General features: G+C 44.7%; 1 protein-coding gene across 1 annotated transcript; it reads left to right on the top strand.

Annotated features, from left to right (window-relative positions):
* The first annotated feature begins 25258 nt into the window (after positions 1 to 25258).
* On the top strand, positions 25259 to 64008 carry LOC142313032 (uncharacterized). The gene is made up of 5 exons (XM_075352018.1): positions 25259 to 25265; positions 27154 to 27251; positions 27448 to 27538; positions 55161 to 55643; positions 60626 to 64008. The coding sequence occupies exons 1-5, from the start codon at positions 25259 to 25261 to the stop codon at positions 61087 to 61089; spliced, it is 1143 nt and encodes a 380-aa protein (XP_075208133.1). The 3' UTR covers positions 61090 to 64008.
* The last annotated feature ends 6407 nt before the right edge of the window (positions 64009 to 70415 follow it).

Raw genomic sequence — 70415 nt, 5'->3', positions numbered from 1 at the left:
TGCATAGTGGAGAACATAAACAGCAGAGAGAGGTATTCTAGCTGGTCTTGCACTGAATTGTAGAAACTAACAGCAATATGGCTGGTTTTCAAAATGAGAATATCACCAGCAAGAAGGTATTTAAAGCCCCACCCGAAAGGTGATTGAGCAGACAATCAAGTAAATGAATACACTTGTTACCGTAATAGAACTAAAGCAAGGATAACAGAAACTAAACATCCAAAGAAAAGGTGTATCTGCTGTGATTCGGTGCACAGAGAAGTCGACCACAGAGCACAGGCTCAAGGCTTCGAATCCAGACATATGACAAGCATTTGTGAGGTCAGACCAAACGCCTCTTTTTGTCCTGAAGCTAAGTCATGCTAGAACAGATAACGGCCTTACTCAAACCGCAAACGCAAAGTTGTAAGCATTCAGTGCCCAAAATGTATTGGCATGATGAAGATTTAGGATTTCACTTTTTTGGAACTATAGGGCTTATTCAAACCCCAGTAAATAAGCCTCGTAGCATTATATTTTTTGCGCCAATCTTTACAGTTGGCACATTGCTGTCAGACAGGTAAAATTTTCCTGCATGACAACCCATACCATGAAACTATGGGCACACTGTTTTTGCACAAATGTTAGTCAAAAAGGTGGTTTGGACTCTGCGACTATAGAATCAGCAGAGCTGGTGTTCATTCCTGAAGCAATTTATGCCACTCAAGTAATTTAAATATTGATAATTTGTTGGGTTTGCTACTCCACGCTCTCTACCACCCCAGAAAATCCAGTTTAGGCTGTGCTGGCTGAGACTGGCGTAAAAACGCCAAAAGACTCAATTTTTGTGGGACTTTGAGTTGAGCAAAAAACTGCAACATTTCTAAGGTGTTTTGTTACAGAATGTTGGTAAAAACATCTTGATGAATCAGTACCTTTGTTTCTTTGGCCCAGATGTATGACTTTACATTTACTCTATTAAACTTCATTTGCTCTTTCTCATCCCAGGCCTCTCTCCTCCCTAAGTCCCTCTGTAAAGATTACATTAATGTTACTTTATCCTCTGGTATTGATTACCATGCAAAGCTTAGTATCATCTGCAAATGCTGAAATCTATTCTGTATGACCCCACAAAGGACTTTAATAACTTTTAATAAACATTTTAAAAAAGAAAAGGGTCCAATACTGACTCCTGTAATATACACTACAGTTCAAAAGTTTAGGGTCACTTGGATATTTCCTTATTTTTGAAAGAAAAAAAAACATATATTTTTTTCAATGAAGCTAACATTAAATTAAACAGAAATACACTGTATACATTATTAATGTGGTAAATGACTATTCTAGCTGCAAACGTCTGGTTTTGAATGCAATATCTACAGCGGTGTATAGAGGCCCATTTCCAACAACCACCACTCCAGTGTTCAAATGGTACATTGTGTTTGCTAACTGTATTAGAAGGCTAATGGATGTTTAGAAATCCCCTGAAAACCCTTGTGCCAGTATGTTAGCAAAGCTGAAAACAGTTTTGCTGGATAGAGAAGCTATAAAACTGACCTTCCTTTGAGCTAGTTGAAATTCTGGAGCATTATATTTGTTGGTTCCATTAAACTCTCAAAATGGCCAGAAAAAGACAACTTTCATGTGAAACTCTACAGTCTATACTTGTTCTTAGACATGAAGGCTATTCCATGTGAAAACTAGCCAAGAAACTGAAGATTTCCTACAATGGTGTGTTCTACTCCCTTCAGAGGAGGGTAGAAACAGGCTCTAACCAGAGTAGAAAGAGAAGTGAGAGGCCCAGCTGCACAACTGAGCAACAAGACAAGTACGTTAGAGTCTCTAGTTTGAGAAATCGATGCCTCACAGGTTCTCAACTGTTAGCTTCATTAAATAGTACCCACAAAATGTCAGTGTCAACGTCTACAAAGAAGAGGCGACTCCGGGATGCTGGCCTTCAGGGCAGAGTGGCAAAGAAAAAGCCATATCTGAGACTGGCTAATAAAAGGAAAAGATTAATATAGGCAAAAGAACAGACATTGGACAGAGGAAGATTGGGAAAAAAGTGTTATGGACAGACGAATCGAAGTTTGAGGTGTTTGAATCACAGAGAAGAACATTTGTGAGATGCAGAACTACTGAAAAGATGCTGGAAGAGTGCCTGACGCTATCAGTTAAGCATGGTGGAGGAAATGTGATGGTCTGGGGTTGCTTTGGTGCAGGTAAAGTGTGAGATTTGTACAATGTAAAAGGGATTTTGAATAAGGAAGGCTATCACTCCATATTGCAATGCCATGCCATACACTGTGGACAGCGCTTGATTGGAGCCAATTTCATCCTATAACAGGACAATGACCCAAAGCACACCTCCAAATTATGCATGAACTATTTAGGGAAGAAGCAGGCAGCTCGTATTCTATCTGTAATGGAGTGGCCAGCCCAGTCACCATATCTCAACCCTATTGATGTGTGGTGGGAGCAGCTTGATCGTATGGTAGGCAAAAAGGGCCCATCAAGCCAATCCAACTTGTGGGAGGGGGGGAAGCATGGGGTGAAATAAATATCTCCAGATTACCTCCGCAAATTAACAGCTAGAATGCCAAAGGTCCGCAAAGCTGGAATTGCTGCAAAGGAGCATTCTGTGCCGAAAGCAAAGTCTGAAGGAGAAAATTATTTCAAGTAAAAATCATTTTTTCTAAACTCGTCAATGTCTGAACTATATTTTCTATTCATTATGCAACTCATTTGATAAATATGATTTTTTTTTTCATGGAAAAGACCAAACTGTCTGGGTGACCCCAAACTTTTGAACTGTAGTGTACCAGTGTTAAAAAGGGTGTCCAGTATGAGATCTTGCTGTTATGTGCTTCTCAAAATATCCATTTTATTTTAGCAATATTACCCTTTTATCATACTGCAGCAGTGCATCCTCATTGCTGGATACAGCTCTGATGGGGTTAATTGAAAACTTCCTCTCTCCTGACTTCCTGTGTTCTATTGCTACAAATTCCATCATGCATTGCAGTGGCCTGTAAACCAGCACCTATCTAAGCCACGCAAAACTCCGCCCAAACCCCTCACTTTCTTAATGTATCTTGAAACTGCTGCATCTCATTTCATCTAAGAACGATGCTTGCCCTTTGATACAATGACTGTTCGCACATCAGTGTCTTCGCTCTGCTCCATCTGAGCATCACAGCTCTGCTACAACTGTCTAACCTCTGCTACATGTGCCTCGGCTCTGCTACATCTGAACCATCTCACTGAGATGTAGCAACCTTGAGACAGATGTAGCAGAGCTGTGACACTCATATGTAGCAGAGCTGAGACATGTAGAAGATCTGAAATGCTCAGATGTATCAGAAAGAGAGGTCCCCGGAGTTCTTCAGCTCAGAAAAAGATCGGCTGACAGAGGAGTCCCTGTGCTCATAGTAGGGGAATACCTGGCTTCAGTGCAGCATGCGAGTAAGAAGATACAAAGTAGCTTATGTCTCTGCTACATCTGAGCATCACAGATTTGCTACATACTGTATGTCTCAGCTCTGTTACTTCTGAATGTCACTGCTCTGCTTTACCTATCTCAGCTCTGCTAGATCTGAGCATCTTTGCTACATCTGACAGTCTCAGCTCTGCTATATCTGGTGAGACGGTCAGATGTAGCAGAGCTGAGACTCATATGTAGCAACGCTAAGACGCTTAAATGTAGCAGAGCTGAGACAGATGTAGCAGAGCTGATATGCTCAGATGTACCAGAGAGGTAAGCTCCTTTGAATTTTCTTACCTGTGCACCTCACTGAAACCAGGTATTCCCCTTCTGGGCGTGAAGGGACTCCAATGTTAGCCGGAATCTTTCTGAGTCTATTCAGCATGCGTTTGATACTAGGCTGTGTCGTGTGATGAACCTCTCCCCACAGCCCAATCAATCAGAGTGAGTTCCTGCATGAGATAGTTATGTAACGTCAATTTCCATAGCCCGGATGTTGACATGACATCACTGGATATCAGCAGCAACAGCCATGGGTTACATGATCGGCACTGAGTGAGCAGATATAACGTGGCTCAGTGCCAAAATTGAAAACTAAGGTATTTGAAATGACACTTAATTATTGATCTACATTGATGTGCAACCCCCTGACGAAGGTGACCCCCGAAACGTGCGCATCAGGGTTGGGCGTCACGTGCTCACAGGTCCTCCTTGTCCAGGTTCTTTCTGAACAGGTATTTACCTTTCAGATATGATTTTGCCATACATCTTCCACTCCACTACATCTACGATATTTGTCACTTGGTGCATTGCTCATCATGTTATGCTAAGGCCAAGAGTGATTGATTGCTTTAGCATACCATTGTTTGTGCATGCTCCATGTGCTCTCTCTGATAGCATTCATCTATTCTAAAGGGTACTTTACATGCTGCGACATCGCTAGCGATCTCACTAGCAATGTGAAATTCTAGATCGCAAGCGCGATCTTTCGAGATCGCACATAGGTCATTTTACGTATGTGCGATCTCGAAAGATCGCACTTGCGATCTAGAATTTCACATCGCTAACGAGATCGCTAGCGATGTCGCAGCATGTAAAGTACCCTTAACACTAGGCTGATTATTTACCCCATCTTATCTGGTTTCCCCAGTTTTGCAATTTTCATTCTAATGCTATGGGATATACATATTGTTACACCTTTTATTGTGGAGCTGTGTATCCTATGAGTTTTACTTATATGCTTAATGCCTGGTTATATATTTTTTGTGGTCACTAATTAATTTGTTACATGTTCTATCATTATATACCTTCCCTGGACTGACTTCCTGTTGACTTCCTATTGCTGAGTATCTGCAAATATGTTTTTTATACCACATGTGATGTCCTTTCCCTTTTTCTGGTCTAAACTGCTGGTTGTGGCGTTCATTATTCTTAACCAATAAATAACATTGTTTTTGACCTCATCTGTTCTCCATAGAAGTTTATTCTACAATTCTGTGTCTTTATTGAGATGCAATAGATAGAACACTTTAAATGTGCCAAGAGTGTGTTCCATTGATAACCATCCTACGTTTCCTATCACTGAGCCAGTTGTTATCTGGTCTCAAAATGTATTACTAATCATTACGAAACATTTCCTTTTAATGCCACATGATGAAACCCGCTTAATCCACCTCTACCCTCGCTATTCCCAAAACCTCGCCACTCTGCCAATCCCTTCACTGGCTTCCCATCGCCCAACGACTCCAGTTCAAAACATTAACCATGACATACAAAGCCATCCACAACCTGTCTCCTCCTTACATCTGTGACCTAGTCTCTCGGTACCTACCTGCACGCAACCTCAGATCCTCACAAGATCTCCTTCTCTACTCCTCTCTTATCTCCTCTTCCCACAATCGCGTACAAGATTTCTCCCGTGCCTCCCCCATACTCTGGAACGCTCTACCTCAGCATATCAGACTCTCTCCTACCGTGGAAAGCTTCAAGAGGAACCTCAAGACCCATCTCTTCCAACAAGCCTACAACCTACAATAACCCTCAGTCCAGTACACCACTGCGCAACTAGCTCTGTCCTCACCTATTGTACCATCACCCATTCCCTGTAGACTGTGAGCCCTCGCGGGCTGGGTCCTCTCTCCTCCTGTACCAGTCTGTTTTGTACTGTTAATGATTGTTGTACGTATACCCTCTTTCACTTGTAAAGCGCCATGGAATAAATGGCGCTATAATAATAATGGAACATTTTCATAATTTGCTATATCTACAATGGGGGAACACGGCAGACACATGACTAGTAAAGGCCGAACACGAACTGTAAAGTTCATGGTTCTGTAACGGACACCTAGTGTCGTGCACAGACCATGAACATGAACTTTTCAGAGACGTCTATGTTACTGCTCGGGTTCGGCCAACCAAATAAAAAACAAGGAGGCAAAATGGAGATTAATGCAGGACAATTATACTTACCGAGTCTCTGCACGGCAGTCACACTGCTTCTAAGTTTTCTCATTACCTCTTTTGACGCCCTGGCCTATCAGGTCGTCACAGGGTATTGTGCAACCTGCCCTTCTGTGCAATATCCACCTCCTCCTTAGTTACGAGTCCCCAACTTATGGTGTTGCCAATACCAGCCAGTCAAAATCCTAGGAAAACTCTGCACCACACCCACCAGACACACCAGTGGACAGCCTGAGTGGAATAGGGTCGCCTACTTAGGGGGTTGGTAAGGGGAGGTCAGGAGTGTCAGGAGTAGTTCAGTGAAGCGTAGAAAGGGAAGGAGAGAGGAGGTCAGGAGCCGGGCTCCTTGGAAGTAACTAGGTGGCAAACGGTGGTCTGGGCCTAGTAGGAGCTGGACCCGCATTTGCAGGCGATCGTGACAAGGGGCACGGAACTGTCGAGGACAGCCGGCGGCCTTGTACCATCACCGGGCTGGGACCAGGGCACGACGGGTACGTGGACCCTAGATCAGGGAGTAGCTTCAGGCAACCTGACAATTCACCCGACGAGAACGGAGCCTTCAAGATCCGCTCTCCACCCGCTCCAAAATCTGGGTATTAGCGCAACGAGGGGGATAGGACTTTCCACAAAAACGGTCCAGAAAATCTCAAGCGTGAACCCTGAGAGTAAGCTCCCACAGTTAGCCACACTGGGGAGCGGGACTCGACTAGTTTTATTATACAGGGGCCAACTAGCAAGAGAACTGAGTGCCAAGGGAAAGGTCGCAGATCATCAGGCAACACCAGTGAGAACGGGACCCAAACTAGCTCCACTCGGCGGCAGCGGTGTCCAGAACTTTGGTTTACCAAGTTGTCGGTGTCAGCTTTATGGACTGAGTGAGTACGCAATTGACCCTTTCACCCCCAACAGCACATCCCAACACCTTCACCGGGTCCCGGGGCATCCCCCCTACCCGTGGAGGGTCGCAACACCTGGCTTCCCGCGTCATCACCCTGGGTACTCCCCAATGGCAGCGGTGGTACTCCACCTTACCACACACCACGGGTGGCGTCACGAACTTTAAATACACAATCCCCTGTAAATACCCCCTTTATTTGAGTGGCCGCACGACCCCTGGGTCCAGACGCTCCTCGAGCCGCCGCGGATCCGGATCCGATCAGCCCGGCTGCTGACGTGGGGGCGGCACACTCATGAATATTCACAGCTTCTCACCGTCCACCATCTGTGACAGCGTCTGTGATTGGTGCCATCATACTGCCAGCGTGCAAGCATCTGTTATTGATTGCTCTCACATTTGCTGTCTGGGTCCCAGATGTGAAGTGTAAAAATAAATAAATAATTGGAAAAAGTGGGGAAGAGTCCCCCATAATTTGATACCCAGCACAGATAAAACATACAGCTGGAGGCTGCAGCATTTTAATTTCCATCCAAGATAAAACACAGCTGACGACTGGTAATCTCAGGCTGGGGAGGCCCACAGTAATTGGTCCCTCCCCTGCCTAAAAATAGCAGCCCACAGCCACCCCAGATTTAGTGCATTCATTCGATGCTAATTACTCAGCTCATCCCGATCACCATGATGTGGTGGCAATCAGGGTAATATAAGGAGTTAATGACAGCTGTGATTTCTCAAAAAACCACAGCTGTCATCAAGACCGGGGTAAGTAAAAAGAAATAAACACAAAACACAGAAAAAAATCTTTTAATAACAAAAAACAAAGAATAAAAAACCCCTCTTTCTCTGATTTATTAACCCCCAAAACACACCTGCAGATATCACGTTTTTCACATCACAATATCCAATGATGATTCCTGCTCTGCTACATCCAGAGGTCGCAGTGTGCTGTCACATTAGAAAACGTGACCATTCACTGCAGCATCAGGGACACACTGACGGAGCCACAGCTGTGAGCGGTGACATCAGAGAGTTCACCTCTGATGGTTCCCACGGTACCCCAGTTGTGACCTCAGGTGAATTGACCTGAGGTGAACTCAGTGACTTCACCTCAGGTGAAGCCACTGTGGTATACTGCGCATGACGAGAAGTTCGGGCCATTCTGATCATGCGCACTGACCCTAAACCCGGCATCTGAGACGGTGAGAACGGACACAGGTACGCACGTCACCGCCGATAATGCTGGGCAATGGGCAATGAATAGCATGTTTCTCTTGGGTTTCTATAGTTTTACCTCCAGCCTTGTCCTGGGTCTCTGCAGTATCACCTTGAGCCTCATCTTGGGGCTCTGGGTCTTCAAAAGATTTCTCGCACTACAACTCTTCAGCTTCAGGTTCTTTGGAATCGTCACCAATTTCCTTTTCTGCCATGGTGCCAAACACCTCTTCGTGGTCCTCTTCTCCTTTTATCAGAGTTTTGGTGCCATTTTCACTGTTAGCCACCACAGAACTGGGTGGATCATTAGTCTGCTTGCCTTGATCTTCATGGATTTTTTCTCTACCAGCAGTCTCCAGGATTCCTTCTCCTATAGCACTCATTGGCAGACAGATCATCTGCTCTGTGCTCAGAAATGGTAGAGGACGCCAACACTGCTTCCTCGGTTGACTCCTTGCCCATGATTACATTCTGACGATTTCTGTCATTAAAATGTCTTTTTTTTAAGCTCAAATTTCTCTTGCAAGCACATTGTTGTCTGCCTTGAAATCAGATGTTGTGACTGGCAATGTGACTTCCTCAGCAAGGTAATCGACCTTCTTTGCACATTCAGAGGGTGCAGCTTGTTTCATCCCTCTGTGCCTGTTATGTCTTTGGCGTCAGGCAGAGGGTTTGCCTTTTTTGCTCAGCTCTTTACTGCAGCTTCTTTTCACTTCCTTAGAATCACATTCTAAAGTGGAGTCATTGTCTTTTCTACCAGTATCCTGGAACAATAAGTCTCCACTCAACCAGGGGACCCCCTTTTCTGGATCTATCCCATTTTTAACAGTCACACAATTTATTACCCCTTTATCACTCAGATCGCTAAGTTGGGCAAACCCACAATTCTCTCCGGTCACCCCTAACTCATGACTGTCAACCTTAGGAGGCACTAGCCCCCCCCTCATTACCCACTAACACACCAGTTGTCATGAAGGTAATAAAGTAACTGGGAACAGGGGCTTCTAAACTGGCCATCAGGCTAGGAAGCCTTAACTGTACCTTATCCAATAGGTACTTCTGAAGGTGAAAAGGTCTGGACTGCCAGCGTAGCCCTTACTCGTGTTCAGTCCTAGGTCTAAGACCTCCTCACCCCCAAACCAGGAGAGGGCCAGGACTGGAGTGGTAAATCACGCACAGATAGACTAGGGAAACCCAAAAACAAATGTGCAGCAATCACAGAGGAATAGTCAACACATACTCAGGATAAAATAAAGGAAAGAAATAAACAAGAGTCTTTCCACAGCACACCAGAATAACATACAACCCTTCACCACAAGCTGGATAACCATGCACATAGACCGCAATTGCAAAAGGTATTATTGGCATGGATGAGAAGATTCCACCATCTTTTAGGGCTCATTCAGACGACCATTCTGTTTATCCTACTTAGTTCCTGTTTTTTTGACAGGCTACTGACCGGACCATCTTTTCCATGTCTTTTCTGTAGGATCGGATGGCACACTGAAGCACTTCCATGTGCCATCAGTTCCTACAAAAAAAATACATTGGATGCTGTATGTTCGTTCTGTTATTATGGAACATGTCCTATTCTTCCATAATTACGGACTGTGACTAAATAAATGTGTGACGCCCTGGCCTATCAGGTTGTCACAGGGTATTGTGCAATCTGCCCTTCTGTGCAATATCCACCTCCTCCTTTGTTACGGGTCTCTAACTTATGGTGTTGCCAAAACCAGCTAATCAAAATCCTAGGAACACTCTGCACCACACCCACCAGACACACCAGTGGACGGCCTGAGTGGAATAGGGTCGCCCACTTGGGGGGTTGGTAAGGGGAGGTCAGGAGTGTCAGGAGTAGGCCAGTGTAGTGTTGGAAGTGAAGGAGAGAGGAGGTCAGGAGCTGGTCTCCTTGGAAGTAACTAGGAAGCATACGGTGGTCTGAGCCTAGTAGGAGCTGGACCCCCGGTTCCAGGGGATTGTGACAAGGGGCACGGCATTGTCGAGGTGCACAGCTGGCGGCCTTGTACCATCACCGGGCTGGGACCAGGGCACGACGGGGTACGTGGACCCTAGATCAGGGAGTAGCTTCAGGCAACCCGACAATTCACCCGACGAGAACGGAGACTTCAAGATCCGCTCTCCACCCACTCCAAAATCGGGGTACTAGCGCAACGAAGGGGATAGGACTTTCCAATAAAACGGTCCAGGAAATCCCAAGCGTGAACCCTGAGAGCAAGCTCCCACAGTTAGCCACACTGGGGAGCGGTACCTGACTAGTTTCAAGCTATAGGGGCCAACTAAGAAGAGAACAAGGTGCCAAGGGAAAAGTCACAGATCATCAGGCAACACCACAGGGGACGGAACCCAAACTAGCTCCCCTCGGCGGCAGCGGTGTCCAGAATTTTGGTTTACCAAGTTGTCGATGTCAGCTTCATGGACTGAGTGAGTACACAACTGACTCTTCCACCCCTCAACAGCACCTCTCAACCCCATCACGGAGTCCCGGGGCAACCCCCCTACCCGTGGAGGGTCGCAACACCTGGCTGCCCCTGTCATCACCCCCGGTTACTTCCCAATGGCAGTGGTGGAACTCCAACCTTATCACACACCATGGGTGGCGTCACGAACTGTAGATACTCCATCCCCTGTAAATATCCCCTTCATTTGAGTGACCGCACGACCCCTGGGTCCGGACGCTCCTCGAGCCACCGCAGATCCAGATCCGAGCAGCTCGGCTGCTGACGTGGGGGCGGCACACAAGTCAATGGGTCTACAAAATCCCCGGACGCCGCACGGAAGCACGTTAGTGTGACTTCCGTTGGGTTTCCCTGCAGTCTGTGTCCCGCTCCCACACCAGCCCCGCAGCTGCTCGCACTGCAGAGTGTCAGCATTTGTGCGCACAGCAGTGTCAGCAGCTGTGGGGATGACGAGCGCCGACATCAGGAGGTTAGCAAAGTTCATTATCTGCCATGATGACGTTTGCTGCACTCCTGACGTCAGCACTGACTTCCATGCCTGCCGCGTTCTCACATCAAGTATTGCGAGTGGCGCGAGACTCTGACTAGTGGTCAGCTGCTCAATATACTTCGATTGTGAATGCAGCGGACAATGGAAATCAGTGACGAGCGCTGACGTCAGGATTGCAGCGGCGTTCATCACCTAGGTAATGTACCTAGCTAACCTCCTGAAGTCACTGCTCGTCATGCCCTGCAGTGACCTGGGCTGACCTAATGATGTTCGCTCAGGCTACTGCACTGCTCTCCCAGCCAATGGGAAACATTCTGTTTTTCAATCACTGGGACAGTGAGTATGGTATGGATCGTCGTGGGACCCCCTTATTGGATTACGCCAGACCCGGATTTGTTTTGTTAGGCTTTATCTTGGCTGGTATCAAAATTGGGGGGACCGCACACCATTTTTAATTACTTATTGTACTGTACTATATAGACCCACCCACCGGCGGCTGTGATTGGTTGCAGTCGAACAGCTGTCACTCAGCGTGGGGGCGCATATGACTGCAACCAATCACAGACGCCGGTGAGCAGGGAAGCAGTGAATATGAAATGAGCCTAATAAGCGGCCGGCTTGGGAAGAACAAACAGCTGCAAGTAAGTATGTAGTGCTTGCTCCTACCCCTTTACGCCGGATTCTGTTCCCCATAGACTTTATATGGGGACCAGCATCTGGCCAGATATCCTGGACTGTATGTAACTCTCCTTCCGTTTTTTTTGTGGTCCGCAAAAAAAACGGAAGTCACACGGATCGCATACTGAACGGAACGGATGTGGTTGTCACATGGATGCCACACAGATGCATCTGTAAAAAAACAACACAATTTTTTGCGGACCCCAAAAAATGTAATGGTCGTGTGAATGTAGCCTAAAAGAGAGGCGGCGGCGACCATGATAGGTCTCCAGAAACCCATGACCCTAGCAGAAATTCTCAAGCCAGTAAAAATTAACTCCTGCACATTTCCCCCTTCTTCCACAAGCCCCAAAATAACACAAAGTCTCGGCCTTTTATAATTGACGTAGTAAGTCCGGAACTACCCAAACGTCATGGTACTCAATACCCTTGGCCGTCTCAATGACCACTTTGAACATCAGATATTCTTTAACATCCCCATGACTGCAGCTGACTTCAATCTTCCTTCCGGGTATCAGGTGGACATCGAGTATGGCCCTTACTAGGGTCACCAGGCTTCCTCAGTCTAATAGTCCAATCAACCTTTCTCGATTCAATTTCATGGAACAGACTTGATGCCCCTCATCTGATAGAGAGTCTGTACTGCACACCAGATGTGCGTAGAATGAACACCGTCGTTCACAGCTACAATCCATCTGCTCACTGAACAGGGGACATCTTGTTGCTATATGGCCTAGACCAGTGATGGCGAACCTATGGCACGCGTGCCACCAGGGGCATGCAGAGCCCATTCTGCTGGCACGCGTGCTGTCGCCTGATCCTGCCACTTTGATCTGCTGGTGCAGTCGCGCCGGCAGATCAAAGCTGTGTTGGAGCGGAGGAGACATTTCTCCTCGCTCTGACACTCCTCCTCTCCCAGGCTGCAGGTGTGTTGCCTAGGAGACGGAGGAGCGTCAGTGAGCGGCGCCGGCGTAATGAGGTCTTCTGGCCGCGTGGGAACTGAGGACGCAGCGGGGCAGCGTGTGCAGGAAGGTAAGTTGGTGGTTGCTTTTTTTTTTGTATAACTCGTGTGCGGCTGTGCCAAGGTGGCGATGGGGGGGCCAGTGCCAGCATGGGGTGGGGGAGAACACACATGCCAGCATGGGGGGGACGCACATGCCACCATGGGGTGGGAGAGGGGGAACGCACATGCCAGCATGGGGTGGGGGAGGGGGAACGCACATGCCAGCATGGGGTGGAGGAGAAACACACATGCCAGCATGGGGGAGGGATGCACATGCCAGCATGGGGTGGGGGAGGGGGAACACACATGCCAGCATGGTGTGGGGGAGAAACACACATGCCAGTATGGGGGGGGGAAACATGCATGCCAGCATGGGGGGGGGACACACATGCCAGCATGGGGGGGGATGACATGCATGCCAGGATGGGGAACAATGCATGCCAGGATGGGGAACACATACATGCCAAGATGGAGGAAACATGCATGCCAGGATGGGGAAAACATACATGCCAAGATGGAGGAAACATGCATGCCAGGATGGAGGAAACATGCATGCTAGGATGGGGAAAACATGCATGCCAGGATGGGGAAAACATACATGCCAAGATGGAGGAAACATATGCCAGGATGGAGGAAACATGCATGCCAGGATGGAGGAAACATGCATGCCAGGATGGAGGAAACATGCATGCCAGGATGGGGAAAACATGCATGCCAGGATGGGGAAATCATGCATGCCAGGATAGAGGAAACATACATGCCAGGATGGAGGAAACATGCCACGATAGGGTACATTTACCAGGAAAGGGAACATTTACCAGGAAGGGGAACATGCCAGGAAGGGGTACATACTAGGAAGGGGGACATTTACCTGGATGGGGGTACATTTACCTGGATGGGGGTAAATTAACCAGGATTGGGAACATTTACCAGGATGGAGGACATTTACCAGGAATGGGGTACATGCCGGGATGGGGGAACATTTACAAGGATGGGCAATATGTCAGGATGGAGTACATTTACCAGGATGAGGTATATTTACCAGGATGAGGTATATTTACCAGGATGGGGCCATGATGGGGACAAATATACCAGAATGTAGGAAATATATATCAGGATGGGGGACATGTTTACCAAGGAGTGGCCCAGGAAGGGGACATAACTACACAATGAAAGGGGAGCAACTCATACGTCTTTATGGGATTTCAAGATGTTCAGACTTTGAAATGTAGATGTGGATTACAGGGTGAAATATGATTGCATTCCATGCTAAAATCTCTGTCTAACATGCTGCAATTTTTTCCAGAAAGATCAACTGCTGTGTCTGGAAAGGGCAGGGGCTCAGCTTCAATGTGTTTAGGTAAGCACGCATGAGCGTGATGCCCCCTGCTGAAGAGAAGAGAAGATGGCAAAGGTAAGGTTACAATCAATTATTTACATAATAGGATTGGTTAGCACTTCGGAAAAAAAAATGGGTTTAGGGCTACAGTTTGGGCACTCGGCCTGTAAAAGGTTCGCCATGACTGGCCTAGACCGTGAAACTTCCCCCAGATTATGTCCTGATCTGAGTTCTTTGGCACTACCCCACAGCTGCACCTTTGGACTTGGGATGCTTTGCCCCTTTGGGAAATCACCTCATTTTGGATATTAATGGCTGGTTGTTCAGTTACAGGGCACACCAAATGTACATTGTTATATAAGCTGTTCATGAACTACTACTACAAACATCTTTGTGAAGGATGTATGAATCAAGCTGTATGCAATGTTATCATGGAAAAACAATTGCTTCCTTCAGCTCAGGCAATGTTCCCCAACTCGGAGGACTGTTTTTTCCAGCAGGACAATGCGCCATGCCACACAGCTAGGTCAATCTATGTGGGGATGAAGGACCACCACATCAAAACCCTGTCATGGCCAGCCCAATCTCCAGACCTGAACCCCATTGAAAACCTCTGGAATGTAATCAAGAGGAAGATGGATAGTCACAAGCTATCAAAGAACTGCTTACATTTTTGTGCCAGGAGTGGCATAAGGTCACCCAAAAGCAGTGTGAAAGATTCTTCCTGAGTTAAAACATTAGTATTGTTGTTTCTAAAGTATTATAAACTTGTTTTCTTTGCATTATTTGAGGTGTCTGAAAGCAATGCATTTTTTGTTATTATGACTATTTCTCATTTTCAAAAAATAAATACAAAATTTATTGCTTGGAAATTCGAAGATGTCAGAAGTTTATAGAATAAAATAATTTACATTTTACTCAAAAATATACCTATAAAGAGAAAATTCAGAAAAACTGAAAATTTGGAAGTGGTCTCTTAATTTATGCAAGAGTTGTATGTTCAGAGTATTATCAGATAGACAAAATTTTGTGATTTGATAAAGTGCAGTCATACAAGTATGGCCTATAATAATCCTGGCCTCTCTACGATATTTCTCCAATCCCAAAAAGAGAAGGGCTGTCTCTCAGGATAAGATTACCTCGGCCCCGATCGGGTTAGAGAGCAATTTACTTACATTCAACCAATACGTTTTAATTCTTGGACAAGACCAATAAATATGATAAATATTTGCTCTTTTGGGGCAGTTCCTCCAACAGAGGTCACTCTTAGGTGAGCTTTACACCTTGCGACATCGCTTCTGAAATATTGTCGGGGTCACGTCGTTAGTGACGCACATCCGACGCCGATAACGACATCGTAACGTGTAAAGCCTAGATGCGCCGATAAACGATCGCAAAAGCGTCGAAAATCGGTGATCTGTGTAGCGTCGGTCATTTTCATAATGTTGGGTCGACTGCAGGTATGATGTTGTTTGTCGCTCCTGCAAAAGCACACATCGCTGTGTGTAAACCCGCAGGAGCGATAAACATCTCCTTACCTGTGTCCCAACGGCAATGTGGAAGGGAAAAGGTGGGCGGGATGTTATGTCCCGCTCATCTCCGCCCTTCCACTTCTATTGGCCGGCCGATTAGTGACGTCGCGGTGAGGTCGCTGTGATGCCGAACGCACCTCCCCCTTGAAGGAGGGATAGTTCGGCAGTCACAGCGACGTCGTCGAGCAGGTATGTGCGTTTGAAGCTGCTGTAGCGATAATGTTCGCTACAGCAGCAATCATCACATATCGCATGTCCGGTGGGGGCGGGTGCTATCGCACTCGGCATCGCTAGCCGATGCTAGCGATATCGCAACGTGTAAAGTGCCCCTTAGTTTGGTTAATTTGGTTTAATCTGGCCGGGGTCATATAGTATCTTGACATTACTTTATATGCTACCTAACTATTGTTAGAGCAAAGTGAGAAGCTCTTGAGATTTTTCAAAGCTGTATACCAATTCTCTTTTGTGTAAACCCTTCCCAGAGTCTCCTCTCATTTAAGGCAGAATTTCAGCTTCTCATGTGCCTCTTCACTTTAGAGTAGGTCATATATAAATCTCAATATGGCACATTAATCCTATTAGAGATGTGTGGGCTGAGTTTAATATTAGACTTATCCTCCAACTTACCAACCTGAATTTTATCCTTCAAAGCCTGATATAACATGTAATCTTCTCGAGGAAGACCAAACCTGCTAGCTACCGCAGAATAGGGCAGTATCCTACCTTTATCTACCGAGTCACTGAGTTTCATTGGACCTGTTCCTTTCCATCTGGAGAGGTCTATTTGAGGTTCTAAATTTGCTATGTGCTCCAGGGGGAATAGGACGGGAGTTGTGTTAGTGGATGTGGAGCACCCGGCGGGGCCTGGGGGGATATTCGTCGCCTGGCCGGTGAAGGGTCAGGGAGGGATGTCACAGGTGGCCTGCCTGGTTTCGTGACCGCGAGGTGTCCACGAAAGGGATGGATGGCATGGATGAAGAGGGAGGATGAGGGTAGTAGTAGTGGATGAGCTCAAGGAGGATTATTGTCGTGACGCCACCTGCGGAACGCGGCCAGGGATTAGCCGCAGCTGCTTTCGCTGTCCTCTGGGGTGTATGGTAGTACCAGCAAAGATGGTTTCTGCTCCCTACAGGTGGAGCGGGCCCCGGGGAGGTTGACGAGGGGAGTAGTGCTGGCCATTGGCGCCAAAGCGCGGGAGGCCGGCGCCGGAAATCAAAAGGCTGAGCCAGTGGCTGCAGTTCCAGGTGTCTTTACTCACTGTTCCAGTGCAGTCCCAGAGTACCAATCACCGCTGTGGTGGGCTCCAGCCAATCCCAGTTAAGTTAGAGGTAGCCACCGGTATTTTGAAAGTGTCCTTTCTAAGAGTTGCCCCTCCAGTGGTGAGGAACCCAGGCTGAGTGTCCCATCCAAGCCTCAGACTCCATGAGAGAAGAAAAAGAAAAGTGGTGTCATGTCGCCAGAACTGAAGTCCCGGCTTGACTGACTGGTTTAGTGTCCAGGTGGCTCCTAGTTCTACCCTAAGTACAACCCGCCCCCCAGGTGGTTGTCCTAGTGATCGGGAAAGTCCCATGCCTCGTGATGGCCACCCCCCTGCTTACTTTAGTCCAGCCCCCCAGTGAGAAGGCTCCTAAGGCTACTTTCACACTTGCGTTGAACGGCATCTGTCACAATGCGTTGTGTAACGGATGTGATGGATGCCTTGCAAAAAGTGTGATAATAAAGGCCACGGATTCTAGTGAAATAACGTGTTGTGTTAAGTTTTCTTTAGCCGAGAGAGAGCCCTCATCTTCACCGCACACATCCCGACACTACAGCCCTTATCATCACCGCACACATCCCGACACTACAGCCCTCATCTTCACCGCACAGATCCCGACACTACAGCCCTCATCTTCAAGCACACATCCCGACACCGTACACATCGCCTACATCACCGCACACATCCCGACACTACAGCCCTCATCTTCACCGCACAGATCCCGACACTACAGCCCTCATCTCCAAGCACACATCCCGACACTACCACCTACATCACCGCACACATCCCGACACTACAGCCCTCATCATCACCGCACACATCTCGACACTACAGCCCTCATCATCACCACATACACCCCGACACTACAGCCCTCATCATCCCCGCACACGTCGCAACACTACAGCCCTCATCTTCAGCGCACACATACCGACACTACAGCCCTCCTCTTCAGCCCACACATCCCGACACTACAGCCCTCATCATCCCCGCACACATCCCGACACTACTGCCCTCATCATCCCCGCACTCATCCCGACACTACCGCCCTCATCTTCACCGCACACATCCCGACACTACAGCCCTCATCTTCACCGCACACATCCCGACACTACAGCCCTCACCATCCCCGCACACATCCCGACACTACAGCCCTCATCATCCCCGCACACATCCCGACACTACAGCCCTCATATTCACCGCACACACCCCAACACTACCGCCTACATCACCGCACACATCCCGACACAACAGCCCTCATCATCACAGCACACATCCCGACACTACCGCCCACATCATCACCGCACACATCCCGACACTACAGCCCTCATCATTCCCGCACACATCCCGGCACTACAGCCCTCATCTTCGCCGCACACATCCCGACATTACCGCCCACATCATCACCGCACACACCCCGGCATTACCGCCTACATCACCGCACACGCAGGCACTACAGTGCCTGTTCTACTGCTGCTCCTGTCAGCTTCATGTAGCAGAGCTGGATGCGTCGCGGGACCTCGTGTGGATTATGCCGGACCTGGAGGTGTATTTGGAGATTTTAATAAAGTGGTAAAAGAGGGTGTTCTTTTTGTCTTTTATTCCAAATAAAGTATTTTTTCGGGTGTACGTGTTTATTTACTTTCACTTACAGGTTAATCATGGAATGTGTGCTGCCATTAACTCCTTATTACCCCGATTGCCACCGCACCAGGGCAATTCGGGATGAGCCGGGTAGAGTCCCGGGACTGTCGCATCTAATGGATGCAGCAATTCCGGGTGGCTGCTGGCTGATATTTTTAGGCTGGGGGGCTCCCTATAACGTCGGGCTCCCCATCCTGAGAATACCAGCCTTCAGCCGTGTGGCTTTACCCTGACTGGTATCAAAATTGGGGGGGCTGCACACCGTTTTTTTTTAAATTATTTATTTATTGTACTGCACGATATAGACCCGCCCACCGGTGGCTGTGATTGGTTGCAGTGAGACAGCTGTCACTCAGCGTGGGGGCTAGTCTGACTGCAACCAATTGTAGGCGCCGGTGGGTGGGGGAAGCAGTGAATATGAGATTGAATAATGGGCGGCCGGCATTTTCAAAAGAGAAAAAGCCGCCGGAGGTTTGTGACAACTGTGCAGCGTAATCGGTGAGTATGAGAGAGGGGTGGAGAGGTGGGAGAGAGACCAGGAGTGATTTTAAACTATTTTGATCGTTCTGCTGGACATGCTGAGCATGCGCAGTAGAACGTGACGAAATCCGTCAGTGGATTCCGCCGCTTAGCGCATAGCGGCGGAAACCGCCGCCATAGACAATCATTAGACACCGTGGCGGATTCCAATGGAATCCGTCAAGGTGCGCCATTTTAACGACACAAAAATCATTACATGCAGCGTTCCTTCCACCCGACGCAGCATCAAAATAACGACTCTGCGTCGTGCAGCGGATGCAACACAAGACCATCCGTTGCTATCCGTAGCTAATAGAAGTCTATGAGGAATATAACGGTTTCCTGCAACGGTTACCGTAATTCCTCAAGGCTGCGGATAGCACCGGAAGCCGTCCAACGCAAGTGTGAAAGTAGTCTTAGCTGTATGAAAAGTGTAAATGTGAAAACACCGGTGATTAACCCCCTCCTTACCAGAGATGAATACTGCAGCTTAAATGAGTTGCAGTACCCTGTGGCGACTGAAGCCTCAGGGGCGCCACAGATGCACCACATTTAGATTTTAATAGATATTTCCAAGCTATAATGGTATTATATATAATTGGTAACTTGGGTATAGTACTTCTAGGATGGATGCTAGTGTTCAAACCATGAGCTAATAAAGGAGTTGTTTTCATTTGAGATCTCTCCAGTTCTGCCTAATGATTGTCATTGTTATATTTCAGACATTCTCATGAGCTCCAAATAAGGAATGCCATTCTATAATTATCTAAATCTGGGAGGCCCATACCCACTTTCAGTCTGGCCTTTGTCATTATTCAGTGGTTTACCCTTGGTCTGCTTTTCCAAATGAAATTTGAAAGTTGTTTTTTTAATCTAAGTAACAATGTCTCAGGGAAATGGAGTGGCATTGTCTTGAACAAATAGCAGATCTTTGGAAGGATCCTTAATTTATACAGTCCCTGACAGAAGTTCTGTCGCTTATCCATGTTATGTAAATAAAAGCTTATAACCTGACTTTAAATTCATCCATTGGTTTTATAAATTACTCTTTTGAAAGCTGAAACCCTCCCTAATTTGGTTTAGGTTATGAAAATAAAGTTGCTGAAATAATGATCATTTAATGAACACAGAAAGGTCAGATTTTGGCAAGACAAAAGTTTTGTCGCCCACAGAAATTAATGTCAAATTCAAATAAATAATTAACTTCTAATACAAAGATACAGTGCCTACAAGTAGTATTCAACCCCCTGGAGATTTAGCAGGTTTACACATTCGGAATTAACTTGGCATTGTGACATTTGGACTGTAGATCAGCCTGGAAGTGTGAAATGCACTGCAGCAAAAAAGAATGTTATTTATTTCTTTTTTTATTTTTTTTTTAAATTGTGAAAAGTTTATTCAGAGGGTCATTTATTATTCAACCCCTCAAACCACAAGAATTCTGTTTGGCTCCCCTAAAGTATTAAGAAGTATTTCAGGCACAAAGAACAATGAGCTTCACATGTTTGGATTAATTATCTCTTTTTCCAGCCTTTTCTGACTAATTAAGACCCTCCCAAAACTTGTGAACAGCACTCATACTTGGTCAACATGGGAAAGACAAAGGAGCATTCCAAGGCCATCAGAGACAAGATCGTGGAGGGTCACAAGGCTGGCAAGGGGTACAAAACGCTTTCCAAGGAGTTGGGCCTACCTGTCTCCACTGTTGGGAGCATCATCCAGAAGTGGAAGGCTTATGGAACTACTGTTAGCCTTCCACGGCCTGGACAGCCTTTGAAAGTTTCCACCCGTGCCGAGGCCAGGCTTGTCCGAAAAGTCAAGGCTAACCCAAGGACAACAAGGAAGGAGCTCCGGGAAGATCTCATGGCATTGGGGACATTGGTTTCAGTCAATACCATAAGTAATGTACTCCACCGCAATGGTCTCCGTTCCAGACGAGCCCGTAAGGTACCTTTACTTTCAAAGCGTCATGTCCAGGCTCGCCTACAGTTTGCTCATGATCACTTTGAGGACTCTGAGACAGACTGGTTCAAGGTTCTCTGGTCTGATGAGACCAAGATCGAGATCTTTGGTGCCAACCACACACGTGACGTTTGGAGACTGGATGGCACTGCATACGACCCCAAGAATACCATCCCTACAGTCAAGCATGGTGGTGGCTGCATCATGCTGTGGGGCTGTTTCTCAGCCAAGGGGCCTGGCCATCTGGTCCGCATCCATGGGAAGATGGATAGCACGGCCTACCTGGAGATTTTGGCCAAGAACCTCCGCTCCTCCATCAAGGATCTTAAGATGGGTCGTTATTTCATCTTCCAACAAGACGACGACCCAAAGCACACAGCCAAGAAAACCAAGGCCTGGTTCAAGAGGTAAAAAAATCAAGGTGTTGCAGTGGCCTAGTCAGTCTCCTGACCTTAACCCAATTGAAAACTTGTGGAAGGAGCTCAAGATTAAAGTCCACATGAGACACCCAAAGAACCTAGATAACTTCGAGAAGATCTGCATGGAGGAGTGGGCCAAGATAACTCCAGAGACCTGTGCCGGCCTGATCAGGTCTTATAAAAGACGATTATTAGCTGTAATTGCAAACAAGGGTTATTCCACAAAATATTAAACCTAGGGGTTGAATAATAATTGACCCACACTTTTATGTTGAAAATGTATTAAAATTTAACTGAGCAACATAACTTGTTGGTTTGTAAGATTTATGCATCTGTTAATAAATCCTGCTCTTGTTTGAAGTTTGCAGGCTCTAACTTACAGTTAGGTCCAGAAATATTTGGACAGTGACACAAGTTTTGTTATTTTAGCTGTTTACAAAAACATGTTCAGAAATACAATTATATAAATAATATGGGCTGAAAGTGCACACTCCCAGCTGTAATATGAGAGTTTTCACATCCAAATCGGAGAAAGGGTTTAGGAATCATAGCTCTGTAATGCATAGCCTCCTCTTTTTCAAGGGATCAAAAGTAATTGGACAAGGGACTCTAAGGGCTGCAATTAACTCTGAAGGCGTCTCCCTCGTTAACCTGTAATCAATGAAGTAGTTAAAAGGTCTGGGGTTGATTACAGGTGTGTGGTTTTGCATTTGGAAGCTGTTGCTGTGACCAGACAACATGCGGTCTAAGGAACTCTCAATTGAGGTGAAGCAGAACATTCTGAGGCTGAAAAAAAAGAAAAAATCCATCAAAGAGATAGCAGACATGCTTGGAGTAGCAAAATCAACAGTCGGGTACATTCTGAGAAAAAAGGAATTGACTGGTGAGCTTGGGAACTCAAAAAGGCCTGGGCGTCCACGGATGACAACAGTGGTGGATGATCGCCGCATACTTTCTTTGGTGAAGAAGAACCCGTTCACAACATCAACTGAAGTCCAGAACACTCTCAGTGAAGTAGGTGTATCTGTCTCTAAGTCAACTGTAAAGAGAAGACTCCATGAAAGTAAATACAAAGGGTTCACATCTAGATGCAAACCATTCATCAATTCCAAAAATAGACAGGCCAGAGTTAAATTTGCTGAAAAACACCTCATGAAGCCAGCTCAGTTCTGGAAAAGTATTCTATGGACAGATGAGACAAAGATCAACCTGTACCAGAATGCTGGGAAGAAAAAAGTATGGAGAAGAAAGGGAACGGCACATGATCCAAGGCACACCACATCCTCTGTAAAACATGGTGGAGGCAACGTGATGGCATGGGCATGCATGGCTTTCAATGGCACTGGATCACTTGTGTTTATTGTTGACATAACAGCAGACAAGAGTAGCCGGATGAATTCTGAAGTGTACCGGGATATACTTTCAGCCCAGATTCAGCCAAATGCTGCAAAGTTGATCGGACGGCGCTTCATAGTACAGATGGACAATGACCCCAAGCATACAGCCAAAGCTACCCAGGAGTTCATGAGTGCAAAAAAGTGGAACATTCTACAATGGCCAAGTCAATCACCAGATCTTAACCCAATTGAGCATGCATTTCACTTGCTCAAATCCAGACTTAAGACGGAAAGACCCACAAACAAGCAAGACCTGAAGGCTGCGGCTGTAAAGGCCTGGCAAAGCATTAAGAAGGAGGAAACCCAGCGTTTGGTGATGTCCATGGGTTCCAGACTTAAGGCAGTGATTGCCTCCAAAGGATTCGCAACAAAATATTGAAAATAAAAATATTTTGTTTGGGTTTGGTTTATTTGTCCAATTACTTTTGACCTCCTAAAATGTGGAGTGTTTGTAAAGAAATGTGTACAATTCCTACAATTTCTATCAGATATTTTTGTTCAAACCTTCAAATTAAACGTTACAATCTGCACTTGAATTCTGTTGTAGAGGTTTCATTTCAAATCCAATGTGGTGGCATGCAGAGCCCAACTCGCGAAAATTGTGTCACTGTCCAAATATTTCTGGACCTAACTGTATTTGCATCTTATCAAACCTGCTAAATCTGCAGGGGGTTGAATACTACTTGCAGGCACTGTATGTTGCATAACATTGGTGAATGAAGTTATGGTGATATTAGAGCCATATTTAATATTTTGTGTGACTTCCATGAGCTTGAAGGACTGCATCCATGTGGTTCAACGATTCATACAATTTATTGATGAAGTCATCAGGAATAGCAAAGAATGCTGTCTTACATGCCTTCTAGAGTTCATCTAGATTCTTTGGTTTTGTCTTCCAAGCTTCCTCTTTCATCCTAGCCCAAACGTGCTCAATGATGCTCATGTCTGGTGACTGGGCTGGCTAGTCCTTGAGCACTTTGATCTTCTTTGCCAGGAGGAACTTTGTTGTAGAGATGGATGTATGAGATGGAGCACCATCCTGCTGCAGAATTTGACCCCTTTTATGATTGGGAATGTAAGAGGTAGCTAATACTTATTGATATTTTAGGCTATTGATATTGCCTTCCACCTTTCAAATGTTTTGCACACCCCCATACTGAATGTAACCCTAGACCATAATCTTTCCACCACCAAACTTAACTGTTTTCTGGGTGTATTTTGGATCCATACGGGCTCCAGTAGGTCTCCTGCAGTATTTGCAGCAGCTGTGGTGTAATTCAACTGAAGATTCATCAGAGAAATCCACCTTCTGCCACTTTTCCAGCGTCAATCTGTTTAGCAGGCTGTGGGACTTTTAATTGCCTTTTGTTTAGTGCTGGCTTCTGGGCACTGATTCGACCGTGGAGGCCATTTCGAGACAGAATCCTACAAACTGTTCTAGTTGACACAGGGACTTGAGGTCACCAGGCCTGTTGGAGCTCTGCTGCAGTGGATGAGGGGCTGGCTTTGGATTTTCTAACAAACAAATGTTCCTCCTGAGCAGTTGTCTTGCGCGGTCTGCTGGACCTGGGCTTGTCAAAAACATCTCCAGTCTCTTCAAATCTTTTTTTAATTCTTTGTACTTGACGCTGAGACACATTAAAGTTGCCAGCCACCTCTGCAGTGGATCTGTTCTTCAGCCTCTTGATAATCAAGGCTTTGGTCGCAGGGTGGATTTTTGGCATGTTGTCAGAGATCAAGTTGCAGTTCAAGTGAAGGTCTGGGGTGCTGGGTTTCTTTTTATACACACCCACTAATTAACCGATCATTTAGTGAGCACAGGTGAGGATGTAAACTAGGATTGGGTGCATTATATGACAATGCAACAAAACTTTTGTCTTGCCAAAATCTGACCTTTCTGTGTTCATTAAATAAATGATCAATATTTCAGCTTTGCAGCAACTTTATTTTCATAACCTAAACCAAATTTGGAAGGGTGTCAGCTTTCAAAAGAGTAATTTATAAAACCAATGGATGAATTTAAAGTCAGGTTATAAGCTTTTATTTACATAACTTGGAAAAGCGACAGAACTTCTGTCAGGGAATGTAATTCTACCCAGCCACGAAGTTTCTATAGAGTTGAAATTTGTTATGTCTAGGGTAATTTTTGCAATAAGGGAGTTCAGATTATGTTTCGCTATTCTGTTTGGATCTTGTAAGAGATCAATTTCGAGGTATGTAATTTTTTTGCTGTCCCATAAAATTGGGACTTCTGTTTTGAGAATATTTACAGTATGTCTGAGGGGGGAGTGTTCATAGTCTGTACTCGTGATTTATTGATGTTAATCCTATAGTAGGAAACTCTACTGTACTCCTGCAGAGTTTGTTTTAGAGGGATAATGTTATTATTAGGGTCTGTAATGGTAAGGATAACATAATCAGCAAATAGGTGGATTTTATGGTGGGTGGAATTAATTTTCATAGCTTTGATGGAATAGTTTGATCTGATTAATTCTGCTAACGGCTCCATGGAGAGTATGAAAATAGATGAGGATATGGGGCAACCTTGTCTGGTGCCATTTGTAAGTCAAAAAGGACGAGAAAAGTAATTATTGGTATAAACTCTGGCAGAGAGGGTAGAGTATAAGGCCCTGACTCCGGCCAAAATTGGGCCACAGGGTCTGAATTTTTTTAGGACTAATTTCACATAATTCCAGTTAATTCTATTGAAGGCCTTCTCTGCGTCCAAGGAAATTAACGCAGAGGAGGCTCCCGAACCAGCGGCTCGATACATAACATTAATAATACACCTCGTGCCATCCAAGACTCTGCTACATCCGCACTGGAAATCTCTTCCGTACACGTCATACACACACGGCTCCACTCCGTACACCTCATACACACACAGCTCTGCTCCGCACACCTTGTACACACACGGCTCCGCTACGTGCACCTCATACACACACAGCTCTGCTCCGCACAATTCGTACACACACGGCTCAGCTCCGTACACGTCGTACACACACAGCTCCGCTCCGTACACCTCATACACACGGCTCCGCTCCGTACACCTCGTACACATACGGCTCTGCTCCATACACCTCATACACACACAGCTCCGCTCCATACACCTCGTACACACACTGCTCTGCTCCGTACACCTCATACACACACGCCTCCGCTCCGTACACCTCGTACACACACGGCTCTGCTCCGTACACCTCGTACACATACGGCTCTGCTCCATACACCTCATACACACACCTCCGCTCCGTACACCTCGTACACACACGGCTCTGCTCCGTACACCTCGTACACACACGGCTCTGCTCCGTACACCTCATACACACACGGCTCCGCTCCGTACACCTCGTACACACACGGCTCTGCTCCGCACACCTCGTACACACACGGCTCCGCTCCGTACACCTCGTACACACTCGGCTCTGCTACATCCACACTGTAAACCCCTCCTGACCCCACACATAAACTTCCCCTCATCCAGCACCATGACACCCAGCACAGCAGAGTCCTGCATACACTGAGGAGCTGATCATGTGACCCCTGACTCCTCCCCTCCATGTGACATCATCACAGGTCCTGGAAGCACAGAGCACCATATATCTAGTGTGCGGCTCTGCAGGTGGAGGTGTGTGGAGATTCCCCATTACTGGGCTCAGGCTCCATACACATTAGATGCTGGGGGAGAACAATCGCTCTATAGAAGAGAATTCTCCTGATTGCCCCGTGAAGGATGGATATGGACAGGGACAAGATGGCGGAGAGGATATTACACCTCACCCTAGAGATCCTCTTCCGGCTTACTGGAGAGGTGAGAGATTCTGATGACGTCACATTACACCATTCTTATCTATGGGAATAACAGATGGACAGAACTGGAGAGGTGAGGACTCTGGAAATGTCTGGAGTGAGATTTCTTACTGTGTCTCTCCATAACCAGGATTACACAGTAGTGAAGAAGACCTCTAGTGAGCGCTGTCAGGCCCCTGTGTCTGAGGGATGGGGAAGACCCCTGAGCCCAATCACGGGGCCTCACCCCCCGATACATGAGGACATCAATGACCAGAAGATCCTAGAACTCACCTACAAGATGATTGAGCTGCTGACTGGAGAGGTGACACTGCTGGGAATGCTGGGACATTATACAGTAACGCTATGAAGGGATCGGGGGTGACGGTATCATTGTATGTGTCAGGTTCCTATAAGGTGTCAGGACGTCACCGTCTATTTCTCCATGGAGGAGTGGGAGTATTTAGAAGGACACAAAGATCTGTACAAGGACGTCATGATGGAGGTTCCCCAGCCCCTCACATCACCAGGTAATAGACAGGACTAAATACACACGGCCTATAATTATCTGTATGTAAGGAATGAATTCAGTCCCTGTACGTGTCTCCTCCAGGTCTATCCAGTAAGAGGACAACACCAGAGAGATGTCCCCGTCCTCTTCTCCCACAGGACTGTAAACAAGAAGATCCCGATGTTCCTCAGGATCATCAGGTAGATGGAGAGAAGGTGCCATGAAATCTCCTATGATGTGTAGACGGCTGTGAAGGTCTTGTGCTCAGTCTTGTTTTATCCTCCAGTATTATATGTGTTATACTTGTGTAATGAGAGCGGTGGAGATGGCAGGATTAGAGCTGATCATAGATGTGATGTCTCCATCTGTCTGTGACTTTTACAATGTTTGTTTCAGGGGGAAGATCTGCCCCATATTAATACTACAGAGACATATGTGAGGGGTGATGAGCGGAGTAAAGAGGAGATTCCTACAGATAACCGCCCAGGTGAGTAGTGACCACTAAATGCAGAGAAGTATAAGGTAGAAGAGGTTTCCCGTATATCCTAGACATGGAAAATGAGCAGTTTATAGTAGAATGAACATATATCACATATAAAATGATGCGTTCTGAGCTTCCGTTCCCTTTTAGATGGGAATAAACAGTGTACTTTTTCTATCTATCGCAAAATGAACACATATCCCATATAAACAGATGTATATTAAATTCACAGTGCTTGATAGATGGGAAATGAAGATGCAATATGTGTGTTTTATAGCAATGGTGGATCTAGATATTTCGGCACCCCAAGCAAGAATTCAGTTTCACTCCTCCCCCCCTCCCCCAAGCTCTTTCAAAAGGTTTGAGTAGTCGTCATGTGACTGCCATAAATATAAAAATCACATATTAGTGGAGTTTCCATGTGATGACTGTTGGAACCAGACAGCAGAGCGGACTTCTGACAATGAGTATGCTACACACTGTTAGGATTGGGATACAGTGCTTAATTTTATAATTAATTGGCTTCTCCAGGTGACTGAAGGCTTCTGACTTCTCACAAGGCACACACTGCACACTTTTAGGATTCTGTCATGCCAGGATGGTCATATGAGCATATGTACAGTTGTATGTAAAAGTTTAGACAACCCTGGTCAAAATCATTATCAACAGTTAAGGAAGTTGAAGATGCAATGATCTCTAAAATACATAAAGTTAAAGATGACACATTTCTATTGTATTTTAGGGGTAAAAAATGTATTTTCATCTTTTACTTTTGAAAAATTTAAAAAAGGAAACTGGGCCAATGCAAAAAATTTGTGAGATTTGTTTGCTCAGATAACTTTGAACAAGGTTTCAGACCTTAATTAGCCTGTTAGGGTTATGGTTTGTTTACGATCATCATTAGGAAAGGCCAGGTGATGGAAATTTCACAGCTTTATACAAAAAAACAGTTTCCTCTAACCTTGTGCCAAAAAGAAACCAGCAGCCATGGGTTCTTCTAAGCAGCTGCCTAGCACTCTGAAAATATTGGAGGCCCACGAAGCAGGAGAAGGCTGTAAGAAGATAGCAAAGCATTTCCAAGTTACCCTTTCCTCAGTTCGAAATGTAATTAACAAAACGCTCGTAACTGGAACAGTAGAGGTCAAGGTAAGGTCTGGAAGACCAAGCAAAATTACTGTGAGAGCTGCTCATAGGATTGCTAGAGAGGCAAATCAGAATCCCCTCCCCGCCTGACTACAAAAGACCTTTAGGAAGATTTAGCAGACTATGGTGTTGTGGCACATTGTTCTACTTTTCAGAGACCCTTGTTCAAATATGGCCTTCATGAAAGAGTCATTAGAAGAAAACCTCCTGTGTCCAGACCATGAAATTCAGTTACAGAAGTCTGCAAAAGAACATCTAAACAAGCTGGATGCATTCTGGAAACAAGTTCGGTTAAACGAGAACTCTTTAACCACAATTAGAAAAGGTATGTGTGGAGAAAAAAGGTACAGAATTTCAGGAAAATAACATACCATTAAGTATGGGGGTGGAACAATTATGCTTTGGGGTTGTTTTACAGCCAATGGCATGGGGAACACTTGACAGGTAGAGGGGAAAATATATTCAATGAAATTTCAACAAATTCTTGATGCTATCTGTTGAAAAGAGGAGGGCTTCTCAAATGGATAATAATCCTAAAAACACATCAAAATCCACAATAGACGACCTCAAAAGGCACAAGCTGAAGGTTTTACATTGGTCCTCACAGTCCGTGGCTAGACCTCAAAAGAGCAGTGCATGAAAGACGAACCAGGAATCTCGCAGAACTGGAAGATGGCTCCAAGGAAGAATGGATGAAAATCCTTCAAGCAAGAATTGTAAGACTCTTGGCTATGTACAAAAAGCATTTACAAGCTGTGAAACTGGTCAGAGCGGCTGCTACTAGGTACTAATCATGCAGGGTACCCAAACTTCTTCATTGAACCATTTTCTTTTCATGTTCATTTTAAAAGGGAAAAGATGAAGAAAAAAATAAATAAATAAATATATATATATATATATATATATATATATATATATATATACACCGTATTTTTCGCTTTATAAGACGCACTTTTCTTCTCCCAAATTTTGGGGGAAAGTAGGGGGTGCGTCTTATAAGCCGAATATAAGGGGGTGTACATATATATATACTGCAGGGTCCGCTCTGGAGCGGTGCTGGGGCAGGTGAAAGCTGCAGGGGGCAGCGTTAGATCTCCTGCTCCCGCTCATATAATATGCACAGCCGCTGTCCATCAGCGTGGTGCTGAAACCGCATCACGCTGATGGTCTGGGGCATATTATATCTGCCTGGGCTCCCTTTGATCGCACATGATTCCCCCCCCCCCTGTGTTAGATATGGCCCCCATACTGCTGCCCATAGTAAAATAAAAAAAGCTTTACTTACCTCCAGCGCTGATCTCCCGGTCTCCTGCTGCTGCTGTCTGTGATAAGGCACGCAGAAATGATATCACTCTGCCGTGCCGATCACATGACCGGTAGCAAGAACCAGGAAGTGGAAGAGGAGCTCAACCCCACGGAGGGAGACATAGGGATTACAACACTGAGAAGGTAAGGAAAGAGTGTTTTATTTTATTATGGGCAGCAGTATGGGGGGCATATCTAACACAGTGGAGATGTGCCATCTATAGGGGCCATGGGCAGCAGTATGGGGGCCATATCTAACACAGGGGAGGTGTGCCATCTATAGTGGCCATGGGCAGCACAGGGGGACGTGTCCCAGCACAAGGGGGCTATATTCAATATAAGGGGGCCATATCCAGATTAAGGGGGGCTAATTTTAGGATGGGGGGGCTATGAGGGACATATACCCTATATGATTTTGTTAGACGGACACTGGCATTATAAGATGGACCCCATTTAACATTAAAAAAAAATCTCTCTTTTCCTTCACCAAATTTGAGGGTGCGTCTTATAATCAGGTGCGTCTTAAAGCATAAAATACGGTGTGTGTGTATGTGTATACAGTGCCTACAAGTAGTATTCAACCCCCTGCAGATTTAGCAGGTTTGATAAGATGCAAATAAGTTAGAGCCTGCAAACTTCAAACAAGAGCAGGATTTATTAACAGATGCATAAATCTTACAAACCAACAAGTTATGTTGCTCAGTTAAATTTTAATACATTTTCAACATAAAAGTGTGGGTCAATTATTATTCAACCCCTAGGTTTAATATTTTGTGGAATAACCCTTGTTTGCAATTACAGCTAATAATCGTCTTTTATAAGACCTGATCAGGCCAGCACAGGTCTCTGGAGTTATCTTGGCCCACTCCTCCATGCAGATCTTCTCCAAGTTATCTAGGTTCTTTGGGTGTCTCATGTGGACTTTAATCTTGAGCTCCTTCCACAAGTTTTCAATTGGGTTAAGGTCAGGAGACTTACTAGGCCACTGCAACACCTTGATTTTTTTCCCTCTTGAACCAGGCCTTGGTTTTCTTGGCTGTGTGCTTTTGGTCGTTGTCTTGTTGGAAGATGAAATGACGACCCATCTTAAGATCCTTGATGGAGGAGCAGAGGTTCTTGGCCAAAATCTCCAGATAGGCCGTGCTATCCATCTTCCCATGGATGCGGACCAGATGGCCAGGCCCCTTGGCTGAGAAACAGCCCCACAGCATGGTGCTGCCACCACCATGCTTGACTGTAGGGATGGTATTCTTGGGGTCGTATGCAGTGCCATCCAGTCTCCAAACGTCACGTGTGTGGTTGGCACCAAAGATCTCGATCTTGGTCTCATCAGACCAGAGAACCTTGAACCAGTCTGTCTCAAGCTGGGTTTACACACTGCAACATCTCAAACGACATCGCTGTAACGTCACCGGTTTTGTGACGCAATGGTGATGTTGTTTGCGATGTTGCAGTGTGTGAATCCTATCAGCGACCTGGCCCCTGCTGTGAAGTTGTAATCGTTACAAATCGTTCAGGACCATTCCTAGGTCCTTTGTTTCCCGCTGTGCAGCATGAAGTTTCAGTGTGTGAAGACTTTGCAGCGACTTTGTAAGCAACTTCCCTTTCAAAAGGTTGCTTATCAACGTCCCCAACAACCAGCTAGGTCGCTCTGCAGGTCCAGATCGCTGTTGAGTTGTTGGCCAGGTTTGCCTGTTTGAACGCTCACCAGAGACTTAGCAGAGACTTAGGGAGGTCGCTATTGCGTCACCAAACCTGTGACGTTACAGCGATGTCCTTTGCGATGTTGCAGCATGTAAACCCAGCTTCAGAGTCCTCCAAGTGATCATGAGCAAACTGTAGACGAGCCTTGACATGACGCTTTGAAAGTAAAGGTACCTTACAGGCTCGTCTGGAACGGAGACTATTGCGGTGGAGTACGTTACTTATGGTATTGACTGAAACCAATGTCCCCACTGCCATGAGATCTTCCCGGAGCTCCTTCCTTGTTGTCCTTGGGTTAGCCTTGACTCTTCGGACAAGCCTGGCCTTGGCACGGGTGGAAACTTTCAAAGGCTGTCCAGGCCGTGGAAGGCTAACAGTAGTTCCATAAGCCTTCCACTTCCGGATGATGCTCCCAACAGTGGAGACAGGTAGGCCCAACTCCTTGGAAAGCATTTTGTACCCCTTGCCAGCCTTGTGACCCTCCACGATCTTGTCTCTGATGGCCTTGGAATGCTCCTTTGTCTTTCCCATGTTGACCAAGTATGAGTGCTGTTCACAAGTTTGGGGAGGGTCTTAATTAGTCAGAAAAGGCTGGAAAAAGAGATAATTAATCCAAACATGTGAAGCTCATTGTTCTTTGTGCCTGAAATACTTCTTAATACTTTAGGGGAGCCAAACAGAATTCTTGTGGTTTGAGGGGTTGAATAATAAATGACCCTCTGAATAAACTTTTCACAATTTAAAAAAAAATAAAAAAAGAAATAACATTCTTTTTTGCTGCAGTGCATTTCACACTTCCAGGCTGATCTACAGTGCAAATGTCACAATGCCAAGTTAATTCCAAATGTGTAAACCTGCTAAATCTGCAGGGGGTTGAATACTACTTGTAGGCTCTGTGTGTGTGTATATATATATATATATATATATATATATAAATTTCTTATTTTTTTTTTTACCTAAAATAGAAAGGAAATGTATCATCTTTAACTTTATGCCTTTAAGGCTAAGTACACACGGCTAGGAAAGGAGATTGAGTGGAAAATCGCATTCCACTCAGACCAATGTTACTCCATGGGCCCACTCCCATGAGCAATTTTTTTTTCTCCGCCCTAATTGGTCCTAGAATCCGATTTTTTTTTTTTTTTTTTTTTCTCTTGCAGACTCTTACAAGTCTATGGGTGCAAGAAAAACCTCATGCTGCACCTCGCATTACAACAGGGTACAGTGCGATAATCGCACCAGTTGATAATGGAGGAGATGGAGAGATTAATACCTTCCTCTCCCCTGCAGCTGTGTTCCGATCACAGGCTTGCATCACAGTGGCATGACACTCGGTTTACAGTCCAGCAGAGCAGGAGCCGAGTGTCATGCGATGCACTCACAGTAGTGCTTGTGTGACCCCAGCCTTAGAGATCATTTAATCTTCAACTTAACTGTTCACAATAAGAGTAATTTTGACCAGGTGTGCCCAAACCTTTGCATGCCACTGTGTGCGATTTGTATACTTCCGGCCGCATTCCGACTAGACATGTCCTGCCTTGTTCTACTCACTTGTATTGATTGACACCACCAATGTCTAGTCCACGCATGATCACATAAATTCAAATCACATACTTGCGGTTTCATAACCTCCTGTTCTCATGACCAACACCAGAGAAACCTGACAGTGAGCAGTCAAAAACCAGAAGTCTGCAGTCACATAGAGTGAAAGCAGACTTTCATTTCAAATTTTGGACAACCCCTATAATGCTCTTAAAATAAATACAAATGTAGTAACCCTTAATTTGTCAGCCAGAGCAATTCTTTACTAAAATATCCATGTATTGTGTAATCTTACAAGTTATGGATTGTTACATGTGTACAGAATCACAACCAATGAAAGCACAGGAATAACTCACCTAAACCACCAGTATTTGATACCTTGCTGATTTTGTAAGTTTGCCCACTGACCAAAGACATGAACAGTCTATAATTTTAAGAGTGTTAAAATTAACCTAATGAGAGAATATTCAAAATAAAATCCAGAAAATCACATTGTATAAATAACATAAATTTATTTTCATTTTGCAGAGAGAAATAAGTATTTGATCCCTCTGGCAAACAGGACATAATACTTGTTGGCAAAACCCTTGTTGGCAGCACAACAGTCAGACGTTTTTTGTAGTTGATGATGATGTTTGCGCATGTATCAGGAGGAATTTTACTCCACTCCTCTTTGCAGATTCTCTAAATCATTTAAGATTTTGAGGCTTTAAGGTCTGGAGACTGGCTAGGCCACTCCATGACCTTAATGTGCTTCTTTTTGAGCTATTCCCTTGTTGCCTTGACTATATGTTTTGGGGTTTTTTTTTTTTCTTTGTTTTTTTTTAGGGCTCATGCGCACGTAACTGCTGAATATTCTGCAGCGATTTGACAGCACATGTGCATTTCAAATTGCTGCAGAAACAATGCATAATGGATGCAGTTTTTCTGTTAAAAAAAAGCCGATTTTCATGCGCTATGGCTGCTGCCCCCACCATAGACAGAGTGGGAGCTGAATGCAAAGCGCACGAATAATTGACATGCTCATTTTATGAACGCACAGATTTGGGTCAAAATATTAGCACCACATAAAAGAAATGTGCGCATGTGTCATGCGCAATCTTCATAGATTGTGCAGGGGATGCAGGATGCATGCATTTACGCTGCAGTGCAATACGCAGCGTAAATGCATGCAGTTACGCAATGTACGCATGAGCCCTTAATGTCCTGGCAGGGGGAAGCAGGTTGTCACTTAGGATTTTACGGTACATGGCTCCATCCATTGTCCAATTGATGCGGTGAAGTAGTCCTGTGACGGTGTTCTTTAGGTCATAGGCAGCATTTCACTTCCTCCAAACATGATGAGTTAAGGCCAAAGACCTAAATTTTTGTCTCATCTGACCACAGCACCTTTTCCCAATCACTCTCAGAATCATCTAGGTGTTCATTGGTAAACTTCCAACAGGCTGGCTGCACATGGGCCTTCTTCAGACGGGCTGGCTGCACTGAGCCTTCTTCAGACGGGCCGGCTGCACATGGGCCTTCTTCAGACGGGCCGGCTGCACATGGGCCTTCTTCAGACGGGCTGGCTGCACATGAGCCTTCTTCAGACGGGCTGGCTGCACTGAGCCTTCTTCAGACGAGCCGGCTGCACATGGGCCTTCTTGAACAGTGGGACTTTGCGGGCACTGCAGGATTTTAAGCCATTACGGCGTAATGTGTTACAAATGGTTTTCTTGGTGACAGTGATCCCAGCTACCTGAGATTATTAACAAGTTCCACCCGTGTAGTTTTAGGCTGACCTCTCACCTTCCTCATGATCCTGGATACCCCACAAGGTGAGATTTTGCATGGTGCCCCTGATCAATGTCGATTGACAGTCATTTTGTATTTCTTCCATTTCTTACTATTGCACCAACAGTTGTCTCCTTCTCACCCAGCGTCTTACTTATGGTTTTGTAGCTTATTCCAGCCTTGTGCAGGTCTATGATCTTGTCCCTGACATCCTTAGAAAGCTCTTTGGTCGCCCATATTGTAGAGGTTAGAGTCTGACTGACTAATTGAGTCTGTGGACAGGAATCTTTTATACAGGTGACCCTTTTAAGACCGCGGTCTTTAAAGGGGTGGATCATCCATTTTTTTTAATTTTTCACTATCAATTCAAATTTCTATTACAAGTCTTTTTAATTCCCTTCTATTTTAAGTTCTGGCACATAGCGGCGCTATTCTGCTTGCTCAGTACCGATCACATAACCCCCGGGTGCTGTGGCATCTTGCATCCGCTGATGTCACATCAACTTCTGGGCTCTGAAAGTTGACGTTGCTGCAGCGGCCACTCAATCTGAGTGACTGGGCTGTGGACGCTGACTGCCACACGTCACAGCCCAGCATCAAGAGGTGAAGGAGAGGAGGGTTTACTTACCCATCCTGCAGCTGTGTGCAGTTCGGCCGGCACCAGGAGCGAGAGGAGGAGGAGTCATGTCGGGTGAGTATGTTATCGCACGGGGGTGGCGATGAGCATAGTGCGTGTGTGTGCAGAGCAGTGCGTGTGTGTGTGCAGAGCAGTTTACATGAGCAGAGGGTAGTGTGTGTGCAGAGCAGTTTACATGAGCAGAGAGCAGTGCAGGGGGAGGCAGAATAGTATAGATGAGCACAGCACAGCCCTGCACCGCGACAGAGCATCTCACCCGCCGCAGCCAGCACAGCCCGCACCGACGACAGAATCTCATCCGCTGCAGCCAGCCCAGCCCTGCACCGCCGACAGAGCATCTCACCCTCCGTAACCAGCACAGCCCTGCTCTGCCGACAAAGCATCTCACCCGCTGCAACCAGCACAGCCCCGCACTGACTACAGAATATCTCACCCGCTGCACCACCCTGCTCCACACAGCGCCCACTGCAGTCAGCATAGCGCCCATTCTCCACCACCCGGTAAGCTACATTCGGATTTTAAGACGCAACCCTCATTTTTCCTACCAAATTTTTGGGAGGAAAAGTGTATCTTCTAATCCGAAAAATAACGGTATTTATCTTTTCACACGTTGCGCTGGCCAATTATAATTTGTGTGTGTGTGTGTGTGTGTGTGTGTGTGTATATGAATGTATATATGTGTGTGTGTGTGTATGTATGTATGTGTGTGTATGTATGTATATATATAATCTAATATAAAATATATATATATTATAATATATATATAATTATAGGCACATGCACAAGCGCACACACGCAGAAGATAGCTGCGTTCTTCCCCTGCTTGGGCAGAGCTTGGAGCTGATACGATCTCTCCCTGTGATTCAATTAACATGTAGTAGGTGCAGAAACAGGAAAGATGACAGGGACGAGTTCGGTGGAGTGCCGAATGGGTGTGATAGATACAGGTCTACAGGCCAACGCAAAGGATCATGGAAGTTGTAGGAAGTGAACCCTGGAAGTCAGGAGAGCGATTAATCCCATCAGAGCTGGAGCCAGGAATGAGGATGTGCTGCTAGAGCACGATAAACGGGAATATTGCTAAAATAACTTAATAGATGTGTGGAGAGGCATATATTAGAAAGATTTATAAGGAAAAAAAAAACAGTTTTGGTAACTGGACAACTTCTTTAATGGAGGTAACAAGTTGATTAGGAGCATCTAAGTGGTCTGTAGGAGCCAGAACTCTTAATGGTTGGTAGAGGATCAAATACTTATTTCTCGCTGCAAAATGCACATATAAATTTATATAATTTATACAATGTGATGTTTCTTGATTTTTATTTTGGGTATTCTATTTCTCACTGTGAAAATTAACCTACCCTTGAAATTATTATCATGTCTTTGTCAGTGGGCAAACTTACAAAATCAGCAAGTAATTAAATAAATTGTTTCCTTCACTGTACATCACTACCATAGTACTAATATCAGTACAGAAACACAGCATCATAACACCCATTAGTACATAAATACATCGCCAGAATCACCTTGAGTACAGAAAACTGCATCACAACTCTCATCAGTACATGAAAACATCACCAGAACCTTTACTAGTACAGCAATACATCACTAGGGCCACCAAATAGTACCAGAATCAACCACACCTACGTGTGCAGGGAACCAGCGCTAAGCACGCTTACACGCTTACAGGCTGCCAGCGCTGGTTCCCTGCACACGTAACCGGGGTAAATATCGGGTAACTAAGCAAAGCGCTTTGCTTAGTAACCTGATGTGTACCTTGGTTACCAAGCGCAGAGTCGCTGGTGAGATCTAACTGCTTGACAGCTCAGCAGCGACCATGTAGCCGACGCACCAGCGATCCTGACCATGTCAAATCGTTGTCGGTATCGCTGGTGCGTCGTTAATTGAGACGGTACCCTAATATTCAAGCAAAAAGGATTGACCTGTATAAATAACATTAAAATATGTGTTCATATGACTATAATCTGCATATATTCAGCATCTACGATGCCCATGAAAGCTGAAATTAAAACTTTTTAGAAAATCCACTGCATTTTATGTACTTTCAGAAATCTCATGAACTCGCTGCAAAATATATCTGCAACGTAAACTGACAGGTGCAACGAGTTAGAGATCCCCAGTATGTGAAATTACAGATAAATGTAGGACATTCCTACATAACACAATTGTTTCCACTAAATTATGTCCCTCAGCATTGATCAGGAGGCCGGTATGTCACCTATTATTTCACCTTCTATCAACATTCACTTAGCAGAACTTACTTATGGACGTACTTAGAGGATTTTCTTTTGATTTTTTTACAAATGGCCAGGAGGTCTTTCACAGAGGTCATTAATGTCACTATGTATACAGCTTTGACTTAATGGGCTATTAGAACATTTCTGCCACTGATGCACGTACGTGAGATGTGTCTGAGGAGTGTGTTCACGGATCTCTGTACAAGCAATGGTAGATAGGTTACTCGCTATTCTCTCCTACCTTGCTGGACCAGGTAAATCCAGGATTGACAATGCAGTGGACAAACGTTAAGGTATTTTATTCAGAGAACCTTAATATGATGAGGTAAACAAGTTAGGGAAAGATGAGGGATACAAGTTGGCGGATGGAGGATAGAGGTAACCAGAGAATCCTCTCAGTCCTGTAGCTAGTACTGATAAGATGGCACTGATGAGCAAGAACAGATGTGAGCAACCAAGATAGGCGTTACAGAGTGAGAGGCATGGTACAAAACTACAGCTATATTCCATGAATAACATAGTATAACAATGGCAGCAAAGGACAACGAACTTTGTACACCCATCATATCTATATATAATGAATAAATCAAGACATATCACACGTTAGATATGTCCCTGATACGGCTGAAGGCTCCGAAGAGAAGAGCCGGACAGTACACTCCCCATTTGAAAGCATTTTGTCTGGTTGTATAAGTAACCCAGAATGCTCTTACTGTGTGTGTGGAATCTTGTTTCATTCACTTGAATATCTAGTTCACTCTGTATGAAGTCTGCAATTTCTACAACTAACAATTGGCCGCAGCCCAACAGTCTACCAGTCCCCCAAACAAACCCATGAAGAGCTAGTTGTAAGCATTTAAAGACACTGTTCAATATTTTAATCAACTCCTTATCGTCTATGGATAAGGCCATTTTGTTGTCATGTCGCTTTATGCAAAACACTGTTTTCCCTAAGTCGTGACCATAAGCAGTAGGCATGATGTCAAGCTCCCGAATGAGGTTGGAGAACCTTTGGCTTAAAGTGAGTCTTGCGACTATTTTGGAGCCCACAAGTTTTAAAGGCGTCAACTTGAGATGCCTTTTGACATACATTGCCCATGATTACCCACACTACATCAAGTTTTTGAGCACACGGAGCATCATCTGGGCCATTGTATTGTTGATGAAACTTGTGAACCTTCAGAATGTCACTCCCGAATAGGATGAGACTATCAGCATTCGTGTCCAGAGAGGAATTTCGTTAGTTAGGTGCCTCAAGTGTGGATGATGAAGCCCAGCTCCCGAAGTGACAATTTCTTCCGTTATCAAGTATTTGGTCAAATTCAATTAAGGTTGATAAGATTATGTGCATATTTCTCTTGATTGAAGAGACAATGTATCCCAAGGCTCTCATGCCTCCTTTCTCGATACGACCAGAGAAGGTGTTGAGGGTATACAGTACAGAACTGCTTGTCCCTTTTAATATTAAAGATCTCAAAGAATTTGGGTTTCACTAGAGATCTGTTGCTCTGCTTATCTCTCATGGCATACATAGACCTTGAGCATACATACCTTGGGGCAAAATTTAGGACCAGTCCCTTCTCCACATAATTCAATACATGAAGAAGAAACAGTGGTTGTAAATGAGTCAGGAGTTTGTAGCTCCCCGCCATGCTTTAGAGCACGGTTGGATGCTACAAAAGGTTGTAAATTGTGTGGAGCTGGTTTGGGATGCATAGCCGTAATGTGTTTGTAAATACTGCATTGAGTGCACTTAACAGTCTTAGGCTATGTTCACACACTGCATTTTTACTTGCGTTTTTTTTGCGTTTTTGCTGGAGACATTTCTTGAGAAAATGGTTGGGTTGTACCTTTCTGCAGACATTCCCCAGCAACACCTATGGCAAAAAACATTAGCTGTGCGCACACTGTGTGTTTTTTTTTTTTTTTTCTTTTTTTTCTTAAGAAAATTCTTTCGGTAGATTTTCTTAAAGGGAACCTGTCAGCAGAAATTTTGCACAAAACCTAAAAGATTCCCCTTCTGCAGCTCCTGGGCTGCATTCTAGCAAGGTTTCTATTGTTATTGTGCCCCTTTTAGACCACGTCACCTCTTACCAAGATGGGAAAGAGGTGACGTGGGGTCATCTGGCCAGCGCTTGCGCAGAACGGTGGAGGCAGAGGGGAAAGCGCGGGCACGAGATTATGGGCAGGTATTTGATGATGAAAATCACAGCGCCGCCCATAATCTGTGCACAGTGCAGTCCCACTAGAGCAGACCTGGGCAAGGTGCGGCCCGTGGGCCGCATCCGGCCCGCCTACTGTCTGTAACCGGCCCGCCCGTCTTAGCTCAGAATTGGGGGCGTGGCCTGATCTACACTGCTGAGAGCAGACGCAGATACCGTCCAGATTCACCGTTGCCAGGTAGACCGCTAGTACAGAGCCCGACCTCGCGTCACACGTTGTCCTGCGGGCAGGCTGGCCAAATGCCCGCTGGGCTGGAGACTCAACAGGTGTTTCGGGCCGTCCAACAGTCTCTTGATTTTGACCGCGCACTGTTGATTTAAACTTGCATCCCAGGACAGCAGACACGCCCACACTGTAGTTGGTGGGCAGTGTCTGCTGTTCTCACCTCACCCAGCGGCAGCGTGCCTGCGGCAGGAGAGGAGTCTGTGAACAGGCAGGAGGAGGTCAGCACAGGGCCGGCAGGCAGGAGGAGGTCAGCACAGGGGCGGCAGGCAGGAGGAGGTCAGCACAGGGCCGGCAGGCAGGAGGAGGTCGGCACAGGGTCGGGCAGGCAGGAGGAGGTCAGCACAGGGCCGGCAGGCAGGAGGTCAGCACAGGGCCGGCAGGCAGGAGGTCAGCACAGGGCCGGCAGGCAGGAGGTCTCAGATGTTCCCACAGCGATGAAGTGACAAGACCCGGCTCTCCCGGTATGTTCACAGCAGTTGCCTGCAGTCGCTCTATCTGGGGCACACGCTGATGTTTTCTAACAGGTGAACTTTGACACAGATCTGGTCGGCTGTCAGTGGGAGTCATCGGCTGCGGCGTCACAAGATCTATGTGTAATGTCTGCAGCAATAACTCACAGTGAGAGTAAAGAGATGGCAGACAGGAGAGCACAGCATCCTGCACTGTCTTATCCTCAGTCTTGCTCCAGGATGTCATATAGTATAACGTATATAGACCCTGATATTACAGCATGTGAGGTCCTGGTTCAGGTATCAGATCAGTCAGAGCACAAATCATTGTATATCTGTGCCCAGTATAACACATCCAGTGTACACATTGTTATATATCATCTGATGTCTGTAGCCACTGTATAGTAAATACTAATCTGAATTCTGTCTGTCCTGTACTGTACACCCTTCACCATCTGATATCTGTGCATAAATATGGTCCAAAATATGATGTGCGTTCCTCAAACACATTTAAACACAAGAAATAAACAATTCCTCTCACCTTTCCTTGATCCTGCGGCGAGTAGCTTCTTCTTTCTCCTCCATAATAGACGCCAAGGGGATGGTGAGCGGCACCTGGCAGTGATGTCATGCCCTGTATGATGAGCATGCGAACGTCAGCTGCCGGTCTCTGATAGGCCTGCGGTCAGTACAACACATTAAGCTGAAGACAGGGAAATCACTGGCAGTCCCCTAAGGCTGCTTTCACACATCCGGTTTGAGCCGTGCGGCTCAATCCGGCTGTGAAACCTATGCAACGGATGCGGTGAAAACACCGCATCCTTTGCATAAGTTTTTTACATGCGGCCCGTCCGGTTTTTGCCGCTTGCGGCATGCTACTGAGCATGCGCAGTGGCAAAAACCACATGCGGCGGCCGAATGCGGTTTTTGCCGCATCCGGCATCCATAGGGATGCATTGAGAAAAGCGCCGCATTGGACGGATGCGTTTTTTTTTTTTTGCCGCACAAAAAAACGTGCCAGGAAACGTTTCATCCGGCCGCCGCATCGGCTACATCTGCCGCATGCGTCAAAAACGGGACCGAACGCAAGGCCATGTGGCACAATGCGGCACTAATTAAAGTCTATGCAGGAAAAATGCAACCGGCAGCAAAAAACCAGTTGCGTTTTTCCTGCAAAGTGCCGGATTGTGCCGCATAGCAAAAACCGGAGGTGTGAAAGCAGCCTAACTCCATGGGCCTCGTCATGGTCTCTCCCTCTGCTACCTTGATCGTTAGGCCCCTGCAGGTATTATATACAAATATATACAGGATAATATTCGTCCGGTATAATATTTGTTTCTCTGTAGTTATCACATATTGTTTACTAATACAGTTGCGAAAAATCTATTAAAGGGATGCCGGTCTTTGAAAAACTTGCTATTTTAGGTCAAGATGTGATATTAGTTTTTTAAATACTGTAAAAGTTGACAATTTCAAGTTCATTAAAGTTCATCATCTCAATAAATAATGATGTAATTAGGTCCTCCATATTATCATTGAATCTTTGTATTGTTTAATGCACTGTTTGTTTATGAAGGGATAGTATATATACTATATACAGTATGGAGTAAAAATGAGTTAATTATATTAGTCCGGCCCTCTACAACCATCCCAATTTCTCAAGCGGCCCCATGGGAAAATTAATTGCCCACCCCTGCGCTAGAGTGTCACGGCTCATGTGCGAGACCTCGGGCGCACTGGGCGGCGTCCTGAAGTATGAAATTGAGCGATGGGGGACGGTGTAAAGCAGCAGGAGGCAGGATAACTGACACCAGACAGCCCGCCCCCGTGTACGATTAGCAACATTTGCATAGGAAAAGGTACCACTTTATAAAGTGTTTTTATTTTGGTCTCAAAGGGGGCACAATAACAAAAGGAACCTTGCTAGAATGCAGCCCAGGAGCTGCAGAAGGGGAATCTTTTAGGTTTAGTGCAAAATTTCTGCTGACAGGTTCCCTTTAAGAAAAAGAATGAGCATGTCACTTCTTTTCTGCAGCTAACTGCATTATTCACTCCATTGACTGTAATGTAATCATTAAATCATGCAGGGAATAATGCAGGTAGCAAGTTATGTGCGTTTTCATTGCGTGTTCTTGCGTTATTCCCGCGTTATTTCGCGTTTTTCGGGACATAGTGTACATCACTGCCCTGCGTTTTGCAAGGATGTGATGTGACTAGGTGAGGAAGAGAAAGTTCCTCCATTTTCAGTGGTGTAGGAAGTATACATATATAATGCACAGACACATAGAAATCTAATGTACATAGTAAAATAAAAAAAATAAAAAGCGTGTGCTCCGCTGTATTTTTACCGTCCAGCCAGGTAAACACAGCAGCGGCCCGGTATTCTCAGGCTGGGGAGGGTGAGGGCCATGGTTAATGTCGCCCCTCCCGCAGCCCAGAATATCAGCCCGCCGCTGCCCCGAGAATGTCGCATCCATTATGCGACAGTCCCGGCGTGTCACTGGCTCTTCCTGTTGCCGTGATGTGGTGGCAATCAGGGTAATAATGAGTTAACGGCAACCAATAGCTGCCGCTAAGTCCAAGATTAGTAATAGCAGTGTGTATGACACACCATTACAAATCTGTAAGTGACAGTAAAAACACACACACACACCGAAAAATTCCTTTATTTGGACTAAAAGACAAAAAGCACCCTGTTTCTCCACTTTATTAATCGCCCGAACACCGCTCCGATGTAATCCACACCGATGTCCCTCGGCGCTTCCAGCACTTCTCCAGCCGCGTCTGACAGTTCTCCACGCAGCCTCGTTCAGTGAGTGAATGTGGCTCCGTGAGCGAGGCTGCAGGGTAACTCCATGTCATTTCTCACGGTCGGTAATGTGAACACATTACCGGCCGCGAGAACTGCAGTGTGTCCTCAGTGTGTCACAGCTGATTGATAAATACTGTGGGGGGGAACACAAACATAAAAAAAGCTGGAATATCTATCCCTCTATGTATCTATTATCCATCTATCCCTCTATCTCTGTATCTATCTATCTCTATATCTATCTATGTATCTATCATCTATGTATCTCTCTATTATCTAACTATCTCTCTCTCTCTCTCTCTCTCTCTCTATTATCTATTATCTCTCTATCTATATATTATCTGTTAAAGTAGCTGTTAAAGGCATTAAAAAACGCAGGGACCAACCTGCAAAAAAACGCACCAAAACGCAGTAATAACGTATGCGTTATTACCTGCGTTATTGGTGCTTTATTTTAAAGCAGGTGCGCTAATCCTTCACTCTCAAGGAATTTCTTGAGAAATTTCTTAAGAAAAATCATTTTTCTAGCGCGCACATAGCCTAACAGTCTTTATCAATGTGGTCTGAGGAGGTGCAACACTTATATCTCATGCTTCTTGAGAGTGTTATATCTGAACGCTCCTGCAAAGTCTTTGCGCTGAGCCCACAACATTCCTTAAGTGGATGAGGACTTTTATGGATAAGGCCCATACAGTTTCTTCCTATACCATTAGGAGCAAGGGCATTTGCTTAAGGAAAGGAGGCTGCAGTGAGCGGAACATCAGTATTTCTCACTGATACTGTGTGCTTTTATACTCTGCGTTAAGGGGGCTTTACACGCAACGATATCTCTAACGACATGTCGTCGGGGTCACGGAATTAGTGACGCACATCCGGCCTCGTTAGCGACGTCGTTGCGTGTGACACCTATGAGCGGGTGTTAACGATCAAAAATACTCACCTAATCGTTGATCGTTGACACGTCGTTCATTTTCAACAAATCGTTGCTGGACGCAGGTTGTTCGTCGTTCCTGAGGCAGCACACATCACTATGTGTGACACCCCGGGAACGACGAACAGCAGCGTTCCTGCGTCCTCCGGCAACGAGGTGGGCGTGTCGTTAATGCGGCTGGTTTCCGCCCCTCCACTTCTATTAGCGGGCCGCTGTGTGACGTCGCTGTGACGGCGCACGAACTTCCCCCTTAAAAAAAGACGTTGTTCGCCGCCCACAGCAACATTGCTAGGAAGGTAAGTATGTGTTACGCGTCCTAGCGATATTGTCTGTGACGCACAAACGACGGGGGCGGGTGCTTTCACGAGCGACATCGCTAGCGATGTCGCTGCGTGTAAAGCAGCCTTTAGGTGGTAGTATTCTACTTTGCGAATGATGATAATGAGGCTGTTCAGTAAAGTCGAAACTGGGGTCATTTTTCTGCTGGGCATGATTACTGTAAGACCTAGAAAAATGTGAAAAGGTAGAAGAGGACACATTGTATTCTCTTTTCTACGTTCATCCGTGGTCTACCCATTTTTCCTGCTTGTTGTATAGCAGCTTGGACACTACTAGGTTCACGCCATGAGCAGTATCAAGGTAATTAAGTCCTGAAAGACAGGGATCTAATTTTGACAATGCTATTCTTTTTCAGGCTGCTCTGATCTTGCAGGCTCGGGCGTCGGACAGCTGTTTGTTCATTAGTGATTGGGCTAGCGGGGGTTAATCTATGCTAGCCGGCTGGTTATCTTTTGGATCACATGTTGCGGGAGACCTATCACAGTTACTCCCCACTTTTTAAAATGGAAGAAACTGTCTTGCTATGCCAACTATAGCTTTCACTAAATCAGTCCGTGTTGTTGTTTTCCAGTAACTGGTGATTTACTGTGTGCTGCTTGGTGTGCTGTGGAATTCCTCGTGTCATCTGGTTATTTCCTCCCTTCTCTTTATTTCCTCCTGATCACTTATTGTCTTATATCTCTGTGTGTATGCTAGCTCTGTGATAGAGTTTTGGTTTCCCCAGTTTGTCCATATCTGTGGGTTCTACCACACCTGTCCCAGTCCTCCCCTGGGCTGGAGAAGAGGGTATCAAATCAGGGCTTGCCAGCAGCAGGGCAAAGAAGGCAGCCCAGACATTTTCACCATTAGACGCATCTCTGGGAGTAGGGACAGCTAGGCCCTCTTAGCCTGAGGACCAATCTAGAAGCTCCGGTCACCTTTTATTTCCTCACACCCAGTGACACCCTTAAACAAGGCACTCTCTATGGCTTTGGAGCTGCAGTATATTTGTTCCAGTGTCTCCCATGTCGCTGCAACACCTGCATGTGAATGCCGAACATGAAATGCTCTTAAAGGTAAGGTCTCGCGTTTTTTATTTTTGTATTAATAAGTGATTATGAAATCAAGTATTTTTAATACAAAATTAAACTCCCTGTTTAGTTAGATTTTATTTAAGTCTAGTTTTACTGAAGCACTGTGGGCTGCCATCATGGATTTGGTGTTTGTAACGACAGTTACTCACCTCCTTTATGGCAGCCCCCAGGGCATAGAGGACAGTGGTCGGGATCCGACCCTATACTTAATACAGAGGCAGCGTCTGCTGTGAAACAGACGTGCCCCATGGGCTGTCCAGATCACAGCAGAGGGAGGAGATCAGCACCATCTTTGTGCAACTCACAGCGTATGCTGTGTGCTGCATTTTATTCCCCTGTCAGCCACCGGGATGTATGGGGTGAGAACTGACGCCGGGCATCGGTGATTGCACTGTAATTGATCCTGGCTCGCTGCTCCCCACTTTGCCGCGCCCCACTCCTGCACTCTGACGCGGACCCCCACCGCACTCTGCCGCGCACCCCAGCCCCCGCATTCTGCCGCGGACCCACCTCCCCACGTGTGCTCACCTTGGACCTCCACTGCTCGCTGCTATGTACTGTGATCACTGACAGGACAGGCTGCCGGAGGTGCAGGTCTGAGGTGAGTGCATGCGGCATTGGGATACAGTCAGCGAGGCATTGGGAAACAGTCAGTAGGCAGTGTGGGGGCATTGGGATACAGTGGAGCACTATGCAGCTGGTCTTAGTGACACTTTAGACATATTAGGATCACTCTGTGGCCCCTACAAAATGGCTCCGCACTGTGATCCTAAACTTCATTCTCTCTTATCCTTTTGAAAACACTCAGATTAGGAGGGGGAGCTGTGACATCACTCACAGGAGAGCAGATTCTGCCCACTGTTACTGCAGCTGTAATGTCAGCTAGTTCTACAGTCGGATCTCAGCAGCTGCTCCCCCTACTGTTTGAGTGGAATATATCAAAGTTTACAAAAAAATGTAAGATTTTTTTCTCAATTAAAAACAAATAATTTTGTTTAAACATAACATTAATACTTTATATTTTTTCAGTTATTGAAAATTTATTTTATTTTTTATTTTTTTTTTACGACACTTTCCCTTTAATGTCTTGATGCACTCTGCTGATTTCTTGGCCTTGAAGTTAAGGTCTTGGATTACGAGTTACATAGGTTGAAAAAAGACCTAGGTCCATCTAATTCAACCTTTGTCCACCAATTATACATTTTGTCACTAAGTCACTTATAACCAACAATGTTGTGTGTACTGATGAGATCAGCCAGGCCTTTTTTAAAAGCTGTTATAGTATCTGCCATTACTACCTCTTGTGGTCGGTATTCCACAGGCTGACTGCTCTAACTGTAAAAAACCCTTTCCTATTTAGCTGCCGGAATCGCTTTTCTTCCACTCGCAGTGAGTGTCCCCTGGTCATTAGTATTGTTTTTGGAAGGAATAAGTCATGAGCCAGTCCTTTTATATTGACCACACATGTATTTCTACATATAAATGAGATCTCCTCTGAAACGTCTTTTTTCTAAGCTAAACTAGTTAACTTTTTCAACCTCTCACCATGCGGGAGGCCTTCCATTCCTATATACCCGCCTTTGAAACTGACTCTAACTTCTGAATGTCCTTTTTAAAATGTGGAGCCCAAAACTGGATGCCATATTCTAGATGTGGCCTTACAAATGATTTATAGAAGGGTAACAATACGTTGGGATCACGGGATTATACTAAATGTGTTTGCTTTTGCAGCTGCTGCTTGACATTGAGTGCTGCTGCTCAGTTTACTTGTAACCATAATACCCAAGTCCTCCTGTTCTCTAGTCCCGAGTTTACTTCCATTTTAATGTATACGTAGCTATAGGATTACTCCGTCCTAGGTACATTACTTTACATTTATCAACATTAAATCTAATTTGCCAAGTGTCTGCCCATTCTGACATCTTATGCAGATTGTTTTGTAAAATTGTACTATCAAGGTCAGTTTTTAATCTCCTACATAGTTTGGTGTCATCAGTAAAGTGTCAGTCTTTGCTATCAATCCCATTCACAAGGTCATTAATAAAGAGATTAAAAAGAATCAGTCCTATCACCGATCCCTGCAATACCCTAATGCTGACTATAACCTATTTAGAGAATGTACCATACTCTTTGGTAAGGAATTGGCTAAAAGATAGAAAACAATCTGCATAGTCCCTGCTTCTGGAGCTTCAGTATAAGGCTATTATGTGGTACAGTATCAAATGCCTTTGCAAAGTCCAAATAAATCACATCAGCTGCATTACCAATATCCAGATTTGCGCTTACCTCCTCATAGAAATCCAACAGGTTGGTTAGACACGACTTATCTTTCATTAATCCATGCTGTTTGTCAGTTATATTATTTTTCTGCAATATATTTTTGCATGTCCTCCCTTAAAATGCCCTCAAAAACTTTGCAAACTACTGATTTCAGACTTACTGGACGGTAGTTGCTTGGATCCACCCTCTTACCTTTCTTAACCCCTTCACCACCCAGCCTATTTTGACCTTACTGACCTCGCCATTTTGCGCAATTCTGACCACTGTCCCTTTATGATGTTCTAACTCTGGAACGCTTCAACGGATCCTAGAGCTTCTGAGATTTTTTTTTTTTTGTGACATATTGTACTTCATGAAAGTGGTAAATTTAGGCCGATATTTTTTGCGTTTATTTTAGAACATTTTGTAAATTTGGCGACAATTTCGCAATTTTCAAAATTTGAAATGTTATGCCTATAAATCTGAGAGCTATGTCACACAAAATAGTTACTAAATAACATTTCCCGTATGTCTACTTTACAGCAGCGCAATTTTCGAAACAACGTTTTTTTCGTTAAGAATTTAGAAGAGGGTCAAAGTTCATCAGCAATTTCTCATTTTTCCAACAAAATTTACAATAAAAAATTTTTTAGGGACTACATCACATTTGGAATGACTTTGAGAGGCCGAAGGGACAGAAAATACCCAAAAGTGACCCCATTCGAAAAACTGCACTCTTCACTCTACTCAAAACCATATCCAAGAAGTTTATTAACCCTTTAGGTGCTTCACAGGAATCAAAGCAATGTGGAAGGAAAAAATGAAACACAAAATTGTTACTTTAGCCATAAAATTTAGCATTTTCACAAGGGCATCAGGAAAAATGCACCATAAAATGTATTGTGCTGTTTTTCCTGAGTATGCTGATACCTCGTATGTGGTGGAAATCAAATGTATCGGCGCACAGCAGGGCTCGGAAGGCAAGAAGTGCCATTTGACTTTTCAAAATCAAAATTGTCTGGAATCGTTAGCGGATGCCATGTTGCGTTTGGAGACCCCCTGTCGTTAGCGGATGCCATGTTGCGTTTGGAGACCCCCTGAGGTGCCAAATCAATGGAGCTCCCCCACAAGTGACCCTATTTTGGAAACTAGACCCCTCATGGAATTCATCTAGATGTTTAGTGAGCATTTTGAACCCCTGGAGGCTTTACAAAAGTTTATAACGTTCAGCCGTGAAAATAATAAAAAAAAATTTTACCACAAAATTGTTATTTCAACTAGGTAGTTTTTTTCACAAGGGTATCAGGAAAAATTGCACCATAAAATGTATTGTGCAATTTCTCCTGAGTACACAAATACCTTGTATGTGGTGGAAATCAAATGTATGGGCGCACAGCAGGGCTCGGAAGGCAAGGAGCGCCATTTGACTTTTTGAATGGAAAATTGGCTCCAAAAGTCAAGTGGCGCTTGATGACCGGCCAAATTTTGAACAGTCTATCAAAATTCGGGTCATCGCGGGGAAGGCTGTCCGCATTGTCCCTAAACCATTTGTGCGTCATGACTATGCCAAATATTGGAGTTTGATATAAAATATCAGTACTCCAGTATTGTCGAATTTCTGTTTTCTTCACAATCCCCATGTGAAGGAACAGGCCCCAATATTTCATCGTTTCTACTGAGTCAATGAGACTCCAAGTAGAATATGATGAATTGGGGTTTTCGGCCAAAAAAAATCCTGGGCATACAGGTTAGTTTACTCCGCCATAAGACTGACAATTGACTGAGAGAAATAGACTTTGCCAACCTCAGGGAAATAGACTTTTTCAGTCTCAAACTGGATTCCTGATTGGTGAATGAAATCGGGAATCCGTGGAGGAAAATTTTCAGGGATGGAGGTCCAGACAGGGGCACTAGTGCTAGGTTGGGCGTGACTAGCAGTAGGTTGGGGGTTATTCACACTTAGCTGTGGGTCTTCCTCCATTGCCTCCGGCTCTTCTTCCTCGGCCTCCGGATGATCTCTTGTTTTACGACGTCTTCGTGGTGGCGAGTCTGTGTCGCTGGAGGAGGAAGAGTGGGAGAAATAGAAATAAGTGGGGCCCTCTCTCTCACTATCAGCTTCGGAGGGACAAGCGGGACATTTGTGTGTGCGTGTGGAAAAAAACCCCCCCAAAAACCTAAACTTTATTATAGTGTGCGCGTGTATGTGCAAGTGTTTGGTGAAACTGTCTACTGCAGCAGGGGGCTGAAGAGATGCAGGAGCCAGCAGCAGCAGGGGGGCGCAATCGCAGGGGGGACAATCGCAGGGGCGGTGGGTGATCGCCGTGGCGGTAGATCACCCCCCCGCTGCCCAGTGATCACCCCCCCCTGCTGCCCAGTGATCGCCCCCTCCCCGCTGCCCAGTGATTGCCCCCCCCGCTGCCCAGTGATTGCCCCCCCCCCCCTGCTGCCCAGTGATTGCCGCCGCCCCCCGCTGCCCAGTGATTGCCGCCCCCCCCCCGCTGCCCAGTGATTTCCACCCCCCCCCCGCTGCCCAGTGATTGCTTCCCCAGGGATCATCCCCCCCCCCCTGCTTCCCCAGGGATCATCCCCCCCCCTGCTTCCCCAGGGATTTCCAGTAGCTTGTCAGACAATGATGAGTTTTTGGAATGAGATGATCTTGAAGATCGAGATGTGAATTTAATTGAAGCTAATTGATGTGACCTAACCTCTTATAAGTGTGGACAATATCCTGGGTATCTCGCACTTCTTGAAGAAGAGTCTATATTTCAGCAAGCTCTACTGTGGCATCATCCATGTCAAAGTTACTCAGGGATATGATGTACACACGTGGTCAAAATTTTTGGTACTCCTCGTTTAATGAAAGAAAAACCCACAATGGTCACAATAATAACTTGAATCTGACAAAAGCAATAATAAATTAAAAAACTATTAAAATGAACAAATGAAAGTCAGACATTGCTTTTCAACCATGCTTCCACAGAATTTAAAAAAAAAAAACAAAAAAAAAAACTCATGAAATAGGCCGCCTGTACAGAAATGATGGTACTCTCCTCCTCCTCAACTTAATATTTGGTTGCACAACCTTTTGAGGCAATCACTGCAATCAAACAATTCCTGTAACTGTCAATAAGACTTCTGCACCTCTCGACAGATATTTTGGCCACTCCTCAAAGAGAAAATTGCTCCAGTTGTCTCGTGTTTGAAAGTTGCCTTTTCCAGATGGCATGTTTCAGCTCTTTCCAAAGATGCTCAATAGAATTTAGGTCAGAGCTCCTAGAAGGCCAGTTCAGAATAGTCTGTTTTCCTCTTAGACATTCTTGGGTGTTTTTAGCTGTGTGTTTTGGGTCATCATCCTGTTGTAAGGCCCATGACCTGCGACTGAGACCAAGCTTTCTGACACTGAGCAGCACATTTCTCTCTAGCATCCCGTGATAGTCTTGAGATTTCATTGTACCCTCCAAAGATTCAAGACACCCTGTTCAAGTTGCAGCAAAGCAGCCCCAAAACATTACTGAGCCTCCTCCATGTTTCAGAGTAGGGACAGTGTTCTTTTCTTGATATGGTTCATTTCTCTGTCTGTGAACATAGAGCTGATGTGCCTTGCCAAAAAGTTCCATTTTTGTCTCATCTGTCCATAGGACATTCTCCCAGAAGCTTTGTGGCTTGTCAACATGTAGTTTGGCAAATTCCAGTCTGGCTTTGTTTTTTTTTCAACAATGAAGTCCTCCTTGGTTGCCTCCCATGAAGTCCACTTTAGCTCAAACAACGACGGATGGTGTGATGTCACTGATGTTCCTTAAGCTTGAAGTTCACCTTTAATCGCTTTAGAAGTTTTTCTGGGCTCTTTTGTTACCATTCATATTATCTGTCTCTTTGATTTTTCATCAATTTCACTTCTGTGACCACATCCACGTAGGTTGGCTACAGTCCCATGGATCTTAAATTTCTGAATAATATGTGCAACTGTAGTCGCAGGAACATCAAGCTGCTTGGAGGTGGTCTTTATAACCTTTACCTTTTAACATGCTTAAAGGAAAGAAAAAAAGAAGAGAACAACGGAGCGCCAAATCTAAGTGTAGATGTATGTAAACACAGATTGTATGATCATACGAATTTTACACTCACCGTGCAGATTTCTTCTGTTTTCGCTAGTATGATCCGTGTAGTGGATCAACTCTCTTATTAATCCTCCAGTATGCAGCACGAATCCTCGGGAAAAACAATGAGAGTACTGAACAGGTGCTCCCACGTGGGTAATGGAGTAAAGACAAAATCCCTTTCGGCGCTTCCGGAGGATAAATGGGATATCGGTGCAAGCTTGCACCGATATCCCATTTATCCTCCGGAAGCGCCGAAAGGGATTTTGTCTTTACTCTTTTAACATGCTTGTTTAGAAAGAAAATTATAAACTCTTGAGACAACTCTCTCCTTCGCTTCCTCTGATCCATATTGTGTGGTACACACCATGTCACCAAACAGCACAGTGAGTATCTGTAGCTCTATATACAGGCTCACTGACTGATTAGAACATTGTAGACACCTGTGATCTTAATTAGTCGAGAGACCTTGATTTAACATGTCACTTTTGTCACGTTATTTTCAGGGGTACCATCATTTCTGTCCAGGCCTATTTCATGAGTTTACTTCTTTTTTTTTTTTTTTTTTTAAATTCTGTGGAAGCATGGTTGAAAAGCAATGTCTGAATTTAATTTGTTCATTTTCATAGATTTTTTATTTATTACTTTTTTGTCAGATTCAAGTTAGTTCTGTGACCATTGTGGGTTTTTCTTTCATTAAACGAGGGGTATCAACAATTTTGACAATGTTGTACCTTGCAGGCAGATGCTTGTAACTGTCATAGGTGGCAATTTAGCGATTTCGACTTGGCAGTTAAACTGACTGCATCACTGTCAGAGCTGTGAAATAGTGTTCAACTTATCTAGCGCTTTACAGATGTGATCACTACCCGTATCTCTTTGAAGTGTTGGAGGAAAGCGGAGAACCCAGAAGAAACCCACAAAAACAGCAGAAAAACCTAGAAATATCTTGCAGATGTCCTTGGTGGGATTTGAACCCAGGACTAGAGTCCTGCAAGACTGCAGTGCTAAACACTGAACCACTGTGCTGCCCCTCTTATATCTGGTCATTTCAAAGTTCTCTCTGACCTTGGGTGTTGGTGTGGTTACATGTTTAGGATGTACACCATGTTCTGCAGTCAGTATGGACTCATAGGAATATGAGGCATGTGCCTCACACACAAATCCACAGTGCTTTTTGTGGACATGCTTTTGTGACGCCCTGGCAAAACCAGGTAGTCACACATTAGGCCCCCGCAGAACACCATCCCTCACCTAGGTTACATACAGCCGACCTGAAACCCTAGGCACCCCCTTCAGGGCAAGACAGGCACACCAGTGGGCAGGACCAGGTGGTTAGGGAACGCCCACCTAGGGGTCTAAACAGCCCGGGGCGGGAAAACAAGCAGATTAAGTTTGGAGTTCAAGTTGAGAGGAGTGGAGGCTGGAGCTAGGTGTAGCTCCAGCGGAGGAGAAATTCAAGTTGAACGGTGCCAGGGTCGGAGCCCTGGTACCTTGGCTAGGTGGGAGACGGTGGTCTCCGTCAGCAGGAGACGGGAAGACGGCTCGGCAGATTCAAGGTGGACCGGGACAGGGTTGGAGCCCGCCGGTACCGACACCGGAGACCCAATCGGAAACCGTGCACAGAGGGGGTACTCGGACCCTGAAGCCAGGACCGAAACCAACGACCTAGCTAATCAATCGATTGAGGGCAGGATTATAGGTCCTGTCCCAACCAAAGTCCCAAAAGCAGACAACCACCACAGAGAGGGATAGGGCAACCGCCAGAGCCCATAGATCCCACGGGTCAGCGTCATCGGGCACGGCTCCTCAGGCACACAGAAAGCCGGGAGCGGTCTGCCGTGTTCCATACCGGGAAGTCTAAACACACAACCACAACTAGTGCAGAGGAAGAGACGGCGACTACCAGCCTGGTTAGGGGACCAGAGTACAACAGGCCGCTGCGGCGGCTACCAGCACCTTGGTTTACCAAAAGACTCGGGTGATTCATTTGACTGTGAGTAACTAAACCTCCCCTGGTACGTCCAGGCGCGCAAGCCCCTCCCATCGCCAAACCCTGCACAGAGACACTGGGCCGCGGGGCAACCATCCCTACCCACGGAGGGGTTGACATCCGACTGCCACTACATCTTCCCCGGATGTCCCACAGCAGCAGCGGTTGTGTCCCACATCACCACACACCGTGGGTGGCGTCACGACCCGAATACGGCCCAGGCCGTACAACTACGTTCTTCTTTTCATTCGGCGTGACCCTTGGGTCCAGAGGATCCCTCGAGCCGTACCGTAGATCCGGATCCGGGGGCGGCACACTTTTGCTAAGATGGCAGACTATTCTAGGGTAGCTACCAGACTATGCATATGCACACAGACGCTGTAGACTTCGATCTCTTCTTACTATTATGCCACCATTGCATATAGGTGAGATGCGTCTGGGGGATGTGAGCACAGATCTCTGTACAAGCATTAGTAGGTTACTTGATATCCTCTTCTCCCTTGTCTGACCACAAGGATGAGGCAGTGGACAAAGTTTAAGGTATTTTCCTCATAGTACTTTGACGCAATGAGGTAAATTTATCAGGGAAGAATGAGCAATGGGAAGATGGAGGACAGAGATAACGGGATAAGCCTCTATTCAGTCCTGTTGCCAAGATGGGGGGGGAGATATTTTGGTAATATACAGCTATAATGCATGAACAACATATTATAACAATGGCCAGTAGATCGGAGCAAAGGACAACAATCACTGCACACCATCATATCCATATATAATAAATGAAACAAGACATTTCACATATATCCCTGATATGCCTGAAAGCCAAGTTTATATTATTGAAAAAGTAATAAATGGTTTTTCTTTGCAGGTGACTGTAATAGGAGATCAGAGGGACTTCTGACTCCTTCAGACTTTCAATCATATGATCTTGGCATGCCTCAAGACACATATGAAGAACATTACGTTATCCCAGCTGCATCCTCAATGCTTCACAGCATAGATCTACCATCTGATCCTATCAAACAGGTTCTATCTTCTGATTCATCACCGACTATTAAGGAAAATGAAAGTCATAGAAGGGATGTTAAAGCTACCATAGGAAAGAAGACCTTTTCATGTTCAGAGTGTGGGAAATATTTTAATCGTCAATCAAACCTTATTATACATAAGAAAACTCACACAGGGGAGAAGCCATATTCATGTCCAGAATGTGGGAAATGTTTTGCAGAAAAATCCAAACTTGTTAGACATCAGAAAATTCATGCAATGGAAAAGCCATTTGCATGTTTAGACTGTGGAAAGTGTTTTAACCAGAAATATGATCTTGTTAGACATCAGAAAATTCACACAGGTGAGAAGCCATTTTCATGTTCCGAGTGTGGGAAATATTGTAGATCTAAAGGAATTCTCAATAGACATAAGAGAATTCACACACGGAAAAAGTCATATTCCTGCCCAGAATGTGGGAAATGTTTTACAAAGAAATCAAGTCTTGTTATACATCTGAGAATTCACACAGGAGAGAAACCATTTTCATGTTCAGAATGTAGGAAATGTTTTGCAAGTAAATCAACTCTTGTTATACATCAGAGAACTCACACAGGGGAGAAGCCATTTTCATGTTCAGAATGTGGAAAATATTTTAATCACATATCAAATCTTGTTGCACATCAGAGAACTCACACAAGGGAGAAACCATATTCATGTTCAGACTGTGGGAAATGTTTTGCGTGTAAATCATATTTAGTTAAACATCAAAAAGGTCACATGGGGAAGATGCCATATCTATGTTGAGAATGTGGAAAATGCTTTTCTTTCAAAATAACAAAGCGCTTACATAGATGAGAAGCCTTTTTCATATACAGAATGCAGGAAATATTTGAAAATTACTAATTGTTACACAAAAAGGGCAGAAGCCATATTAATGTCCTGAATTTAAGGACTTTTTTCCCCCATAAAAAATATAAGATTAAAAAAAAATTTTTTATACTTGTTTTGCAACATTTCAAAAGTGTATTGTGGCAGAATTCCGGTGAAAGCATTTTGATGAATCAGGCCTTTTGTTTCCTCAGCAAAGATAAATGACCTTACATTTACTCTATTAAACATGACTTGCTCATTCTCATCCAAAGCCTCCCTTCTTCCCAATTCTCTGTAAAGATTACATTATTAGTGTTACATAATCTTCCCCAGTTGATTATCTTGCAGAGTGTAGTATCATTTGTAAATGCTGAAATTCTACTCTGTAAGTCCTCAAATAGGATTTTAATAACCTTTTTCAAAAGAAGGCCCAATACTAACCCCTGTCACATACGATTCTTAAAAGGAATGTCATGAAAAAACTATTTTTCAGTGATTGAAAAAATGTAAAGTATTAATGTTTTAATAATTATAAAAATGTAATTTTTTTTTATAGTTCTAAAATTTGAAAAATAGTTTTAAACGTTTTGATATTTTCCACTTTTAAACATGAGGGTGAGCAGCTGCTGAAAATTGCCATTAAAACCTAGTGCACTAGCCCATCTCAGTCCTCTCCTTCTAGGCGTTTGCAAACGAGTAAGTGAGGCTGAAGTTTAGGATCACATTGCAGAAACATTTTGTTGGTGACTGAAAAGTGATACTGAAATGTGGACAGGCTGGCAGCTCTGATTGTGTTAGTTGGTGCTGCTCACTGTATCATGCGCTGCATTATGCATGGGCATTAGATGCGTGGCTCTGCAGGTATTATCACACATTTTGGGATTAGATATGCTGTTTCACACATGATGGAATTATATATCTGGCTCTGTTTTCTCAGCGTCAATGTCACAAGGAGGTCTTTGCAAGCATCGATGACTGTCAATGCAGCACCATGATTTGTGGAAACTCCAGATTATTGCACTCTGCTTTCTAACTTCTAATGTCTGTGATCAACGCAGGGAGATGCAGACATCGACTCAGACTTGTAGTTCTTAGTCAGGCTAGCAAGAGTTAATCTCTGCTGGTCTGGTTGTTAATCTTCTAAGTCACATGCTATGGGAGAACAAGTCATATTTACTCTCCTGCTATATATGCTGGCTGGACTGTTCTTGTAGTGCCAGCTATAGCTTGGCTATTCTGGTCAGAAAAGGTGGATTAACCCAAGCTTACTGGTGCTTGTGATTTATATTGTTGAGAGTGGTTTAGTTGTAAACCTTGTTGTGTCTTTGTTTTGCTTCCTTGCTTCTATTGCTTTTCACTTTAATTTCGTAGTGTTAATTCCTAAGAAAGTGCAGTATGACTGAGCTTCTTTTATTCCTGTCTGTCTTGCCTATTATTTTCTCTTACATTCCAGCCCCTTCCTTCTCTGGTGGGAACAGATTAGCTTTATTTAGGAGTATAGCAAGGCACAAGACCCCAAGCATCCTGACCCCATTAGGGGTAATCGTCGGGATAGGGATAGCCTAGGGTCCCTTAGGACAGTATAGGAGCCCTTTGTCCCTTGCTATTGTGACAGTAAAGCCTCCTTCAGATTCCTATAATGCAGGGACATCTAACTGTGGTGTTCCACTACAACAGCAGACCTGAGTCAGTGTCAGAATACAGAAGTAGGATAATTACACTGCTGTGCTCTGAACACTGCGATGACAGCGGAGGTGAGTGCAGGTCATGCAGCCACACACTGTATTACTAATCTTAGACTACCGCAATGTTCTCACCTTTGGGAAAAGCCTCCGCTGCACATATGCTCTCACCGCTTAGAGCAGTGCTTAGGTAGTGACTTCTTTAGTCGTGAGAACAGTGCAGTAGCCGGACAGTAGTATCCTCTAACGCTGCTATTTACCACTCCTCACAGTCCAGACTTCCCCTCATCGAATGCCGGTATCTCCTGTTACCTCTTGTACTGAACACTATGAGTGGTGATGGGGCAATTGTAGTTCACAGCGAATTTGTGAGCTACAACAAAATGGATCCTGGCTTCGCCCACAACAGTGACTTAAATTGCCTAGTGGGGGAGCCCAGGTCACAGCTGGAGGCACCCATAGTGTAGGAGATAATGTCGACACCGACTGTGGTCTCGTATGCCCTGGGGCTGCGTTATTTGTGGTGTGTGTGTGTGTGTGTGTGTCATGCTCAGACACTTACACCGCAGAAAATGAAAATGGCCGCCCCCAGTGGCTGGAGAAAAAATAAAAACGTTCAACTGCATTCCATTTTATATTACAAATAATTAAATATACAGTGGTACCTTGCTTAACGAGAACAATCCGTTCTGGGACTGTGCTTGTTAAACAAGGTACTCGTTCAGCAAAGCAAGATTTCCCATAGGAAATCATTGCAATGCTGACGATCCGTTCCACAACGGGTTAAATGTCCCATCCTGGTCCCCTATTCTGTCATTTCACACATGCACAAACACACACAAACATGTACAAACACACACAAACTCACACAAACACACATGCACACGCACATACTACATGCTCACCTTACATTCCGCTCCATCGCCGGTCTCCTGGGACTTGCTGTTCACCAGTACGGGGCCGGGCCGTGTATAGCGTTTCCATAACGACGAGGCAGGAACTTCCCTGCTAGAGCGCTGAGGTCAACGCAGAGCTGCTTGCCTCTGATTGGCCAGCGCTCTGCCATTCAGCAGCGGTGACAGGAAGTTCCTCCCTCGTCGCTATGGAGGCAGAATCCCAGCGTGGAACGGAGTGGAGCGGCGCACTACAGCACCCAGGAGGCCGGCGATGAAACGTAAGGTACACTATGTTATATGCTCACCTTACCTTCCGTTCCACCGCCGGCCTCCTGGGTCTTGTAGTTCGCCGCGAGGACGTCGCGATGTACCCGGGAACTACAAGATCCATGAGACCGGCGGTGGAACGGAAGGTAAGGTGAGCATTATACTGTATGTGCGTGCATGCGTATGTGTTTGTGCGTACATGTGTGTGCTTGTGTGGACTGCAAGTGCGGGTCAGAGTGTGGTGGATGGATGAAACCGGAAGTGTGTGAGGTGAGAATTTCGCTCGTACAGCAAAGCTTTCTCGTAAAGCGGGTTACAAATTTACAGAAAGCTTTGCTTGTATAGCGAAAATCTCGTTATGTGGGTTACTCGTTAAGCGAGGTACCACTGTATCATCATTAATTATTAATAAAAAAATAAAAATTATGGGACATTTCGTTTTACGTGAAGCCCAATCAGAGTGTGTATCATTAGTAACCACCCTCTGTTTACTATCACTGAGCCAGTTGTTATCTGGTCTCACACCTTATTACTAATCATTACTAAACAACTTTTAATGCCGCATGAAAGAATAGAAGGGCCATTTTCAGAATTTACAATATCCACAATGGAGGAGCAGGGAAGACACAACAATCCATTTCATATTGTTTCAATCTTCCTCCGGCCTTAACATCTTGGACATTGGTACGCTCGTTACGTTTGCAGCATTATAAACAGTCATGACAACTGTTAAAATGTATAGTATTAAAAACATAAAAAAACACAGCTTGATATTTAGATAGTAAGTTATTTCTATAGGTCATCATACAAAGTGAACCAGTGTGACAAGTTATTGTGCAAAGTGGTTTAGTTTGTGAGTAGCAATAGTAATCGGACACAAATTTTCATGTTGAACTGGACACAAGATGTACCATGTATACGTATAAGCCGACTTTTTCGGCACATTTTTTTTTATACTGATAACGTTCCCCTGGGATTATAGTCACGTGAGGGTCCTTACCAGTGCTGTGGGCGGCGGGGCTGCTGTCGAAGGTTGGCGCATGCCACACCTGAAAATGTGCTAGCTTGCTTCAAATAATGACTCCTGGAGTTGGCGCATGTGCAGAATGAGCTCTCGGCTCAAGATCTAATCTACGCAAGTTCTGCCTCCTGGTGCCATATCTTTAATGCTTGCGCATGCCATGTTTGGTTCTCTGCAGCATAATAAGCTAGTTACAACTTTAAATATTTGCAGTAATTAGCATAATGTGCATAAAGTGCCTGTGATCTTTTCACCCTGCCGCATTCTTGTTAGGACACTTTTTTCTACAAAAAACGCATTGCCTGTCCACGGCTGTTTTTTTTTTTTTTTTTTTATTCCGCTTTATATGTACTGAAAAATTATTACTTTTTAGCATTCTTAAACTGTTAACTACCATTTGCCATCTGTCTTGCTGCAATGTATTGCCATTTGACTTTACTTGTTCATAGGTATAGTTGCCTGGACACCATTTTTACTGTAAATTGACAACTTGTAAGAACTATAACTAGGGCTTATTTTTAGAGAAGAGCTTACCGTATATTTTTAAGAATTCAATCACTTTGGTACGGCATTCTTTTTCAAAGTCTTTTTTTTTTTATCCTGTTAGAAATGGATCCCAATACTTCTAATCCTGGACCAAAACAAAAACGCAGGTCCTATGAAGCTGATTTCAAACTTAAGGTTGTGTCAAGAGCAGAAGAAAGCAATAACAGTACTGCAAGTAAGGAATTTTGTGTTGCTGAAAAACAAGTAAGGGAGTGGCGGAAAATGAAAGCTGACTTGAAAAATATTCCAAAGGCAAAAAAAGCTCGACGTGGTTTAACGACATCATATGGGGCTCTAGAGACTGAATTGCATAAATGGGTTATGGAGTGTCGTCAAAATGGTTACTGCGTAACACGCATGGGAATTCGCTTACGTGCCCTTCAAATGGCTAAAGATGACAAATTAAAAGCACCAGGCATTGAAAATTTTGTTGCGTCAGCAGGATGGTGTGCGCGCTTCATGAATAGGTTTGCCCTGTTTGCGGCAAAGGACAAAGATTTCACAGAAGTTGCCAAAAGACCTTGATGAAAAAGTGATGTCACTCCATTAATTCATCATAAAACAAAGAAGGATCAATAACTATGATCTGAGAGATATTGGGAATAAGAATGAAACACCTATGACCTTTTGATCTTCCAAGCAACAGAACTGTGGCAAGTTTGGGAGACAAAAGTATTTTACTCAGAACCACAGTAAATTAAATAAAAAATAAATTTCACAGTCATCCTGTCATGTTTGGCTAATGGAACTAAACTGCAGCCTCTCATTATTTTTAAAAGAAAGACCATGCCAAAAAAGGTCAAATTCCCACCACGAATTACAGTTCGCGCACATGTTAAAGGCTGGATGGATGAAAACGGAATAAAAAGATGTCTGGAAGAAATTTGGAATGGACGACCAGAAGCAACCTTAAAGAAAAAGCCATCATTGCTAGTTTGGGATATCTTCAGAGCTAACACATCTGATGACATAAAAAAAATTGGCAAAGTGTTTTCAAGTTACTTTAGCCGTTATTCCATGTGGGCTGACATCTGTATTACAGATCCTAGATGTCTGTTTAAGTAAACCTTTCAAAGACCATGTGCAAAAGATGTGGCATGAATGGATGTCATCTGGTCAAGCTCGACTAACAAAAGTTGGAAATCGGATGAAGCCCGACATAGAATTGATAGCAAAGTGGGTTCGTGATGGGAAGACATTCCAGAGGACATGGTTCGACACCCCTTCGAGAAATGATGCATAAGTAATGCTATGGACGGCAGTGAAGACAGCTTTGTATGAGCATGACAGCAGTGATGGTGATGACTGTGAACTCATTAATGATGACAATGTCTATACGGATACCCTCACACCAGCTAAAGCTGAAGCTCTGTTTGGACGTACAGATGATGAGGAGGAATCCAGTTTTGAAGAATTTTAACTCTTGTATTTTAGCTTGGTTGCTGATTGAGCTAAGATTTTTGTACTTTTATTGTTGATGCTCTTTTCCTCTAGTTTACTTTGAAATACCATAAATATTCAAAAACATTTAAACTTCTGATGCCTCGATTAATGTAATTTTATTGGTAACTATTTTTATGCTCTAAGTGACAGCTCAACTAGCCTAAAGGATCAGGGGTGTGCTGGGTTGTGAGTGTGGTGAGTGAGAACCCAGTCATCCAATCTGAATCAGGAGCGTGCCGGGTGTGTCAGCATTATTATTGACAGCCCAGCTGCCCGATCTGGCCATGGCTGCAGGATTTGCTCCAAGTGTGACCCACTGGGTAATTACCTAGCTATTTTGTTAGCTCACAGTGAACTTTAGCTTTGTGGCATCTGTGTGTCTCTTGTTCCTGTGCTCAGTCTGATCTATTATTTACCTGACATGGGACTTTGCTTCTGACTATCGTTTACTTAGTCTTTGTCTTCATCTTCTACCTCCCTGGAACTGTGACTTGACTATGCCTTTGTCTCACACTTTTGTTTATGATTAGTCCTCTTGGTATTTGACCTCAGACCTTTTGGCAACCCAGCCTCACGGCTAGCCCGTGAGTAGTGACTGTTTATGCCCATGAGTATCCCAACACTGGTAAATAGCCTATTTCCTAGCAACTGCACCTGCCCCAACTGGTTCCTGTATAGACTGGAATATCTTCACAATAGCTTCACAGTCCCTAGTGGCTCCTGCATAGGCTGGAATATCCCTGGATGCAACATTCGGAAATCACAACAAGGACCTGGCTGCCTAAGAGGCCGTCAGGTTTTTCCTCGTACCTCCTTACCAACCAGAGGAAAATAGCTGTATACTATAACCCAGGAAAATGAAAGTGTGCATAGATAGGTAAGGGAAATCGTAAACACATGCACAAGTGGAAAATAGCTTCTTACAACCTAACTAAAACAGGAGAAGGGAGTAAGTAACAAGATAAGGAAGCAAAAAGAAAATATCAAGCTGGTCTCTGATTGGTAAGCAAGAAGCCTTTGCAGTGAGGCTGGAACTATTAAGCAGGATTCACATAGAAATATAGCCAGCCGAGAAAATCAGCATAAGGAAAATGTAAATAGCAACACCCTAAATGTGATAGGGAAGAGTAATTGCGCAAATGAAAACATTTGTTGACAGCAAGCCAAAAAGAATAGAAGCAAAGGGATAAGACAATCAGCATTTGGACAGCGCTTCACCATGCTGTGGCTCAGAAAGGAGAAAGAAACCCAACATGTAGCAAAAAGTCAACGGATTGAATCCCAGTGCATGACAGGACTCCCTCTTCTACGGATGCCACTGGAGCATCAGAGACCCCCATCCTCTGACGTTGCTGACAGGACTTTCTCACTAGGCGTTATCTTCCGGACCATAAACCTTCAATTTGATGAGGTACAGCAACTGACATTTGACATGCTTTGAACCCAGAACACCGTTCCACCTCACACTCCGGATCCTTCTCCATATCCACCTCAATTATGTCCCACAACTGGGTGTCCCAACAAACCCCTTTAGAAGAGAAGAATGGAAGGAGTTATTGATCTTTCAGGCCACAGAAAGTTGACGTTTAACAGTCACAGAATTAAAGATTTTAATCTTATGAGGATCAAGAAATCTGGAAGCATGTTTCTTCAATGACCCTTTTTTTGAGGACAATCACACAAACTCTTCCAACCAAAAGCCAGGGCCCTCCATTTGAGGTTTGCATTTTTCTTTTCCCGATCACTAGTTACCAAAGTTAGAGATAGATGAGCAAACCCATGGAAGTTTGGTCAGGCTGGTTCAGACAGTTTTTAGATATAGTTCGGTTTGGGACCCGGACCTGAACCCCAATGGAAGTTACTAATTGGGCAGTTCAAATCTCCACCCACATGCAGCCAACTATAAACAGAACACTTACGGGGAATATGGGTGGGGTTTTCTTTTTCTTTTCTTTTTTTTTTTTTGGTGCACATATCTGATAATACTGTTGTTACCCCCAATGTAAGCCATTCAAATACTGCAAGTGGCTCACTGGGCTGCGCACTAAGCAAACTCGAGCACACCGATGCTCGCTGGGGTAGTCGGCTTACATAAAGCACCTGGACTCCAAACTCAAACACTGATTTGTTTTTTTTAATAAAGTCTATGTTCGCTACAAACAGGTGTTCGTACCAAGCAAAGACTTTACACAAAAAAAACAGAGTTCGGATTCGTAATTCAGCTGCTTAATGTATGAACACCATTAGCACGAGCATCGCTGTGCTCGGGTGCCCTCAGTCCTCAGCACAGTGTGAGACGCTTTCACTGGTTGAATAGCTCACACTGGGGGTAATAACAGCACACCCAAAATGTTCATTTAGTGACTTCGATCAAGGTTTGGGTCCCAAATAGATCTTAATTTAAAGTCATACTGAATCTGCCAAACCGAACTTCTATGGTTCCGCTCATCTCTACCCATCTCTAACCAAAAGACCTTTTTCAACCTCCAGACTTTAATCAATCAGGAAAATAAAGATTTCCTCTTCTGACACAGAGGACTGCAAACCTAAAAAATTAGCAAACACTAGATGAAAACCCCCATAGCAAAAGAAAATGCGAGGTCCTGTAGCTGTAGAGGTACGGTTATTCAGAGCGAACTGAGCAATATGCAGAAATTCCTCCCAGCCCTCCTGATTAGACAAAACAATACATCTTAATGTTCTATCTCGTTTCATCCTCTCTGTGTACCCATTAGTCACGGGATAATAATCCGAGGAGAATGATAGTTTAATACCCAATCTGGAGCTAAAAGAACACCAAAAGCAAGCCAAAAACTGAATCCCTGTATCTGGAATAATGCTCTTGGGAAAACCATATAATTTGATGATGTTAAGAGATGAACAACATATCTAAAATCTTAGCTGTACGTGACTTTTGAAGCGGAACCAAATGAACCATCTTACAGAAATGGTCCACTACCACCCACACAACAGTATTATCACCAGAATTAGGCAAATCAGTGATCAAGTCCATAGACAAGTGAGTCCATGGCTGTGACGGGACCTCGTTAGGCAAGAGATAACCTGCTAGTTTAGCTCTGCCACAAACTCTACATTTACAGACATGCTCATCAACATTCTTACGAGCATCCTTCCACCAAAAGGTCCTGAAAAAGAATCTCCAAGTGGCAAAAGAACTCAGATGCCTGGCCATCTGTGTACAGAGAGGACTGTAAATAAAGCTTGTTCTTTGGCCAAACCTCCCGCACACTATCCTGAGGATCTTGAATGTGCTGTCTGAGATTACCCCAGAGCTTGCGACGCTCCAGCAATCCCACCAGCAACCTGACCTGGCAGGGATCGCTAGAGCGTCGCTACACGGGTTGCTGATGAGCTGTCACACAGGCAGATCTCACCAGCAACCAAGCAACCAGTGACCAGCCCCCAGGAACGCGTGGAAGCGATGCTGCGCTTGGTAACTAAGGTAAATATCGGGTAACCAACCCGATATTTACCTTGGTTACCAGCGCACACCACTTAGCGCTGGCTCCCTGCACTCCTAGCCAGAGTACACATCGGGTTAATTACCTGATGTGTAGTCTGGCTATGTGTGCAGGGAGCAGGGAGCCGGCACTGACAGCATGAGAGCGGCGGACGCTGGTAACGAAGGTAAATATCGGGTAACCAATGAAAGGGCTTCTTGGTTACCCGATATGTACATTGGTTACCAGCGTCCGCAGAAGTCGGCTCCCTGCTCACTGCACATTCAGTTATTGCGCTCTCGCTGTCACACACAGCGATGTGTGCTTCACAGCAGGAGAGCAACAACTAAAAAATGGTCGAGGACATTCAGCAACAACCAGCGACCTCACAGCAGGGGCCAGGTTGTTGCTGGATGTCACACACAGCAACATCGCTAGCAAGTCGTGCCTCAGCAGCGATGTTGCTAGCGATGTTGCTTAGTGACGTGGCCTTAAGAATCTTGACGGGTTTTTTGTCCATCAACTCTGAGACCAACCTACGCGACAAAGCATAAGAATTAACATACTTGGATCTGAGGAGATAAGTCACAGTAAAATCACACCGAGCAAAAAAAGGGGTCTACCGGCCCTGTCTCACGTTTATGCATTTTGCGGCTTCAACATACAGTAGGTTATTATGATCGTTAAAGACTGTTACCTTATGTCTGGCCCTCTACAACCAATGTCTCCATTCCTCATATGCTCTCTTAAGTGTCAGAAGCTCATGTTCACCAACATCATAGTTAGACTCAGCTTGAGATTACTTCTGATAATAAAAAGCAAAAGAATGAATGAAGGTACCCATATTTTTTTGCGGGAGAACAGCACCTATTTCCACAGAAAAAACATCTAACTCAACCATGAAAGGCAGATCGAACTGAGATTGACTGAGAACAGAAGGCTGTCTTGAGGGCAGAAAAGGCATTTACAGCCTCGGTAGAACACTAGAAGTCTGTTCCCTTCTTGGTCATATCAGTAAGATGCATGAATATGCCCGAGAAGTTCTTCCAATAATAATTTGCAAAGCCTAAGAACCTCTGCAATGATTTAAGGCTAGTAGATTGTAGCCAATCAAGAACGGCCTGTACTTTAATGAAATCCATCTGAAACCCCAATGCAGAAACCAAATGACCTAAGAAGTGTACCTGCTGAACCTTAAATTGACACTTCTCCAGTTTGTCACATATAATTTAAAGGACCTGTCCAAAATGGCTTGTGATGTTTTGCTTGAATACAAATAAATCAATAGGTCATCCAAATAAATCACTACAAAGCTACCCATCAGACAGAAAGAGATGTAATTTATTAAGTTATGAAAAACTGCCGAAGCAATGGTTAACCCAAATAGCATCACCACATTTTCAAAGTGATGCTCAGGAGTATTGAAATCGGTTTTACACTTGTTATACTGCTGTATTAGGTTATATGCCTCTCTCAAATCAAGCTTTGAAAACATTTAGCTTCAGCTAAATGATGAAACAGGTCAGGTGTAAAGTAGTAAATGATAACAGTTACAGATCGTGATCTGGTTTCTCTCTAAAATCCAAACATGGACACAACCCTCCATCTTTTTTTTAAGCAAAAAGAACCCAAATGTGACTGTAGAGGTGGAAGGCCGCATATGACCCTTGGCTAGAATATATTGCTTCAAACCCAGGACCTAATTTCATGAGTCTCGAAATTGATCGTAGGATTGTGCTTAACCAACTAAAGCATACCTAACACAACTTTAGAAGTTAAAGAAGGAAAAACCATGTATAAAACGGATTCCTAGTGTAATGCTCCTACTTTCAAGCATACATTTTCAACCCTAGAAGTAACATGACTTTGAGCAAGGGGAGAGTTATCAATCTTTCAAACCTGAATGGGAAGATCGAGAGTATAGACATTGTAACCACAGTCTTTAGTGAAGTCCTAGTCAATAAGATTCAAGGCACAAATGCAGAGCTAACAATAAAACCAGACTAAGGGTGGTGTCACACACAGCGACGACGACAACGACATCGCTGCTACGTCACCATTTTCTGTGACGTTGCAGCGACGTCCCGCCGCTGTCGCTGTGTGTGACATCCAGCAATGACCTGGCCCCTGCTGTGAGGTCGCCGGTCGTTGCTGAATGTCCAGCTTCATTTTTTGGTAGTCACTCTCCCGCTGTGACGCACACATCGCTGTGTGTGACAGCGAGAGAGCGACGAAATGAAGCGAGCAGGGAGCAGGAGCCGGCGTCTGGCAGCTGCGGTAAGCTGTAACCAGGGTAAACATCGGGTAACCAAGGGAAGACCTTTCCCTGGTTACCCGATATTTACCTTCGTTACCAGCGTCCGCCGCTCTCGCTTCCAGTGCCGGCTCCCTGCTCTCTGCACATGTAGCTGCAGTACACATCGGGTAATTAACCCGATGTGTACTGTAGCTAGGAGTGCAGGGAGCCAGCGCTAAGCAGTGTGCGCGGCTCCCTGCTCTCTGCACATGTAGCACAGTGACGCGTGTCATTATGATCGCTGCTGCGTCTGCTGTGTTTGACGCAGAAAATGGTGACGTAACAGCGACGTCGTTATGTGTGAACCCAGCTTTAGTCCTCATGGACACCTACAAGAAAGAAAAGAGTTGTATGCATAAGACCGTAGAGTCTCTCTTCTTTTGTAAGAAATTCATTATTGTATTTGAAACACTGCACCATAACATGGCCAGAACGACCACAATATAATAAAAAAAACAGCAGGTGCTCAGAGTTCAATTTCCTGATTTGACTCTTTGCAAGCCTCAGCACACACTAAAGGGGTGGGAGGCTATAATGTTATACACATGGATATTCCAACACAGGTAAATAAAGCCTATCTCTTAAGAACTGCACTTGCCCCAACTGGTTCCTGTACAGACTGGTATCCCTAGCTGCACAGCCCTTAGTGGTTCCTGCACAGGCTGGAATATCCATAGCTGCAACACTAGGAAACCACAACTTGGACCTGGCTGCCTAAGTGGCTGTTGAGTTGTTCCTCGTACCTCCTTAGGAACCAGAGGCAAGATAGCTGTACACTATAACCCAGGGTAAGGACCCAAGATGTGGACAAGAAGTAGTAAAAGGATATCCTCCTACAACTTAACTACCATAACTACCAAGAGGAAAGAGTAGTAGGTAAGAAGGGGAGATAGCAAAAAGCAAATGTTAAGCGGGCAAGATCCTTTGTAGTGGAGCTGGAACTCCTTAGCAGGATTCACATAGGACTACACTGATGAGGAAAAGAGTTACAATGTTTTGAACATTTGACTTTCAGGCACCATATCTCACCATCCACAACAGCTTTGCATGTGATACTACCTTCATTTTTTAGACAATAATCTTGGCTATCACATATATAAATTTGACTTGCAATATATAATAAGTTATGCCGATTTTTGTCTCGTCACTGCATTGTTATTATTATTATTTTCTTAGTATTTTGTAAATCCACCTTTGGTTTCAACAATGCCCGAATGCATCTCGGCATGTTCTCGATCAGAAATCTCGACTGAAAATTGATTTCAGGCATTTTCTACACATTCCCAATGTACAACTCCTACTGGTTGACTCACTTAGGTATGATACAGCTTTTTCTTCAACTCTAGCCAGAACTCTTCAATTGGGTTGACATTTTGAAACTGTGGGGCCAATCCAGCACCTCTTCTTCATTTGTCAATGAACCATTTTTTTGCCAATCTCAGCATATACTTAGGGTCATTGTTCTGCTGGAACACTATGTCCTCCTTTTCATACCCATAATACTCGAGTGTACGAAGTAACTTGTCTTGTAGGACACTCACATATAGCTCAGCATTGAGACCATCATCAATTCTGGTCAAATGTCCAAAGCCTTTGGCTGTGAAACACCCCCGTATCATCAGGCTTCCTCCACCAAACTTGACAGTTCGTCCAATTTCTCGATCCATTCACCCCATTTTTCTTTGTTTCTTCCAGACCAATTGGAGCCCATCAGAGACTAGTCTATTGACTTTCATTTCCTCGCTCAAAATCACCCATTTCCAATCTTCTACTGTCCCCTTTTCATATTTTTTTGCAGTCTTCAGCCAATGCTTCTTATGACAATATTGAAGTTGAGGCTTCTCCACCTTTTTTTGGGCCATTATTCCAGACTTTTCTAATGTCCGTCACATGGTACTTGCATGGATATCTGTGATCTCACTATAATGGAGCATACGAGACACCTCCATTCCCATATTTGTCACACCAGAACTGATAGACCTTGCGATGAGTCAACTTGTTGACTCCAATATTTTACTGTGATGTTTACTCTTGGCGTTTGGGTGGATGGACTTCATTCTGTAGTCTTACAACTGTCATGGCACTCACATGGTGCAGTTTGGCAATTTTCATGACTGAAAGACAGCTATCGATGAGCTGGATGATGCTGTTTCTCTTTCCTTAGGAAATCTTCTTTATGGCTGCTCCTGAACTCTAACCAGTGACTTTTCGCTTTGGAATCAATCTGATAACACACTAAGCTATTAGCAAATGTGAGAAAAGGTTGTAATTTGTAGTATACAGGAAGAAAAAGATTTTTCAAACACCAGGAACAAAACAGTAACAATGCAGTGAAATGCCAAGAATCTGCATAACTAATCATATTCTAAATAGTCACAAGTCAAATTTATGTATCAGTCAAGATGATTGTCTATAAAAGGATGGTAGTCTCACAATAAAAATTGTAGTGGAGCATGAGATATGTAGCCTGAAAGTCAAAAGTATAACGAGCAGAGAAGGTCATCATAAGGGGGTATAAATAGCCACTCCTGAAATGTGATAGGGCAGAATAATGAGCAAATGAAAATACCTGTTAACAGCAAACCAAAAAGAAAAGAAGCGAAGGGAAAAGACAATATTCATTTGAACAGGGATTGATCATGCTGTGGCTC

This window comes from Anomaloglossus baeobatrachus, chromosome 5 (genome assembly GCF_048569485.1).
Source record: "Anomaloglossus baeobatrachus isolate aAnoBae1 chromosome 5, aAnoBae1.hap1, whole genome shotgun sequence".
Classification (NCBI taxonomy): Eukaryota; Metazoa; Chordata; class Amphibia; order Anura; family Aromobatidae; genus Anomaloglossus; species Anomaloglossus baeobatrachus.
The sequence above is the reverse complement of the archived record's forward strand: the minus strand, read 5'-3'. Positions and strand labels throughout refer to the sequence as shown.

What these genes read in the sequence shown, in the direction of transcription:
- LOC142313032 (XM_075352018.1), top strand. An exon ending in TCCTACAGATAACCGCCCAG is followed by an intron (nt 27,539 to 55,160) that starts GTGAGTAGTGAC and finishes TTTTCTTTGCAG; the next exon opens with GTGACTGTAATAGGAGATCA. An exon ending in ACATCAGAAAATTCACACAG is followed by an intron (nt 55,644 to 60,625) that starts GTGAGAAGCCAT and finishes TTATCCTGTTAG; the next exon opens with AAATGGATCCCAATACTTCT.